Source organism: Rhineura floridana, chromosome 4 (assembly GCF_030035675.1).
Source record: "Rhineura floridana isolate rRhiFlo1 chromosome 4, rRhiFlo1.hap2, whole genome shotgun sequence".
NCBI classification, from domain to species: Eukaryota; Metazoa; Chordata; class Lepidosauria; order Squamata; family Rhineuridae; genus Rhineura; species Rhineura floridana.
In genome coordinates this window covers 30,600,796-30,672,884 of record NC_084483.1, presented here as the reverse complement: position 1 = coordinate 30,672,884, position 72,089 = coordinate 30,600,796, and the positions used below count along the sequence as shown (strand labels likewise).

Genomic DNA, 72,089 nt, shown 5'->3' with positions numbered 1-72,089 from the left:
TCTTCTAAATAACAATAAACGCCTATCGTTTACAAAGGTAGGTTGAAATATTATCGATAATCACTGCATTTTACTTGCCAAGTCGCCACAAGCACACGTAACGTCTGATGGTGTCAATTCGACTGTCTGTGCTTGGAAGATAACACACTGGAAGCCGCACACCTCTGTAAAACTGAAGCCACGCATGCGTACAAATAGCAAGAGTGTACGGTGCGCGGCGGCGCTATGCCTAGTACAGAATACACACTTGAATTCTTTTTCACAATTCATTTTACGCGACATTGCAACAGAGTCCTCTTGCTCTTTATTTTATTTGTTAATTATAACAGTTTTTTGTTTCTTCTGGCCGAACTGTTTGCAATTATAATGCGAATTACGGATAATACTCTGATATTTGTGGATGTAACATACTCTGATTATTCCATTCCGTTCCGTCGTCGTCTACAAAGTTCGCGCTCGAGAACCGCACAATCGAGTTACAAAAAAAATCGCAAAAAAAATCTCACAATGTTTTAAGTAAGTTTACGATTTTGTGTTGGGCCGCATTTATAGCCGTCCTGGGCTGCATGCGGCCTGTGGGCCACGGGTTGGACAAGCCTGCTCTAAAGCTTGTTTAAGTTATTTTAAATATTTAATTATATAGAAGTTCAAAGTACCTCTAGAAACCACTAAGGAACGTTAGATATTGCCTGATGCCTGAGCCTCCTGTACCATAAGTAGAGTTGGTTAAAAAATACAAAAATCTTGGCACATGTGCACAGGAATTGTGTTGAAATGCCATGATATACAATCAAAAAGTCAGTAACACAAATAGTGTTAAAACATAAATGTCTTATTGTCTTATTTACCATTTCACTATTTCCTAGAAATAAGAAAGAAGCGGAGGGGGTTATACTGCCAACCCTGCAGTAGCTAGGAGATAATAGTTACAAAATCAAATTGTTTTTCAGGAAATATTTCAGCTCCCCCAGAATCACTATTTTTGATTTGAAAATCAATGCATGACAATACTCACAGTAGATGCAGTGTGTAGTGTGTTGCCCTACAAAGTAGGAGTTGAGAGTTCTAATCATACCTTTAGCACACTTCTTCAGCTCTAACTCTTGTCTACGGTTAATATAATGCCTAGTGCAATGCCATGGTAAGCATTCCCAGTTCAAAGCATGCCTAAGTATGAGCTTGGTAGATGGTCTGAGGCAAGCCACTGGGTTGGTTCCAAAGTTTGCTGCTGCCGGCAGTAAATCCCCTGACCAGGGTTCTTCTCAGGATGCTTCTTCCCCAATGGAAAGGGGAGGAGAGTTCCCCATCCTCCAGAGCAGATACTGGGGGAAGGGGAACAAAGGGGATTGCAGTGGAAGTGGTAATAGCTGGAAATGGCCTCCTCGCCTCTTTTCTGCCAATTAGATTCTCCACTGGATCAGAAGCCTTTCCACAAACTGAAGGAGCCATACCATAAGTATTCTCTGGAGGCAAAGACTAGATCTCACACCCTCTTTCTCATCTTCTATTTAGGGTAGAGATGGGGGAGAAATTCAATTCAGCTGTCATTTAAAGCCAAATTTATCAAATTTGCACTTGCCAAAACAATACAAGAACCGACACACAACCATCCTGTCAAATCCGACCCTCCCAGAATTTTGTGCTGCAGTTCTCAAATGACACAATGTTTACAAAAATGCATGTATTAGGGGAAGTGTGCACAAAATGAATATATTGGTGAAAATAACAAACAAAAATGCATTATATTAGCATAAATTGCTTGCAAAAATGTGAACATCAGTCAAAACTGCATACAAAAAATATTTATTAGAAGAAATTTGCACTAAAATGTTGAAGAATTTTCATGAGGATCACAAATCATAAATTGCTACAGAAATGTGGAGGACTGAATTTAAGGTTAGGAAAATGAGAAACTGAGAGAAGGGAAATTGCCAGATCCTTCCATCCCTGATTTAGGGATAATTATGTCAGCTTACTTTACAGTGTGACTATAAGAAATGTTGAGATACATGATACATTTTCAAATGGTGGTGTGAGCATAATAATAGTAATAGTAATAGCAGTATTATTGTTGTTATTGTTATTATTGTTATTCTTATTACCAGGCAGCATATATATCATACAAGTCAGATCACATATTGTTATAATAAGTATCAGTTTCAGGGTGTTAATTCTCTCTGTGTATCGTATATTTTAAAAACACTATATTGTCAATTTGCTTTTCTGATTAGTGTTCCAGAAAATAACTGTGAATTGTGTTGCTGTGTGCACACCTTTAGAGTTGCTCTTGGTACGCAGGAAGCATTTATTACTTCTGTGTGGAGCCTGAAGGTGAACATCTATTCTAGGAGTGACTCTTCCAGAATGCCATCTGTTCTCTGTGGGGCACCTTGTCTGCCTTGCCTAACACTTAGAAATATCAGATGAAGTAGGCTTGGCGCTAGGGTTGCCAGGTCAGAAGCATCCCAAAACCTGTGATTTTAGGGGCAGGCCCAAGGGATGTCACGGGGCGGGCCCAAGTGGTCACGGGGTGGGCGCAACTGATGTCATTAAGCATGATACATTAAGCATCAATCACAGTTGCTTGGAGCGTACAATTAAAAAAAAATCTGACTGGAAATTAAGCTAGACATCTTAGCTAAAAGATGGAGCCTGGGTAGGGAACATTTAATCTAGCCTACTTGCTTTCGGCAAGAAGGGTTTAAGTGCCTTCAGGCCATGCCAGTCATCAGAAGGTTACTGTAGGAAGACAGGAGCCTAGTGTTGTGGAGATGTTAGATGGGAGCATTCGGGAGTAAAGATGGATGCCCCTGAAGGCTGCAATTCTACACACACGTACTAAGGGACTAAGCCCCCATAGAACTCAACAGGACTTACTTCTGAGTAGATATAGTTTGGATTGTGCTGTTGTAAAGCTTGACTAGGGATCCTCTGCAAAGACATCCATATCCAAGCAGGGTTGGCAACCCCCTGCCTGGAATGCCCTGCCCTTATCTTTTAATGTGCCTGCTCCAAACTTGTTTACAGATTTGACCCTTCACTTCAGAAAGAGGTCTGAGAAATGAGTAAGAGTAAGCAGATTCTCTACCCTTTCTGTCTGCATAGATGCCCTCATCCTTCCCCTGCGCCCAGCAGGTGCTCTGGGCCAGGCGGGACACAGTGGCATCTCATAGAGGACACCCTCCCCTTTCCTGGGGTATATGATTTGAGCTGTCCCACAGCAGATTACGGGGTGGGTACCCCCAGTTACTTATTTTTTTCTATGTGTTTTTGTCCATTTTGATTTTGCATTGATGCACCCGTTCGTGCCTGGTGCCCAGCAGAAGCTCTGTGCCAGATGGGATGCACTGGCATCTCATAGAGGACACCCTCCCCTTTCCTGGGGTATATGATTTGCCCTGTCCCAGAGCAGAGTTTGGGGTGGGCATCCCCAGTTACTTATTTTTTCCTGTATGTTTTGGTCTGCTTTGATTTTGCATAGATGCGCTCCTCCGTGCCCTGCGCCCAGCAGAAGCTCTGGGCCAGGCAGGACGCAGTGGCATCTCATAGACGACACCCTCCCCTTTCCTGGGGTATATGATTTGTCCTGTCCCAGAGCAGATTTTGGGGTGGTTACCCCCAGTTACTTATTTTTTATGATTTTATGACATCATTATGTATTTATGATAATATCAGAAGCCTGTTGGTTTTGATTGCATAATTGTATTGTTATTCTTGACGGGGAGAGTCCCCCGATCACAGTGATATATCATACAGGGTATCCCACATATATTTTGGGGTTCAGAGACATGTTAAGTTTGGTTTGAAGTTGCTGTAGTTGTCAACTCTTCTTTTTTAGTGTTTTGAACTTTCAAGCAAATAAGGAACTGGGAATTAGAAACCAGCTTCAGCGTCGTATCAGTTAAATAGATTAAACAGTCGCGGGGGGCGGCTGACATTTTGGTGTATATCTCGGGAACCAGACCACCTAGAAACTTAATTTTTTTTAAATTGAAGCTGAGAGTCTGGAGCTTAAGGGGTGCTAGCCAGAGAGCCACAGGGCCCCCCCAAAAAACCGGAGACTCTGGCCGAAAACCAGAGACCTGGTAACTCTACTTGGGGCTGAGGAACAAAACCATCTCGAGGCACTGGGGCCAATAGGAAGAAAAGGAACTGAGAAACAGAATGAAGATTTCTTTCAATAGAGAGAGGCATGGCCATGAACAAAAGATCTGTTTGAAAATACTGCACAATAACACACTATTCTTGTCATCAACAGACACTGATTGACTAAGTCACCCGAGTGACATACGTTTTTGGTGATCCTGAACAAGAAAGGAGAGGCGCCCCAAGCATAGGTTATGGGAAAATTTCCCCTTTGAGCTGTCACACAAGTGTTTCTTTATGAACATGTGCAACTTTGATTTATCTCCTGTAGCATTTCTTTCTTTCTGGATCATTATTACTCCTTTTCTAGCCTGTGACCCTTGATACAATTATGAGGCCTTCAAAAGCTTAGTGAAGGGATTCTGTATAATCATAGCATAGATCGGACTTTGATTCATAGCATCCCTTTTATGATGACACTCATTTGCCCCATCGCCTCACTTTTTTTGTACAATTCTGCTAGTGGTTTGGGATGATTATGCATACGTAATTAGGCATACATAAGCAACATTTATTTTATTTATTGGACAAGATTTATATACCACTTTACAAAAGTGGTTTACATAAAATATAAAAATTCATTAAAGATCTTGATAAAATTAATTGCTAAAAACAAATGGACATGCAATTTATCTCAATCCAAATAAATTTGGCAGTTTTCAAACCATCAGTCAATCATTTATTATTATGGTCGATGACCCGCACTATAAAATATTAAAACAATAAAAAGATAAAACATATCAATATTATACAGAGAAGGAAACAAACATTACATGATAAAATTGCACATTAGCATATGTCAAAAATTACATGTCTGGGTAGGACAATAATGAGAGATCACTTTTAAAAATGGTTACTCATATCTGTGTTGTTTGACCTCCTTCAAAAGGCCTGTATTTGTACTTCAGGAGTAGATCAATAAAACAAGGCAGAGGAGATTGCCACCAATTAAAAGAAAGGAAGGAAGGAAGAGTGGGAAGAAATTTCAAAATGAAAAGCTATTCAAACTCTTTGTATAAATGTCCCAGCGTTAAAGCCTGTTCGTTTGTCAATGAAGCATTATTGAGTCATATAGTTGTTAGGATCACCACCACCAACATAGCAATCTCCTTTGATCAAATCAGTTTGTTTCCTCCTTAGAGCACCAGAAGATGCATTCACTTTTCAAAGATGGATTTCCTGGCGTTTCCGTGCAGCTAGAAGCTTAGGGGAGACCTGAGGACTATAATTGGCTTCATAAACACAGTTACCATAGTTAGTCATAAACATTTCTGTCACCACCATTCAGTCAAAAACAATTAGGCTGAAAATAAGCAAGAAAGCCTGTATTCATCCCCTCAAACATATGGGATTTGTGATGGTATACATTTATATCAATAATGACTAAACTTCTTCTGAGTCCCTAATACCTCTGCAGTCAGAGCAAATGAGTTAATCCTTATTATTGTTATGACTATTAATGTTGTTAAAGTGAGTGTGAAGGGCTCTTTTCTTGTGCAGCAAAGTAAAGCTTATGTATTCTGTATATTTGGAGCATCATTGGAGTTCTTTACTAGCACAGTGTGAGTGACATAGATAAACAGTGAAGAAAACTTGCGGGTTGCACATCATCATAGGTACAATTTAACTTACTCTTCTAGTCAAGAGTTCATGGGATTTGGGGATTTTTATTACTTATTTTATTTATTTATTAATATATTTGTATACCACTATTTCTTTTAAAAACATAAAATCAGTTTACAAGAAGTTAAAAAACAAACTATAGTAAAAACAATTAAAAATACAGTAAAAAACAGAGGTCAACTATTGCAAAGAGACAACTTCTAAACTGCCTGCATAAGCCTGGCAGAACAGAAAGGTTTTCATCAGGTGTTTAAAAGTTAAACAGATGGCACCTGCTGAATTGATGGTACATGCCACTGAATTCAATAAATAAAATCTGATTCCAACTTAACACTATACTGGGATTCCATAAAAGTGAAACTAAACTCTACCGAAGTCTGGCTGCATGGAAGAAGGAGAAAAGAGGGCGAGTGCTTCAAACTCATCCACGTAACACGAAACCATGTAACTCTAAACTTGTAGACAGTGGCCATGTCCACATGTAACACTAAACCACGGAACATAAAGTGTTGTGCATGTAGCCACTTACAGCTGTTCCTAAGTCCATCTTTGAAGTATTAAATATAAAACCAGGGAAGGTGAGTTCTCAGGTGTTACTTTAATGGCAAATATGTGGAAGGAACTCACTTCACAGTGCTCCCTCTGATCTTTCAAATGAGCAAGGTGTTATTCTAAAATGGTTCAAATTATCTAATAGTGAGTTTGGCTTTTATTTTCCATTACACCTGTATGACCCTGTCAGCAGTCAAGTGTTACCCCACTATAAGTGAACACATCATTTTTCTTTACATATGCATCCTCTCCAATTGTCCCTATTTAATGTGGACAGCACCCAGTAAACCGTAAACCCCATTTTGACCTATTTTGCTTGGGGGGGAGAGTGTATTTGGAAGGGCTTTAAAAACACTCTTGTTTGCACGCCTGTGCAGTAGAGTTCCTCCATCCAATAAGACCTACCATTTTTAAATGGATGGCGGATGGTGGATGTTCGACCGGTTCTGGATGGGGTTGCACTCCCCCTGAAAGAGCAGGTTCATAGCTTGGGAGTCCTTTTAGAACCATCCCTATCACCTGAGGCTCAGGTAGCCTCGGTGGCACGGAATGCTTTTTACCAACTTCGGCTGGTGGCAAAGCTACGCCCCTATCTGGACAGAGAGAACCTCGCTTCAGTAGTTCATGCCCTGGTAACCTCTAAACTAGATTACTGCAATGCGCTCTACGTGGGGCTGCCTTTGAAGACGGTTCGGAAACTGCAGCTTGTACAGAATGCAGCGGCCAGACTGTTAACGGGGACCAGATGGTCTGAACATATCACACCGATTCTGGTCCGCTTGCATTGGCTGCCTATATGTTTCCGGGCCCGGTTCAAAGTGCTGGTTCTAACCTACAAAGCCTTACATGACACAGGACCACAATACCTGATGGAACGCCTCCCCCGATATGAACCTACCCGTACACTACGCTCAACATTGAAGACCCTCCTCTGACTGCCTACTCATAGGGAAGCTCAGAGGGTGGCAACAAGAAAAAGGGCCTTTTCAGTGGTGGCCCCTGACTTATGGAACAATCTCCCTGAGGAGAAAGATAGCTGCAAGGGCTAGAGAACTGAGATGTGGGCAGGGGGAGAGAGAGAGAGAACAGCTTCAGGCTTGTGTTCTGCTCAGTTGGCTCCAAATCACAGACACAAGTCATTTGCAAAGCTGATTTGACAGGATATGTGGGGACGTGGCAGAGGAAGAACAACATCCAACTTTTTCCAAGCAAGAAGACCAGCAGAACTAGCCAAAAGCACAGAACAGAGAAGAACTAGATGATGCATCACTTCAACATCCATCCCTCAAAGCACTGTGATTGGAGAAGCTTGGTAAACTAATTCCCTCTGATTAGGAGCTAGACCTATCAGTTGCAAAATACTTTGGTATCCGCCCCTTTTCCCCACCCTGGTGTTTCCCTTGTATGACAAGCTCAAGGAGAAGAGGTTTCACTTTTGACAGATGCTCTGTCTGCACTGTTTCCCAATGTCTGAATCTCTGTATCACCCTGGATACATCACTTTGAAGATTCCAGCTTCAGTTCTGGGTGCTTCAGAGAGATCCTGCTTTGGCTCAAACCCCAAATCTTTCAAAAGTGGCCTAATTCAGCTGGGGATTTGTCTGAATCTGAATCTAATACACACCCCTAATGAAAAGAAGAAATAAATAACCAGCAGAATCTGCTTTTGCTTGAGTCTGTCATTTGAACAAGTTTCTTTGCATTAGTTTGGAACATCCTGTAAAAAATAGCTGCCGTGGCAGCCTTCCTCTGCTTTCAGACATATGCCCATTGGTGAGTATAGCATCTGTTTCAGCCCTAAGTATGCAGTAGGAGCAGGAGAAGCAGTAGCCTCAGCGGTCGCAGATTCTGAAAACACCCCCTCCAGTGAATCGTCCCTGGTGTGAAGAGACTTAGAGCATTTATAATCCAAACTCCATTAGGAAGTGCTTCTAAAATATTATAGGACCTGCTAAGATGAGGCCATTTTGGGGCAATACCACCATGACAAGCAACATGTGGTCAAGCTAAGACGACCAGCATTTAGTACTTGATCGGCTTCTCTCATAAGCCTTTAAGCAGCAACTTGTTGCACAAGGACTAACAGGTGATAATGTTTCTTCCATGGTACAAAAGCTTCGCCTATTGTATAAAAGCTTCACCTCCTGTATTCCAAATAGCTTCTAAAGGTGCAGCATGCCAAGCAGGTATGGAGGAGAAATTCAGTTTGGTTCGTGTTCAAAGCTGAATTTATCAAATTCGCACTTTCTTTTTTTTTTTTTTCAATAATTTTTATTCAGATTTTCATAAAACATACAAGACGAAATCATAAAACATTCAAAGACAAAAAACAAAATCAAAAATAGTTAAACAAAAAGAAAAAAACAAAAAAAAAACAAAAATAAAAAATAAAGAGTAAAATATTGACTTCCCATTTGTCAAAGATCAAATCAGTTATAAGTCTATAATATATAACAATCCTGTCTCTTAAGTCATATTATAAAATCACTTTCCTCCAGTAGTTATCTTACTTAATCATCAAATCTCATAAACATTACTTTATTCTTTCCACAAAAAGTCAAAGAGAGGTTTCAATTCTTTAAGAAATATATCTATCAATTTTTTTTTCCAGATAAGCATATCGATTAATCCATCTCATTACTAATTATGATAATCTTATTGTCATAACCATAGTCAAAATAAACATTTCAATTAATCCATCACATCAGAATCTGTTAGGTTCAGTAATTTCAGTAGCCATTGTTCTATTATCCCTATTAGTTCCATTTTCCATCTTCCATCTTCAGTAGTCTTGTTAAGTCCAGTAATTTCAGTATCCAATCTTCCATTATCAGTATTCCATAATAATCTTGCTGTCAAAGCCATAGTCATATAGTAAGAGTCTGATGGGAATTACCTCTATCCCAAATATTTTCTTGCCATCCATTCTGAATAGGTTGCTGAAATACTGCTGTAAAATCATATCTCTGTTCTTTTTTTCAAAATACACTGGGTCATCTCTTGAAAGTTTTTCCATTGTCACATGGCTGCAGTTAATTCCATAGATTTTCTCTATATTGGGCTCCATCACATCATTCCAGTCCAGAAGATTATCCATGCCATTGATAACTTTATCTCTAGAATCTTCATTAATTTCTTCAGAGATAACATTGAGTTCCAAACAATAGATTTTATTTCTAAAGTCCATAGACTCCAAATCTTGTTCCTGTTCCACGTTTGTTCCAATCTCCGGGATCTCCTCTCTCACAGGGACCCCTGTTCCAGTCTCCAGGGTCTCCTCTCTCACAGGGACCCCTGTTCCAGTCTCCAGGGTCTCCTCTCTCACAAGGACCCCTATGTCTTTAATCTCCTGTGTCTCCAAACAATAGATTTTGTTTCTAAAGTCCATAGACTCCAAATCTTTTTCCTGTTCCACGTTTGTTCCAATCTCCGGGGTCTCCTCTCTCACAGGGACCCCTTCCAGGGTCACCTCTCTCACAGGGACCCCTATATCTTTAATCTCCTGCTTCATTTTACTCAATTCAATTTTCAGCTCCTTACAACCCTGTCGCAGGTTTTGTTTCGTTATCTCAATCTCATCCATTATTTTCTGAAACATAGTTATTTCCAGATTCTCAGCCACTTTCTTAATTGCCATTTTAAAAGAAAAATATAGGAAAACCACTTCTTATTTCAGCAACAATTGGGTTAATACTCCAAACTTGGTGACATCACAGTATAAACAGAGCAGACAGCCTTATCTCTCCATGCTTAAGTAAACAAAATGCAGTTCCCAGGATCGAAACAATTAATGGCGGTCGTCAGGAAACAGATTCGTCAAAATAAAATAGACCAAAAAGAGAGTAGTCTCAGACAATATAATATTCTTCAAAATAAAAATCTGGAATAGAAATCCCTCTTCTGTGTATATCTTTAGAATGCAAATCCAGGACAGCTTTTTGCAACAAAAACAGAGATAAGCTATTAATTAGTGAGTAGCAGAGAGAAGTTATGGCTCCCCAGTGAGATGTCAAAAACCGATCAATCTGGCAAATCTCTTTTAAACAGCAACAATTTAAGTCAAGTAAAAGAAAAATATAGAAAGAAGGGTGCTTGCCTGTTAGTGCGTTCTCTCTTAGAAGATAAGATGAACGTTCGCTTTATCAGATAGAGCTTGTTGTTGAAAATCCGTCCCACCTTCGTCGGCTGGACCTCGTCCCATAAATTAATGAGATCTGGTCGTCCCAACAAAAATAGGCTTTGAGGTTAATCTCTTCGTTTCTCCCTACCCGGGAGAAGTTTAATCAGTCAAAAAAAAAAAAAAACTGACTGATATATCTGAATAAGCTTCTTTTGAGGCAGGAGCCCGTCTCAAAAGCAGGCACAGGCTAAGTCACCCTTCCCGGAAGTCATCAAATTCGCACTTTCTGAAACAATATGGGAACTGAAACCCAGCCATCCTTTGAAATTCGCACTCATCCAATTTTTTTGATGCAGCACTCCAACCAAGGTTTACAAAAACACATATATTAAGGGGAAATCTGCATTAAAATGAACATATTTGTGAAAATAACAAAAACTGAATTATGTAAGGAGAAATGGCTTGAAAAAATGTGCACATTAGTCAAAAATACATACAGAAATGTACGCTAATTTTTTTAAAAAAATTGCAGATTATTGCAAAAATGTGGAGAATTGAATTTCAGATTGGAAAAAATGAGAAAGAAAATTGAAATTGACAGAACTTTCCACCCCTAATGCCTGGTCACCTTTTCTGGTCTGTTGGCAATCTTATCTGTGGCCTTTATTGTCAGCAGTATGTTATATTGTCAAAAGAACATAGATGCGTAGCACAATTTATAACAGTGTGTTACAATAAGAATCTACTTTAAAAAGACTAGACTAGAATGGCATTGGGAGGAGCAATAGACAGACACATACATGATGCTGAGTTAGATATTGCAGGAAATTTGAGGATGATTCAGGAAATGGTTGTATGAAGAAACCAATGAAGGTTAGAAAAGGAAGGAAACATGCACTTTCTATTTCCATCTGCTCCTGTTGAGCTAGAGAAATAATTTTGGTTCCTATAGGTTGCACCTTTCCCATTAACCTCACAGAAGACTCACCATGCCAAATGAACACACACACACAGACACACACACACACACACAGAGAGCCCTTTCAAGTAGCTCAGGAAAACAGACACAAAATGCAAAGTCAGGAAACAGCTCTGCAAGAGCTTTCCCAGTCATGAGCTCTGGAGGATTAAAGAGTTCACGGCAAAATGTCACCACTGCAGCAGGAGCAGATTTTTGTGGTTTGGCACTTGTTCAGTGGAGTTTACAACATGTCAGACCCCAGAAGGTTGAACTGTGTGAGAAAAGAGCAGCAGTGATTCAACATGATCTTTTGGCATTTTTATCCCGGGGGGCTGCTCTGCGACGCATGCATGAGCGCGCAGGCTGGGGAGGCGGAAGAACGGTGAATGATGTGAGGTCTGTGAGCCATTGTACTGAGTAAAAGGCACACAGCATTGCTTGAAGCTCTCTTGATAGGGAAAGGGCCCGAATCAAATGGCCTCTGCCCATTCTTGCTAGAGAATATTCAGATGGCCATGTTTCCCCTTTCACAAGGATAGACAGAGAGAGAGACTTGTTTACTTGGAATACTTTTACCCCACTTTACAGCCTTGGCAGGCTCTCATAGTAGCTTATGAAAGATTTTTTAAATAAAATTGCACAAAGAGGGAAAGGGCGGGGGGGTTGGGTTTGGAAACATGTCTTTGTAGGGAGGGGTGCCTCTCTTTCTGAAGATGATGTAGTGCAATCTGTTGGAGTGTTTAAACTGTGCCTTCACTTATGCTCATTCTGTGTATTTGTAAATACACTTAAATATTACAAAGTGCCATAAGTCACCTCTTTCGTTGTTTGACTTAACTTCTTATGACTTAAACAAGGGCAGGTTCTGCACCTCTGAAACTCCTCACTGTTTCGGAAACTTGAGGTGAACATATGAATGGGAGAACAGTATGAATGGGTTGTTAACAAAAGAACACATGAATTGTTTTGCTGTGTCAGTTCGTAATAAGTCCAACTTCGTTCATAAATAGGGTATGATGGAAATAACCAGTTTGTAGTATTTGGGGATCAAAGGTATACATACTCAGGTGTACTTAGAAGGCAAACTCCAATATTGCCCACTAAACAGAAATTAGTACACAGTTTCTATGAATTTGTTGAATCATTCATATGTGCTAGTAGCCATCACAAAATTTTGGATCTAGTGAATCAGTCCATCTGTGTCTTCTGCAGACATCATAAACCCTTTTTTTAAAAAATCATTGGATCAAAGATAAAATCATATTTTTGTAATATTTCCATGTGTATTTTTTGTTCTATAACACATTTTTAAAATGGTAGTTCTTATAGTACAAGCAAACTGGAGAGGGAATACATTTAAACAATTATATAGAAAAAATGTACCAGTATTGTATATTAGTCACTATTTTTTTTAACAAATAATGCTGAAAACCTTTGCTGTCCTTGTGGGGCCATAGCTCAGTCAGAGAGCAGCTGCTTTGTATGAAGAAGTTCCAGGTTCAATCCACAACATCTCCAGATTGGGCTGGGAATGTTCTCTGCCTGAACTGCTGCCAGTCAGTCAGTACTAAGCAAGACAGACCAATGGTCTTTATTCCTATGTTTCACCACTGGTGCTTTGGTAGTACCCTGGAGCTGGCACACTTATTTTCAATCCACTTACCACCTTCCATTTTGGCTGCCACAGGACTGGCAGAGCTTTGAATTTGGCAGTTCATTCGCCTCAGATTCTCCCTCCTCCACCCCTATAGCATTGCTGTGCCCAGTTACCAAAACTTGCCCTCACTCCTACTGTCAGTGGCATTGCACACAGGCAACTATGGCTGGCTGTGTGACATAACACTGGCTAATCCTGTTCCTGTTCACTGCAGAATCCTCTTTCTTGAGTTTTTGCCCCAAAACTTGACAGTGGAGAGTATTTAATACAGCCCCAATTTATATCCAATCTGGAGCACCTAATTTTAATAATGTAACAGAACCACATTGGCCCCTTCTTGGCTATGATTCACAAAAGTAATATGGTGAGGAAATGTAGCCTATATCTTTGAAATCCCAGGATCTAAATTCCGAGATAAACCATCTGTTCTGTGTATGACAGGCTAAGAAAGATCCCATCACTAGTGCTTAACAAATTATAAATAATAACAATAACTACACAGTTCAAGGGGTTTCCAGTCTGTTGCAGATGATTTTACTTAGGCAAGGAGAAATAAAATGAATCTACCCAGCTGTGGCACCGTTTTTTTTTCCTTTTTAACAAATGGCAAATTCAGGATGTATTTTTATTGCCATTGCCATGGAAACATGTTTTAAAAATTGAAAACAATTCCTTTAAATTTAAACAGAAGCAGCAGCTTTAAAGGCATTGCCTTCTGAAGAACTGTAAAGGACTGTGCAACCCATATAGCCTGTGCTTAATGAAACTGACAAGCCTCAGTTGTTCCTTTTCTTTGGAGGGTGAGCAATTTTTAGGTTTCAATATATAATAAATTTACATTTTAAATTAAATCAAATCCACATCTCGGAGATAATCACTTTCCTCTCCTGGGAGTGGTAGCAATCTTGAACTATATGGGACCAAAGCACTTGATAATGATACGTGCACTAATTTGAAACAGGCTTTTCTTCCTGTTCCAATAAAATAGCATAATTTTAGTCTCAAGGTCCCTTGGTGACTTTGCTGATGCAATTAGAATATCAAAATTCAATGTACCAGTATCATAAATTCAAGGCCCTTCCGTGTTTACCTTGAAACAAAGGCATCATCACAGATCCAAGGTCCTTGTCTCTTGCTCACACAACTTTAGAATAATGAGGCCTCTCTGACAGTCAGTTGCAGAGCTATGGTTTCAAGGCCTTCCTTATATGTTGGGATAGCTTCATGTAAGAAGGTGCTAAGAAACTAGAATTATTGAGATACAACAAATTCAATTGTAATAGATTGTGAGCATAACCCTATAAAAATAGGTGACAGACTCCATTGATTCAAGACAGGCAAAAGAAAGTACTTCTTCACACAACACATGATTTAATTCATGCAATTTACTGCCACACGTTGCAATAATGGCCACTGACTTTGACTAATTAACAAAGAATAAGTCTCTCAACAGCTATAGGTAATAATGGCTAAATGGAACCTTAAGCAACATGTCTCTGAATACCAGTTTGGAGGCTGTAAACTGGAGAACTTTCACCATTATGCTGTACTTGTGCACATCATGGAAGGCAAGTGGTTGGCTACTGTGGGAAATAGAGCCCTATATTTAAAAATACTATACATTTAAATCAGTATTATATCACTTTAAACAATCGTGGCTTCCCCCAAAGAATCCTGGAAACTAATTTGTTAAGGATGGTGATAGCCTAGAAGACCTTTATTCCCTTCACTGAGCTACAATTCCGAAAGTTCTCTGGGAAGAGGGACTAATTGTTAAACTAGTCTGAAAATTGTAGCTCTGTGAAGGGAATAGAGGCCTCCTAACTTTATTTATTTATTTATTAGCTTTATATCCCGCCCTTTCTCCCAGTAGGAGCCCAGGGTAGCAAACAAAAGCCCTAAAAACACTTTAATACATCATAAAAACAGACTTTAAAATATATTAAAACAAAACAACCATTAAAAACATATTAAAACAAAACATCTTTAAAAACATTTCTAAAAAGCTTTAAAGATATCTGGTTTTTTTTAAAGGAAGGTTTAAAAACATAATAAAAAGCAACTCCAACACAGATGCAGATTGGGATAAGGTCTCTACTTAAAGGCTCTACTCTCACAAGCTACAGTTCCCAAGGCTTTTTTTGGGGGGGGGGCATGGCTGTTTAAAGTGACATGATACTGCTTTAAATTTATAGTGCATATGGGGCCTAGGATTAGATAGGTGATTGGTCTGATCTAGCCGAGTTCTTCTGCAGTTCTTTTGATGAATGGAAATATCATTGCCCTTACAAGCATAGCCCTTGCTTGTTGACTTCTTGGAGGCATCTGATTGGTCACTGTGGGAAGCACAATGCTAGATTAGATGGGCCATTGGTCTGATCCAGCTGCGTTCTTCTTATGTTCTAGCATTTGCATCCATCCTTTGACAAGTCTCCATAACCTTTTTCCTTCTGTGGTACTTAAATATATGCGGCCACAGTTAAATATTGACCATGGTTGCTCTTGTGATTAACCAAAAGTAACCAAAGGAAACATAGGATACTATCTATATAATGTGATACACTAGTGTAGTGAATTGGTTAGAATCTTGGAGTAGAATTGGAGATTCAAGTTCAATAATCATCACTGAGTCATGAAGCTCACTTGGGCCAGTCACAGTCTCTCTGCCTAACCTCCCTCACAAAGTTGTGGTGTGAATAAAATGAGGGGAAAGCCACGTATGATGCCTGAAGTTCAATGGAAGAAATGGAAGTATAAATGTAGTAAAGAAATTAACATAACATAATATCATATCTATATAAATCAAAATGTAAGCCCTGAATCTGTCACGATGCAATTCACAGCCCAGCTGACAGATGGTGCTGCCAACTATATTGCAGCAGCGGAGAAGGGAGGAAGCAGCTGCGAACAGCTCAGGAAAGCTATGGAGGAACATTTCTGAAAGGCCAGCCTACAAGGGAAGGGGGGAAGGGGGGCTTAGCTAGCTCTAAAGGGGAGAGGGGAAAGTGGTCACTCATTAGACCAGAAATGCGGAATCTTTTTTGCTCCCACCCTGTGGAGCAACTTTGACAGGTGTCAATTGTGAGACATTACAGTTATGTCATATGATTGACATTGGGGTTGCCCTGTCCAACTGTTAAAGGTGGCCCACAGGGTGAGAGCAAAGACGGTTCCTCACTTATGCTTTAATGAGTTTGTTGGGGAGGATTGGCAAGGTTTAAGGGTACAGGAATTGGTGAGAGGTGGGGGCAGGGTTGTAGGCAGGGTTTGTGAGCAACGTGGGCAGGGGCAGAGCCCTTAGTAATAGCATATATTGGTTGGAATCTATTTTACTCAAGCCAGTGTTTTCCATACTTCTGATAACTTTTTCCTGATGAATTAAAACTGAGGGCACACTATACTCTGTAATTGCCACCTTTTGGGTCCTATGGGCACATTTGCAAACTAGAAAAACTGTCATAGGCATCACACACACACACCCCGCAGCAACCAAGCATGCACTGCAGCCTAGCAGGTTGGCTACAACTTTACTCCAAGGCAGAATGAAGTTTAAAAGTCTTTAAGACATACTAAAACAAAAAACAGGGAATAAGCCACATGTACCTCTGCAGGGAGGGAGTTCCATAGATATGGGGCCACCACTGAAAAGACTCCGCCTCTTGTACCCACCAATTGAATTTACCCTGTTAGTGGATCTGCTGTAAATCCTGTGTAAGTGAAGTCATCCCCATTCACATGAAAATGAATGTGGGGTATAGTCATTTATTTTATTTATTAAGCTGTGTTTTCTAGGAAGATCAAAGTGATTGACAATAACAAAAAAACCCCATAAATATAACAACACAGAACCCATATTGATGACAATATTGTCAACTGAAAGCCTTATGGAAAAGGTATGCCTTACACTGCTTCCAAAAAGCCATCAAAGAGGTAGCTTTTCTCATCTATTCAGGAAGAAGCAACACACAAATACAGGATAATTGTAGTAAAGGCCCAGTTACAGGTGGTCATGTGCTGCAAAGTTGGCCTGCTTTCTAGATAGAAACTGAATGAGCTCATACAGGGAGCAACAGTCCTTAAAGTATAGCCCTGCGCAAACAACGGAGATGTGCTGCTGAAGAGAGCAAGGAAGCCTCAAAGAACACATTGGCTTGAATGATCATATTGTTTTGGGTTTGGGGGTTAAAACAGATTATTTCTATCAGCCCTGGAACCCTGCACCTGGAGATGAGAAATCTGTTCCACTGCTCAGATGAGTCTCTTTTGTTAATCTAATAGAGTGGCCAGGTGGGCTAATGGGGCTGTCAAGTGCCCATTAACTGGCGAATTGGCCAGGAAGATCCTATTGTTATTGAAACACTTCAGAGAGCCCCCCTTTCTGCGGCCAAAAAATAGGCTTGTGATTTTTAGCTGAGAAAAGGCTGGGAGTGGAGACAAGCAGAGAGGCTGGCTTCCTGCACCATGGCCTTAGGATGCCTCCTGTAAGCCTGATGGAAAAGTAAGACTGCTGATGCTTTGAACCCCACCATCTTAAGCTCAGGTTGGAATGTGTGTAAATAAACAAACCATATTTCATAAAGACACCACAGACTCTGTTGACCTTCTTTCCAAGGAAACCAAACCCTGGGTAAGCGCAGGGACCCCTGGAGATCTCTCACCGCTTGGAGGTTGATGTGGCACGCAACAATGTGATAAGCAAATGGAAGTAAGTTTGTCAATGGAATGTCCTCTGCCCCCCCTTTCTCCCTGCAGCTGCCTGTGCCCTCTAAAAAGCCTCTCTGGAGGGCTGGGGGGGTATGCTGATCAATATAGAATTGGGGTACATGGGGGGGCTGCAGAGGGAGGGTAGAATCATTCCAAACTGTGCCCCAGTGCACATTATTCAGGAGGGTCCCCTGATTATTCAGAGAGGCTTTTTTGGGGGAGTGGGGGGCTGCAGGGAGTGGGAAGCTTTTCTTCCAGAGGCTGTTATTCCTTATCTTAGGATTCGGGCCATTGTGTGCACATCAGAGCCACTAGATTTGATTGGGACATTCTTTGGTGATGGTAGCCAGGCCTGCTGTAGTATGTTCAGATAACAGGAATATTGCGACCCTGAAAACTGCTGAAAGCCCCATCGTCATCAGCACAGAGTCTAATGCCTGGGACTGCCTAAGAGGGTGTCCTTGGTTTATGTCTTGCCTCCCACCCCACCGACCACCGCACCCCACCCACTTATTTATTTCTATCAAAATCAGTTGGAAAGCAACTCAATGAATCCAGCATAATTCCACACGCACTTCCTCTCACCTCCAGAGGGAAAGGTCTGCTGCTGGACAAACTTGATTTCCATGGCTTTTGAAAGAGTCTGTTGTGCCTCATTTTGTTTGGAGTGGAGCAATTATCAGTAATTATTGGGAAATGAGCAGGAGTCAGCAGCAATTCCAAACCCACCCCAGAATAAGCTGGCCATTGTTGTAGCAGGACTCACAGAAGCCCCCATGGTTTAGAGAATTAACATTCTGAAATAGTTAGACATGACAGCTTCCTTTGCAGAAATGAGCTCAAGCGATGATGTAGTTGCAGATTTAAGGTAGAACTTTCGCATGTAACAGCTATACAGTGAATGTTCTCAGAAATGCTATAGAGCTTTTGGCTGCTTACTTTGCCTTTTAACACAACTTTAAATTATGTCATTGCTCACCTTTTAAAGGAGACAACCATACTTTTAAAATCACAGAGTTCCCTATCTCCATCGAATTTTGCATTAAATAACTTCATAATATACCAACCGCGTCAAGTGTATACCCTAACCCTAAAGGAGGTCACTAGCAAATTTATCTGAAACAGCTGGACTTGGCAGTGGCTTTCGTGAGGAGCTTAAGTTGTAATGCTCCACTAGACAAGTGCAATGTAAAATCCTTCTTCAGGCTTTTGTAAGTGTGCACATCCAGATGATTTTGCTCTGTCCCACAGGGACAACTGATGGGACCATCAAAGCAGCAGGGAGCTGATGTTCTGACGCATATTGGGAACATATTCAAACTCCAGGAAGGGTGGCTAAATGCAGGAGATCTGGCTGATGTGAAGAGACTGAGCAAAATCCTCATGCCTGGGTATATCCCTTTTGAAAGTGTCAAGCATGCTTTGCATTGCAGCTCCACAGAAAATCCCAGTGTGAGGACAACCTCCAGATGACGGTCATCTATCCGGGAGAGAATAAAATGGGTGCCATTTCAGGTCTGGAACTGATTAGGATCGATTAAGAGCTATCATTGGGTGATAGCTCCTGTTAAGCAAATGTTTCTGAGATTGCTGAGATGCTGCAACACAGAGTTTGGAGACAGACTACTGTGTCTATATATATAGACAAGGTAACATACAGGGTAAAGGCCATAGGGAGGATGAGTCTTTGACAGGGTGGAAGTGTTCTCTGATAGCTGGGAATTTTTCTGTACTTAATTATCACTTCTTCAGAGATATTGGGGGTTCATCTTTCTGAAGAAGGGTGCTGAGGAATATGTAAGGTTGAAACAAAATTTGTCTGGTGGAGGGAGAAACTGTGCTGACCATTTTTTGTGGCTGACCAGCCACAGCTGATAAGGAAAAATGCCAAGGATAAGAAGGAATCAGAGGATCCTGTTTACTTTTAAAGAATGGACAGGTTGACATGGGAACAGGTTCTTTGGGTTTTGGGCTCCCTAAAACCTATGTTTGGTTGCCCACATATTATATTTTCAGTATCTGTGGCTCTTTGGAAGTTGTTTAGTGAGCAGTTGAGTTAGATTTCGGCAGAAGCTATAATATATGCAGGCTACACCAGTAAGATGAACACAATAACTAGTTTATTTCTTAGCTTCTTTTACACAGTTCTGTTTGGAATCCATCTTAGAATCACACCCTGAAAGCAGAAGCCTCAGGCATGCTCAGTTCCAACTTTTTCAAAGAAAACACTTTCACCTTTTGGCCGCTAGGTGGCAACCACATGAACATATCTTATAAACGCTTCCTCCATCTTAAAAGCTTGTCTGCATGGAAGTTTACAAAAGTCCATTAACATTGCCAGCTCACTCCATCCTCACCTAGTTGGCGCAATGAAGTGAAAGGCATCTCAGCTGCAACTTCCTGCAACAATAAGGCTGAGCATAAACAACAGCCAGTCTAGCCATCACAGACTATGAAGTACACCATCAGCTGGGCTGTGGTTCTGCATGTGATAAAGGTGTGAAGTCAAAAGACGGATTACCGTCATGTGTCCCCCCACCACATCTCCAAGCAGCTTAGAGCAAGTTAGAGCAGCATCAGAACTGCTATATGTGTAATGTGCCACCCACATCATTGCCCTGAGAGTTATTTGCCCATCCAGAACCGCAGAAGTACAGCATGTCCTAGTCCGATCCCTGGCACAGCAGTTGTGGCAAGGGTGACAGAAGCAGATGGAGAAAAGCTTTCCAGGATGAACTTCTTGCCACCCAGGAATTATCTTACCCTAGGCTTGCTAAATTAGCTTTACTCCTCTTAGGCATTGGAGGGACAAACAGATTTCTCTCCTAGTAAGATACTAATGCTATGGGAAATCTCAGGAATCATCATCATCATATTGGACCACACAGATTGAAGGATCCTGCTATGGAAAACTGGCATCCTATAGCAAATCCTGACATGACAGAACCAAACCTTCTATTACACATGCTGTACCAGGGATAGGGAGCCTGTGGCCCTCCAGATGTTGTTGGACTACAACTACCATCATGCCTGACAGTTGGCCATGCTGGCTGAGGCTGATGAGAACTGGCGTCCAAGAACATCTGGAGGTTACCCACCACTGTCCTGCACAGCCCATCTAGTGTCATGCTCCTCTTTCGTACCAGTGTCTGACTAGCAAGGCATCTGCACTGACTTCCCACTGCATCTTTAGCCTAAATGAAGATACGCTTTATGATCTATGAAATGACCCACCATACCTAAGATACGCCATTGTCATTTATATCCTCTTGTGAATGCAATGCTTCTGGAGTTCATCATGTGTGTGCTAAGAGCACAGACAAGCATTTTCCAATGGATGCCCCACAATGAAATTCCCTTCTCTTGTACATGTCAAAGTCCAAGGCTGAACTTTTTTAGGAAGTTTTGAACTAATTACATGGTGGTCAGAATAAAACTGCTAGAGCAGTGGAGTTTTAATATGTTAACTTTTGTTTCTTTTAAATGATGTTTTTAATGAAACATTACCTGCTGTGAGAGGAAAAATATATGTAGGCTGCAAAGATACAGCAACAACTGGTAGATTGTGCATCATCATCTAACTGTGACATGCAACAAGGAGGATGATATAAAGATCTGACTTTTACTGATTTGGACCAATGATCTATGTATCCTAGTAGTATATATAGGGTCTCAGTCAAATGTCATTCCCAGTCCATCTATCTGAGAACTTCACCAGGCATGCCACTGGTTGAACGAAGGGATGGGGGAGAAATTTGATTCAGTATGCATTTTAAGCCAAATTGATCAAATCTGCAGTTTCCGAAACAAATATCAGTATTGAAACACAGCCATCCTTTGAAATTTGCACTTGTCCAAATTTTGCAATGCAGTTGTCCTACCAATGTTTACAGAAATGCATATATTAGGGGCAAGTGTGCATAAAAATGAAAACATTAGTGAAAATAACATACAAAATGCATTATATTCGTAGAAATTGCTTACAAAAATATATACATTAGTCAAAACTGCATACAAAAATGTGTTGGGAGAAATTTGCACTAAAATGCTGGAGAATTTTCATGAGGTTTTTTTTTTAATCACAGATTGTTGCAGAAATGTGGAGAATGTAATTTAAGATTTAAAAAATGAGGAACAGAGAGAATTGACAGATCCTTCCATCCCTAGTTAAACTTAGGAGCTAACACTTGCAAAATAGTGTACTCTCCAAAATATGTATTGCCTCTTGCCTCTGATTGGGCATATGGGTGGCTACAGTTGTAGGCAAGAGTGCAGAAGCAGGTGGGGTCTTTGGCTAATCCAGCATGGAGAGTTGTTATTGTCTTATTTGTTTGATGTTGATATTTCTGCATTTCAGAGTAATCCCAGTTCAATAGCTACAAAGCAAATGATGTGGGCACAAAGAATACAAGCAACTGTAATCATAAAAACTGAACACTAAAATCAAAACATAAAAAGCTAAAAACATTCTCAAAGCAAAATTTCAAGCAGCAGTAACAGTACATCAGGGCCTGACTAATTCAGTTACTTCCAAATGCCAGCCCAAAATGATGAGTCTTCAGACTGTGGAGAAAGCTACTCAATGAAGAGGCAAGCCAAACCTCCTGGGCAAGGGCATTCCATACCTGGAGCACCATCACTGAGAAGGCTCTGCCACAATTTACTGCACCATGAGCTTCACTCAGTGGCACTCAGCAGGAGGAGAGAGAAGATCTTTATAGCTGAGATGGCAGATACGAGGAGACTTATGTCAAGTGTGAACAATGGACTATATCAGAACTTGGAAGTAATTAGTTACAAAAATGAATTACTTGTAATTTATTACTTTTTTGCGGAATGAGTGGGTAATCTTTTTACATTTTGATTGTAATAGAATGAGGAATAATTTTATTACTTTTGAGGAGTAATTGTAATGTTTCCAGCATTACCTTTGGGTGTTATTGGGGGGGCAGCAGGGGAAGTCTGCTCCTCTGTTTTGTGAACGAAAATCATGTCCCTCAAACTGGGCTTCTGCGCAGCATCACTCTTCCCTTGTGCTCTGTGGGTGTTTAGGAGGGGACGAGGGAGGAGGTGGAGAGCGATACAGGGGTGGAGTGGAGAAAATAATTGTTTGAAAAATGACCGATGGTGGAGAAGAATGGAGTAGAGGGAGAAAGAAGCAGGAGGGCAAGGATGTGGATGAAGGAGAAGGAGGCAGCAGCAGAATGGAGATAAAGAACTGTGGAGGTGATAGACAATGCTGTGTGTGTGTGTTAATACTGTGTTTGCACTTGGCGCACAAAGTGGCCTCCGCTATCCTCCCTGGCTACTTTGCTGCATTTGCAGTATTTTATCTTTTTTGCACCCCAGGGGCAAATATTTGCTTAGGTGGGTGAGCCTTAGTTGGTGGCAGGATCCAGGAGGTGATTGAGTGAGAGAGATGACGCTAGCTGGCTGAGTGTGTGTGTGTGGGGGGGTGCACTTGGTTTGACACACAAAGATCTGAGCAGTGGCCTCTGCCTTCCTCCCCACCTCCCTTACCAGCAGACAGACCACCACTGCTATCTTATGGATAAAAAGAATTATTTTATTACCTCAGCGTGTGTGTGTTTATTTTTTATGTTGCATTAGTCTACTTAGGTGTACAGCAGCCAAGGCCAGCACCTTGTAGGCATTCTAGGTTTTTTAAAAAAGTAACTTAACCGTAATTGTAGTGATTACATTTGAGTAACAGTAAAGTAATCAATTCCTTTCAGAACAATTGTAATGGAAATGGTAATTTATTCCTTTTGGGGGCTATGTAACAGTAATTGTAATTTATTCTTTTTTAAAAGTAATCTTCCAAGCTCTCGTCTATATATTCCAATGCTATCTGCACCGACTGGCACAACCCCAAGGTCCCAGGCAGAGATGTTTTCCAGGCCTGAGATTTATTTTTATTTGGAGGTTCAAGGATTTGATTAATATATATTGAGTCGGCATTCTCCATCTTGTACGTGGACCTCCAAAACCTAGTAGACCAATCTGAATCCATTGTTTTGCGTTTGGCTGCAATTAATACTAGAGATTCTCACCACTAAGAGAAATGGCAGGCAAGCATATAGTGCAATCCTTTGCAATCTATATCTAGATCATCCTTCCCCAACCTCCTCTAGATGCTGTTGGGCTGCAACTTCCATCAGCCCCAGCCATGATGGCTAATGATCAGGGATGATGGGAGTTGTAGTCCAGCAACATCTGGATGGCACCAAGACTCAGAATGGTACTATGGCCTCACTTACCTGTTTTGCTTCCTTAGGAATCATTAGCAAGTTACTATTGACTCTTGAAATCAAATGCTGGAAAAACTGAACTCTTTTGGATTGTAGTTCAGATCAGCACCTGGAACTGCTTACCTTTCTGATTTTATCCTTTGAGGCTCAAAACTTGGTTCAAGCAGCTGTGACTCACATGACCCCAGAGTCATTTTAGAGTCCAGGTTTTCTTTGGAGAAGCAGTTTAAGAGCATCATTAAAAGCTCTGACGGCCACCCCTGAACCATATTTTAGCTTTGACCTGTGCTTTGGTCTCTTATTACACTGGGTGTAATTTGCTAATGAATAGCATTTCTTCTGCTTGGCAGGCAGAGTTCAAATGTTGCAGTGATGGGTGGCCAGTGTATATTTTGTGAATTAATCCCATTTTATCCTCAAATAACAGCATGCTTTGCAAATGACATAAAAAAATGAAATTAAGGACAAATTCTGTTCTGCATTAGAACCTTTACATTAAAACAAAACAAAACAAATCTATTTTCCAAAGGGTGCCTTATGTTACGAGCTGCAATGAACTACTTTCTTCCTCGTTTGTGACTCAGTTTGGACTCTGTTGGCACATAATATAATGAAACACGCCACTTAAGGCGGAGCCCTTTTTCTCTCTCCCATAAATGGTGTCTATTCGTGTGCCTGTTCTTTTATCATTGCAGATAGGATGCTTGCACAACCATGTTTTGAAATCTTTTTTCCCCATCAGGAAGTGTTGATAGTGTTAAAAGCTTCTGCAAGGGAGAGCAGAAAAAGTTTGAAACTGCTCGCAAGAAGCATGACATCATTAAAAAGCAATGAATGTGAGGAATATTCCTGTCTTCTAATCCAGGCCACACATCCTGCTGCCCTGGAAGACAGCCAAACCCAACATCCTTTTTAGGGTTACACAGGGCAGGCTCCGGCCTTTCACAGCTTGCTTTAGTAATCTCTGCATGTGGAATATCCACTGGCAGGCATTACAATAAAATCTAAAATTACTCCAACAGAAAGCTGAAGTTCCACCCTTCCTGCATTCTTCGCCGACACTGGAATTGCCCAAACAGGGTTTTATTGCATTTTGTGGGTTTGTACAAAGAAGTGCATGCAGAACTCTCATTTTTTGTTTTGTTTTTTACAGTACATCAGTTCTGCAACAAGTTTCACTGCATATAGAACACACAAAGATAGATACCAATCTTTTTGCCATTGTCAATATTGCCATTTGAAAAAGTAGGCCCCTCAATCCAGAAAAAGTTAAGCCAGAGCTAGATGCAATGGCATTCATGCGGCTACTGCAAAGGGCAGCAGTCCTGCAACATTACTCCTCTGTCTAGCAATGCCAGAAGTGTGACATGATGTCACTGACCTATGAATTCTCTGCTCCTATTGCCCAAGGGACAGGCAATAAAGTGCAGGGAAAATCACACAACACCGTGTTGTTACCATAAGGGGAGAGTGGGGTAAGAGATGCAGAGGTGCTGCTTTTGGTGGCAGTCACTGATCTGTCGGAAGGGTCTGAGTCTTCAGGCATGTTCACCCATGAAACTGAACACAGGTACAAGTCTCTATACATGTACACGTGTTTAAGGGAATGAGCGTACACTTGTTGATTTCTACAGCTCAGCTGTGATGTGTACACAGACTGCATGCTCACTGGATGTTACATGTGAATAACTACTGTATACCAGTTGAGCTATTTGCGTACAAAGGTGCACAGATTGGATGTGCACTCATTGGATATAATGTGTGAACACCCCTTTAATCATGGTCTTATATTAGTTTTGATTTATTTGTCTCGTTTTCAATGGGACTTGGGCATAGAATGTTCATGTGCTCCACTTTACAGAGGACAGTTCTCTGTTTGATGGAGACCTCTGTCAGATGGGCTGGTTTCAAGATAAACACCCATCAGAAGGGAAAGCAGGAGGGGCCTTGAAGTTGTACATTGACAGCGAGCAGCATTTGGACAGCAGACTGAGGAAGAAACACAGGTCACTTAGTCACAGGCTTCCCCATTACAGTGCTGTATTTCTATTTAAGTTATACAGAGCCAGTGTGGTGTAGCGGCTAAGGTGTTGGACTATGACCTGGGAGACCAGGGTTCGAATCCCCACATAGCCATGAAGCTCACTGGGTGACCTTGGGCCAGTCACCGCCTTTCAGCCTCAGAGGAAGGCAATAGTAAACCACCTCTCAATACCGCTTACCATGAAAACCCTATTCATAGGGTCGCCATAAGTTGGAATCGACTTGAAGGCTGCCCATTTCCATTTTTTTCAATTACTTCTTAATTTGCATCTACATAAAAGCCAGCATATGAAAATATTATGCAAATATTTTCTTGTTTGGGGGTGATGCATTGCTTCTCTTTTGGGGGAGTGGCTCCCCTGCTTAAGAATGACTAAACCAAAAGTTCAGTATCTGTGGTAGCTAGGGTAGTAGCCATTTGTCCAGCCCGCTGAGTTTTAGCCAGATTCTAGCTGGCCACCCAGTACCTGCTTGCAACATTAGCTTACCTGGATTCCCAGCCTTCAAGCCTCTAGCCCTTGAAGAATGAGAGTATGTAGCAAAATGTGCAGGTACTATTCAGTCTAAACATTTGGTGAGAAGTGAGCCTGCTACCACCTTTCAATTTTTTAGCAAATGAGCAAAGTAACAGTGATAACTGACATTTAGGGGAGCAGGTCTATAACAGACATTAAAAAGCAGAGAGTAACACACTCGTTGTCTAGAGAAGGACCTGCCTGGTTAGTTTTGAATCCATTGTGGGTGTCTTCCCTGGTGAAGTGATTACTGCCCATAGAAAACCTGGTGAAACCTGATGAAGTGATTACTGCCGTAGTTGCATTTTTGTCTGTTAAAAAAGAAAGAGCTGGATCCCATATGGTGACTGCCAGCACAATTCAGAACAATGAAAGTCTATAAATAATATCAGATAATAAGGGGTGGCTAATTTTGTGTTAAATGATTGAGTTAAATTATAAATGAATGTTTTGTTTTAATCATGTTATGAGCAATCTTTTATCTTTTTGGTACAACTGATGGCCTTTGGCTAAACAACAACGTTTTGGGCATAACGTTTTTAAAAGTGGTGTTAACACACAAGAACTTACTTGGACAGAAGGTTACATGCCTTCTGGGAATGCTTCAAATTCTGGAGACTCAGAATTAAGCATCAAGCATCAAATGTAACTACCAGTGTAACTCTGATTTAAGTCAGAGAAATTGTGTAAGTGTTGGAGAAAGTGCTACGCCCCCGACCTGGTGCTATAGTCACTACAAAAATACCTCTCTATCTATCTCTCTATCTCACACACACAGAGAGAATGGCTGCTTCAGGGTTCTTCTACTGTGTGTGTGTGTGTGTGTGTGTGTGTGTGTGTGTGTGTGTGAGAGAGAGAGAGAGAGAGAGAGAGAGAGAGAGAGAGACTGCAGGCTCCCCACTGCAAACAATCTCTCTCCAACTCGTGAAGGATGATGGGGACTGCAACAAGAGCTAGCCCATGCTTTCTCCAGTCTTGTGTTCTACTTATGGGTCCAGGGATACCCAACCTGGTGCTTTTCTGATGTTATGGACTACAGCTCTCATCTGCCTTATCTGGCATGGTCAATGGCCAGGCATGGTGGGAGTTGTAGTCCATAACATCTGGAGGGTACCAAGTTGTCTACCCCTGTACTAATCAGTTGAACACCTAGACAAGGCTAATGGCATTGAGAGATCTGGGCATGTATCCCCGCCATCTTGTGTAATGTGGCTCTTTGGCATCAGCCCTGCCCAGGGATGAAAAACAGATGAACATGCCTAGACACCAACATCAAATTTTGAGGCACCTGGTTCTTCCACCCTGTTATATTACCCCATTTCAAACCAAAGTAAAATGTATCCGTCTGCATTATTATTTTGGGGGAAAAGAACTTTAAATCACCTGTATAAGTCATATACATCCACTTCTTACCCCTTCAGTGTAAGGTCTGAAATATCGATAGTCATGTTAGGAATACGAAGCCAAGGCAAGGAGTGGAATCTGACAGGCAGTTCTTGGAACCACACATGGTAAATCAAGCATCTGAAAATCAAACCTCTATTCATGTAAGACGTTGTTGTGCATATAGTGATACAATAGACCTTATCATATGTCACAGACACTATATCTCTACAAAGAGTGTGTTAGATGATTTATTTTAAAATCTTCAAAGAATACACAGCCCTGGCCTGCAGTAACATCAGTTATTGTTATTATGGCTTTTTTGTGACAGTACTCACTGGTACAGAGAACCGGTACCTCTTTTTGTACCAAAAAGCACTTCTTATGGTGATGATGATCTTAATAAGCTTATATATATATAAGATAGATGGATGGATGGATGGATGGATGGATGGATGGATGGATGGATGGATGGATGGATGGATGGATGGATGGATGGATGGATGGATGGATGGATGGATGGATGGATGGATGGATGGATGGATGGATGGATGGATGGCAGGTTGATTAGTTGAACACTGTTGCACTGGGACACTTGAATACATGAAACTTTGTTTAGGAAAGAAAAGAAAGAAAAAGAAAGAAAAGAGACAAATTGACACCTTGCATAAAGAATTCCACATTCCATACTTACCTGGCAAGGGAAATCCCATGATCATAAAGGTGTTTTTCCCAAGGTGAAGCTCATTCATTGCACTCCAAGTGTGCTGACCTCTGCAATTTCTCCAAACTTCAATAAGCCTTTTAAGTGCAATTTTTATCCCAATCTGAACCTGTACTGGATTTCAAATACTTTTTAAGTATGAAATTGTTTTAATTGTCTTTACATATGAAATTGTTTTATATATGTTTATATTGCCGATGTTTTTCTTGTTACACTATTCTGAGATGTATCATAGGGCATGATGCACAAAAATGGAACTGTTTTCTTCTTGAAGCGTCAACATTTCAGACACATGAGAAGGACTGTGGGTAGCTTTTGTGTGTGAATGTGCTTGAGTGCCAGTTGTTCTCTGAGGTTTGTGCCAACGTTTCAACCACATGCTTTGTGTGCCTTTAGATTTTTCTCAGGCATGCCCCATAAATTACCAAGGGATTACAGTAGCTGCCTTTCTCTCCCCCCCGCCCCCCCCTGCCCCCAGAATACCAGCCAGCTAGAGCAGGTATCATGCAGTGCAGTGAACAGGAATGCTGTTAAAGGGGCTAAGTGATGATTAATATCTTTGAGAAGAGTGAGGTAAGTCTGTGGGACATTGCCAAGGAGTGGCAGGGGATTCCTAACATTCCTAGAAAGGACAAGGGCAAGGGGGAAAAGAATCCTGACAGCAAATTGGCATGAACATCTGGCTCACCATGATCAAGTCGTTGAAAAAACAAAGGCGGTAGAAACATAAGTAGGCTAGGTGGGTGCTGGATACAGAGGGGGTAGGGAGAGAGATTAATAGGACTGCGGAAACAATATTAGCTCAGGAAATTTATTTAGGCACTCTTTTTTCAATTCTAAACTGTATAGACGGCCAGGTTAATCATTTGCATGAAGACATTACAACCTGTATGCTAACTCTGTGGCCAGACTTCTTTACATGAAAACAAAAAACCTGGAGACTGCAAACAGCACCTTCAGTGGAAGACTAGGTAGAAAGGATGTGGGGACATGCACTTATGGGGGAAATAACACTAAGAAGACTAAGGAGATTAATGGAATCCACTGGATTCCTGAATGCCCTGGGGGAATTCCCAGTACATAGAGCAGGTGTCCCTGGTGAAGCCCTTGCCATGCTGTGGAACAGCGAGGAGTGTTGGGCTCTTGACACGGTTGCCCGTGAGTGCCCTCTCCTTCATTGTGGAGGCCAGTTTGCACCTTGGTACACCAGTGAGCTAAGGGCAATGAAACAGGCTGGACGACGGCTAGAGCACAAGTGGTGAAAGATATGCTGTGAGGCACAAATAAAACATCATAACCATGCCTATTGTACAGCAGTGAGGGTGGCAAAGAAGGCCCACTTCTCTGCCACCATTGCATCCTCAAGTAGCCTTCCAGTGGAGCTGTTCCATATTGTCAGGGGTCTGTTGACATCAGCTCCAGGAAACTGAGTTTCAGACCCTTCGGGAGACTACTGTGAATTGTTTGCAAGGCACTTTGAGGGTAAAGTTGCTCACCTCTGTAGCACTCTTGATAGCCCATCCACATCTACTGTAGTCCCTAGTGAGGTGTCCAGTGCAACATCTGCTGCAACTTTTTGGGAACGGTTTCAGTTGATGCGGCCTGATGACTTGGACAAGGTGCTTGCAACAATGTAGCCAGCAGCATGTCCTCTCGACCCTTGCCCTTCTTGGCTTATTAAAGCTTGCCAAGGGGGGTTACCCGAGTAGATCCAGGGTGTGGTCAACACATCATTGCAGGAGGGAGTGGTTCCAGCCGTCCTGAAAGAGGTGGTGTTCCGGCCGCTCCTGAAAAAGCCCACCCTGGACCCATTGGCTTGTGATGACTACAGCCCCTGTTGCAAATACCCCCTTCTTAGGGAAGGTGATTGAGAGGGTTATGGCGCAGCAATTGCAAATACTCTTGGATGAAACAGATTATCTTGACCCATTCCAGTCTGGGTTCAGGCCTGGTTATGAGACTGAATCGGCCTTAGTCGCCCTGATGGATGACCTTTATCGTGAAAAGAACAGAGGGAGTGTGACCCTGTGATTCTTACTTGATCTTTCAGTGGTTTTTGATATCATTGACCATGGTATCCTTCTTGGCCAACTTGGTGAGATGGGTACTGGAGGCACTGTTTTACTTCAGGGTCATTTTCAGAGAATACCATTGGGCAATTGTCTTTCAGCCCCCTAGCAGTGCTGTGGGGTGCCACAGGGTACCAACTTGTTCCCCATGCTGTTTAACATCTAAATGAAGCCCTTTGGAGCAGTCCTCAGCAGATTTGGGGCAAGGTGTCAACAGTACACTGACGATACCCAGCTTTATTTCTCTGTAACATCTGAATTGTGCAAGCCCTGGACTCAATGGTGGGCTGGATGAGGGCCAATAAACTGAATCCTAGCAAGATGGAGGAGCTGTGGGTTGGTGGTGGTTCCCAAGTTCAGATAATTGGTCAGTTGCCTGCTTTGGATGGGGTTATGCTTACTCTGAAAGAGTACGTCTGAAGTCTGGGAGTGCTTTTAAACTGACTGAGGGGGGAAACCCGACAGGAGCTGAGAAAGGTCTGGTTCGGAATAAACCTCCCCCCTGGGATAAAAACCAAAGAAATGATGAAATTTTAAAAGGGGTAGGCCTAGAAGTAGGCATTGTGAGAGCAGGGGCACAGGATATAAATTCAGAAGAGCAAAATTACCACAGGCCAAACCACAAGTGCCAAAGACACTTGAAGAGAGACACTGCTTACAAGTGCCTGTACGCTAATGCTAGGAGCCTCCGAACCAAGATGGGAGAACTGGAGTGCTTGGTCTTAGAGGAGAGCATTGATATAGTGAGCATAACGGAGACCTGGTGGAATGGAGAAAACCAGTGGGATACGGTTATCCCTGGATATAAACTATATCGGAAGGACAGGGAAGGACGTATTGGTGGCGGAGTCGCTCTATACGTGAAAGAAGGCATTGAATCCAGCAAGCTTGAAACCCCAAAAGAGGCGGACTCCTCCACAGAATTGTTGTGGGTGGTGATACCATGCCCCAGGAGGGACTTAATACTGGGAACAATCTATCGTCCCCCTGATCAAAATGCTCAGGGAGACCTGGAGATGAGATATGAAATTGAGGAAGCATCCAAACTAGGAAATGTGGTAGTAATGGGTGACTTCAACTACCCGGACATAGACTGGCCGCATATGTGTTCCAGTCATGACAAAGAAGCAAAGTTTCTAGATATTCTAAACAACTATTCCCTAGACCAGTTGGTCATGGAACCAACCAGAGGGACAGCAACCCTGGACTTAATCCTCAGTGGGGACCGGGACCTGATGCAAGATGTAAGTGTTGTTGAACCGATTGGGAGCAGTGACCACAGTGCTATTAAATTAAACATACATGTAAATGACCAATTGCCAAGAAAATCCAACACGGTCACATTTGACTTCAAAAGAGGAAACTTCACAAAAATGAGGGGATTGGTAAAAAGAAAGCTGAAAAACAAAGTCCAGAGGGTCACATCACTCGAAAATGCTTGGAAGTTGTTTAAAAACACTATATTAGAAGGTCAACTGGAGTGCATACCGCAGATCAGAAAAGGTACCGCTAGGGCCAAGAAGATGCCAGCATGGTTAACGAGCAAAGTCAAGGAAGCTCTTAGAGGCAAAAAGTCTTCCTTCAGAAAATGGAAGTTTTGTCCGAATGAAGAAAATAAAAAAGAACACAAACTCTGGCAAAAGAAATGCAAGAAGACAATAAGGGATGCTAAAAAAGAATTTGAGGAGCACATTGCTAAGAACATAAAAACCAACAACAAAAAATTCTATAAATACATTCAAAGCAGGAGACCATCTAGGGAGGCGATTGGACCCTTGGATAATAAGGGAGTCAAAGGTGTCCTAAAGAACGATAAGGAGATTGCAGAGAAGCTAAATGAATTCTTTGCATCTGTCTTCACAGTGGAAGATATAGGGCAGATCCCTGAACCTGAACTAACATTTGCAGGAAGGGATTCTGAGGAACTGAGACAAATAGTGGTAACGAGAGAGGAAGTTCTAGGCTTAATGGACAATATAAAAACTGACAAATCACCGGGCCCAGATGGCATCCACCCGAGAGTTCTCAAAGAACTCAGATATGAAATTGCTGATCTGCTAACTAAAATATGTAACTTGTCCCTCGGGTCCTCCTCCGTGCCTGAGGACTGGAAAGTGGCAAATGTAACGCCAATCTTCAAAAAGGGATCCAGAGGGGATCCCGGAAATTACAGGCCAGTTAGCTTAACTTCTGTCCCTGGAAAACTGGTAGAAAGTATTATTAAAGCTCGATTAACTAAGCACATAGAAGAACAAGCCTTGCTGAAGCAGAGCCAGCATGGCTTCTGCAAGGGAAAGTCCTGTCTCAGTAACCTATTAGAATTCTTTGAGAGTGTCAACAAGCATATAGATAGAGGTGATCCAGTGGACATAGTGTACTTAGACTTTCAAAAAGCTTTTGACAAGGTACCTCACCAAAGACTTCTGAGGAAGCTTAGCAGTCATGGAATAAGAGGAGAGGTCCTCTTGTGGATAAGGAATTGGTTAAGAAGCAGAAAGCAGAGAGTAGGAATAAACAGACAGTTCTCCCAATGGAGGGCTGTAGAAAGTGGAGTCCCTCAAGGATCGGTATTGGGACCTGTACTTTTCAACTTGTTCATTAATGACCTAGAATTAGGAGTGAGCAGTGAAGTGGCCAAGTTTGCTGACAACACTAAATTGTTCAGGGTTGTTAAAACAAAAAGGGATTGTGAAGAGCTCCAAAAAGATCTCTCCAAACTGAGTGAATGGGCGGAAAAATGGCAAATGCAATTCAATATAAACAAGTGTAAAATTATGCATATTGGAGCAAAAAATCTTAATTTCACATATACGCTCATGGGGTCTGAACTGGCGGTGACCGACCAGGAGAGAGACCTCGGGGTTGTAGTGGACAGCACGATGAAAATGTCGACCCAGTGTGCGGCAGCTGTGAAAAAGGCAAATTCCATGCTAGCAATAATTAGGACAGGTATTGAAAATAAAACAGCCGATATCATAATGCCGTTGTACAAATCTATGGTGCGGCCGCATTTGGAATACTGTGTACAGTTCTGGTCGCCTCATCTCAAAAAGGATATTATAGAGTTGGAAAGGGTTCAGAAGAGGGCAACCAGAATGATCAAGGGGATGGAGCGACTCCCTTACGAGGAAAGGTTGCAGCATTTGGGGCTTTTTAGTTTAGAGAAAAGGCGGGTCAGAGGAGACATGATAGAAGTGTATAAAATTATGCATGGCATTGAGAAAGTGGATAGAGAAAAGTTCTTCTCCCTCTCTCATAATACTAGAACTCGTGGACATTCAAAGAAGCTGAATGTTGGAAGATTCAGGACAGACAAAAGGAAGTACTTCTTTACTCAGCGCATAGTTAAACTATGGAATTTGCTCCCACAAGATGCAGTAATGGCCACCAGCTTGGACGGCTTTAAAAGAAGATTAGACAAATTCATGGAGGACAGGGCTATCAATGGCTACTAGCCGTGATGGCTGTGCTGTGCCACCCTAGTCAGAGGCAGCATGCTTCTGAAAACTAGTTGCCGGAAGCCTCAGGAAGGGAGAGTGTTCTTGCATTCGGGTCCTGCTTGCGGGCTTCCCCCAGGCACCTGGTTGGCCACTGTGAGAACAGGATGCTGGACTAGATGGGCCACTGGCCTGATCCAGCAGGCTCTTCTTATGTTCTTATGTTCTCCTGGATCCACCTTTGTCACTGGAGACCCAGGTGACCTCAGTGACTAGGATTGCTTTTTACCAGCTTCGGATGGTAAGACAGCTGTGGCCGTTTCTGGACTGGGATAGCCTGACCATTGTTGTCCATGCACTGGTAACCTCCATGTTGGATTACTGTAATGCGCTTTGTTGGGCTACCCTTGAGGTTGGTCCAGAAGCTGCAGCTGGTGCAAAATGCAGCAGTAAGACTGCTCAGTGGGGTAGATTATTGCCAACATGTCACCCTGCTGCTGAAAGAATTGCACTGGCTACCTATTAATTACTGGGCTACGGTTCTAGTTTTGGTGTACAAAGACCTCTACAGCTTGGGACCAGGATACCTGAAAGACTGTCTTACCCCTTGTATATCCAGTTGATCACTGCATTCTGCAGGTGAGGGCCTCCTGCAGATACCATTTTATCAGGTGGTCTGTTCCGCACATCATAGGAAATGGACCTTTAGTGTAGTGGGACCTACTCTTTGGAAATCCCTCCGCTTAAATATGTTTTTGAAGTACGTTTTTAAACCTTTTAAAAATATTTTTAAAGCTTTTAAAAATGTTTTTAAAGATGTTTTGCTTTAATATGTTTTAAAGTCTGTTTTTATGATGTTTTAAAATGTTTCTAGTGTTTTTGTTTTCTGCCCTGGGCTCCTACTGGGAGGAAAGGCGGGTTATATATCTAAGAAAGAAAGGAAGGAAGAAAGGAAGAAAGAAAGAAAGAAAGAACGAAAGGAAGAAAGGAAGAAAGAAAGAAAGAAAGAAAGAAAGAAAGAAAGAAAGAAAGAAAGAAAGAAAGAAAGAAAGAAAGAAAGAAAGAAAGAAAGAAAGAAAGAAAGAAAGAAAGAAAGAAAGAAAGAAAACCAAGATGGGATAAAGTTAGGGGAGATTGATGATACTTTGCTGATTACTGTAGTAAGATGATTCAGAAGTAAGATATTAAATACATCAAAATATTAAATATAAATGGAGGGGTAACTGGTTATGTCTCCTTGAATATGGTAGAAATAAGGAAATATATTTAAATGTATAATATAATGAATCATCTTATTGATGGTTTTATTTTAATTATGACTATGCTATAAGAAGTGGTTACGTACTTTTATATTGTTTGTGCAATCCTATATTTATTTGCTTCACAATGAAAAATGGGAGCATAGACAGACAGACAGACAGACAGACAGACAGACAGACAGACAGACAGACAGACAGACAGACAGACAGATAGATAGATAGATAGATAGATAGATAGATAGATAGATAGATAGATAGATAGATAGATAGATAGATAGATAGATAGATAGATAGATAGATAGATAGATAGATAGATTTGTTCTTGCTTGATGGAATATATTAGTAATAATTGAGTCAATGTATATCAGCACAGGGGTCAAATGTGTTCACTTGGCTCATCTAATCCTAAGGCTCTGTTTAGACGTACATGCTCATCAGACAAACACCGCAACATTCACTGTGGACTTGAATACAAGTGAGCACACAGACAGAACCATTTCCAGTACAGATTTTGTATCACTTCAAATGCAGTACTTTTTAAATTTTCCAACAAAGGCAGCTCACTGAGCTGAACTCAGACACATTCAGCTGCCAGTCATCAGGAAAGACCAGGCTGGCATAGTGACTATGAGAAAGAGCTGCGTGAAGTCCTCAGTTCAGATTTCATCTCAGCCATGAAATTGCTCAGTTGCCTTAGGCAAGCCACTTTCTCTCATCCTTCGCCCTTCCCCCATCGTAAATGTGTGTGTGAGAGAGTGAGTGAGTGAGTGTGTGTGTGTGTGTGTGTGTGTGCTGGCTTGACTTCAAAAGGTTGGATTACGTGTACAAAATCCAAAGCAGAGCTGGTGTGTGATAGAGGCTAAGTGAGGCTGAGCTATGAATCAGGAAGTCCTCAATTCAAAATTGACCTCAGCCATGAACTTGCTATGTGGGCTTCAGCAAGGTTTTCTCCCACCCTCTCTCTGGCTGCAGACACACTAGTTGCTTCAAAAACTGCCACACCAGTTTTTCTGAAACGCCTCTGCCCATGGCTGGACGTATCTCCCTTCCCTACAGCTGATTAGGATAGCCCACAGCAAAGCATTGGGCCCATCACTGTGTCTGCCTGAGCCTACAGCAAAGCGTTTTCATTGGACACACCTGGACTGGCAACAGGGTTGATGGCCAATCAGTTCTGAAGTCTGTGTGAAGCTGACTTCAAGGTAAAATGCATTAAAGCTGCCACTTCCGAGGTTTTGGAGTAAAAGGGGGCAGAATTTTACTAGCGTCATGTGTTTGCGCGTTCAGAAAATGGAGGTGGAGCCAGCATAACCGCGAGTATGTCTCGACCCTCAGTGCCTGATCTGCAATATAAGGATAATGATACTTGCCTATCTTAGTTACAAGGTTGCTGTTAAGGATTAGAACTCTGAACATTACAAAAATGTGAAGCATTAACATATGATGTCATAGCTATCCCTGAGTGCATGTGCTTCATAATGGCAAAGCCTTTGCAGCTCTTTAAAGTGAACATCCATAAAGAGATCAGTCTTATATAAAACTCACATTTGGTCCCTGATCCGCTATGAGCCCCTCCAGATTGTTATTTTATTGAAGGGTTATTCTGCAGCATGTTCTCTCAACACAATAATCGTATATTAGTGGTGTAGTTATTCCTCTTTATTAGTTGTTCTGTGATGCTTCCTTAATGTTACCACATTATTGCAGGACAAAAATCAACCAGAACATTTGGTGGTATAAAAATAATTATGGGATTTCAGCAGGAAGTTATGGGATATGCACCGATTGGAAAGAAAGCAGTGTGACCGCCCCACAGGCACAAACTATTCAAAGCAGGATCACACACAATCCTGCTTTTAAGGTAACGAGTGGGATACCGCAGGGCTCGGTCCTGAGCCTAGTGCTCTTCAACATTTTTATTAATGATATGGATGAGGAGGTGCAGGGAATGCTTATCAAATTTCCAGATGATACAAAATTGGGAGGGATAGCTAATACCTTGGAAGACAGAAACAAAATCCAAAGTGACCTTGATAGGCTGGAGCATTGCACTGAAAACAACATAATGAAATTTAACAGGTATAAGTGCAAAGTTCACCATAGTTATAAGATGGGGGATACTTGGCTCAGCAATACTACATGCAAGAAGGATCTTGGAATTGTTGTGGATCACAAGCTGAATATGAGCCAACAGTGCAATGTGGCTGCAAAAAAGGCAAATGCTATTTTAGGCTGCATTAACGGAAGTATAGTTTCCAAATCTCATGAATTAATAGTTCCCCTCTATTCGCACTCATTAGACCTTATCTTGAGTACTGTGTTTATTTCTCGACATGCACTTTAAGAAGGACGCAGACAAACTGGAATGGGTTCAGAGGAGGGCAATGAGGATGATCAGGGAACTGGAAACAAAGCCCTATGAGGAGAGATTGAAATAACTGGGCATGTTTAGCCTTGAGAAGATAAGATTGAGGGGAGATATGAAAGCACTCTTCAAGTACATGAAAGGTTGCCACGCAGAAGAGGGCCAGGACTTCTTCTTGATCATCCCAAACTGCAGGACACGGAATAATGGACTCAAGTTACAGGAAGCCAGAGTTTGGCTGAACATCAGGAAAAACTTCCTAACTGTTGGAGCAGTACAACAATGGAACCAATTACCTAGGGAGGTGGTGGGCTCTCCAACAGAGGAGGCCTTCAAGAGGTAGCTGGACAGCCACCTGTCAGGTAGGCTTAAGTTGGATTCCTGCATTGAGCAGGGGGTTGGACTTGATGGCCTGATAGGTCCCTTCCAATTCTACTGTTCTGTGATCTAATGCTGTTTGCACTTGCAAAAGTATCATGAGCACAAATCCTCATGAATGTGCAATAAAAAAGGACATCTGGGGCAGCCCTCAGACTACTGTCTACAGAAATTAGCCATCCTTGGTTTAATGGAAGACAGCCTCTTTCAAATTAGTCATGATCAAATCAAAGATGGGACAGGATAAACTTTCAAATACACATTATCATGCAACTAATCATAAACACCCTTGTGGTTTTGTAGCCCCATTCTGGGAATAGATAATATCCCCAAACCATATGGCATGAGGAGATCTCAGTTGTGGATGTGATACGTGAGTGAAGTCAAGATGGGGGGAAAAGAGCAAAGTTGAGGAAGCACTTGCAAAAACTGATTTATTGCCAAAGGAGAACATAGTAAGTATTTGTAAGTGCAGAAAAGAAAAGAAAAAGATCAGGATTTAGTGAGGTTGTCCCTTGAGGGAGTAAAAAGACGCAATTAAATATAATTAGACAACATTCTCCACACAAAATATGCAGAATGCTAGGTGTGCTAAAATTGCACAACAGACATTATTTAGAACAGAAAAGAAAAACACATAGCAATCAGTTGAAAATGTCTGCTGCTTTGCAGCACATTCTTGATCATGTCTACTCAGAAGAACACCTTATTGAATTCAATGGGGCTTACTCCCAAGTAAGTGAAGATTGCAGCTTTAGTTCAATTCAAAAATCTAAGTATATATGTTATGCATACAACTCTATTCAACATACTATTTGGAAATATTCTCACCCCCAAATGAAGACTGTTGTTGTTGTTTTAGTGATAACACAAGTTTTATTTGTAGATCAAGGTTTATGTCTTTAGAGAAGTCTCAGGGCCAAGATCGATGTGACACTAAATGCAACTTTAGCAACCATGTCTGTGTTTTCATTTTGTTTTTAAAATTAATAGCAGGCACATTTTGTGTGCATATGTGTGGGGGTGGGTAGGTGATTTTCCTCAATAATGCAGTGATCAGTTAGGGGAGATTTAGCCCTTTCCTCCCTGCCTTGATATTGACTAAAATCCCCCTCTCATGCCTGCGCTGGGAAAGAAGCCTCCTTTGGCATCAATGGGTGCTTCCCTTCTTTGAGTCCTAGTACCATCAGTGTGAGCAATTTTCATTGAGGAGGAAGGGGTTAATGTGATGGGGAGGAAGGGGTTAATCCAGTTCCCCACTCCCGCATTCTGCAGTCCTGATGAAAGTCAAGTGTGTGTGCCTGATTTTCACAGGAACATATGAAAAACACAGACATGGCTGCTAATGATATATTTTAGGGTAGAATTCTATGGCCTCTGGGAAGGCATCACAGGGGCCATAGGATATACCGGATATATTCCTCTCTTCCCAAAGCTCCTTTGTCAGACAGGGAGATCCAATGTTGCATTTCCTCTTCCCTGCCACTGCCAAAGCCTAGCCCAACAGTCATTTAGAGCTCTGACATCATTAGGTTCAAAAAGGGTGTCAGGAGGAGAAGACTTGGAAATGGTTTGGATCCAAAGCTGTCTTGGACTTTTAACAGGTTCTGAAACCATGCTATGTCCCCAGACATTCCTGAGTAGGGTTGCCAGGTGTCTGGTTTTTGCCCAAAGACTGCAGATTTTGGGGACCTCTCTGGGTAAATCACCTTAATCTCTGGACTCTCGGCTTTCATTTAAAAGAAAAATTAAATTTCTAGGTGCTTTGGTTCTTGAGATATACATCAAAATGTGAGGCCACTGCAATGTTCGTTAAAAGAGCTCGTAGCTGGCTGCTCTAACCCTGCTCTTTCAGGTTTGTAGCCAGTAAGTGTTGACCTGCAGGCAGTACCAAGACCACATTGCAAGGCCTGAAAACTATTGTTTCATAAATTGAGTAAGTACATAGTTTCAGTCTTTTTCTCTCTTGTGTGCAGAAGTCAAACAAGTTTAAATTTTTCTGGGCTGTTGAAGAGGGCAGGGGTTTGAAAACATTCCCAGTATGAAGCTTTAATCCAATACTTGCTTTTCTGGGAGTAAAGCTGCAATGCTAATCTCACATACCCATAGTAAACCCCATTGAATTCAATGGGACTTACTTTTGAGTAGACATGTTTAGGATTGTGCTGTAAATTGATGGGACTTCTGAGTAAACACAGCAAAGAACTGTCTTTGTGTTGTAAATCTTTTTCTCCCCCTCCAAGCCTATTTTTAAAGCAATTAAGCAGGGCTTACATAGGGTATCTCTGCTTTTATTATGTATGAAACTAATACTGATTTTACTTTTTTTAAAAAATGTTCGCAATTACCAACTGGTTTTGACAATAAACAATTATACGGGGTGCATGTATTTTTACATCTTCAGTGTATGTGTGTATTAGGGTTGTCAGGCTCAGGGCCTGAGACTGATCCTGTATCTTTAAGAGAAGAGAAAGTCAGCCAAGTGCAGGTGTTCTTGCAACCCTGTAATGGGAAAAAATGCAAGGTGGAATTCTTCCTTCCCCCTGCACAACTTTTAAAGATACAGAAGACCTCTTGGTTGCCAAGCCCAGTCTCCAAGAGGTCTTCTGTATCTTTAAAAGTTGTGCAGGAAGAAGGGCTGAATTTTCTCTTCTCTTAAAGATACAGGATCATTCTCAGGCCCTGAGCCTGGCAACCCTACTGTGAGGTAGGGTTGGTGACTGGAAACCAAGGCAGCTCACAACAATAAATAAATCCTTTTAAAACCCAATAACCATGAAAACAAGTATAAACAGTTGCAAAACGGCTTAAAGTGGCATGATTTTGAATTTTGGGTTGGGTGAGTTAAGTTTCTTATCACTTGCAATTGCAATTCTGTGCATGCTTCCCTGTGTGAGTAAGCCCCATTGAATACATTGGGACTTACTTCTGAGTAAACAAACATAGGATTGCACTACAAATATCTTTACAGGTTGTGTAAATAATAAACACCTTTGACAGTCATGCTTATATAAATATTTTGTCATTTAAAGCACATGACCTCCGCTAAAGAATCCTGGGAAGTGTAGTTTCCCCCTCACAGTTAGAGTTCCCACCACCCTTAACAAACTACAGTTCCCATGATTCTGTGGTGTGATTCATGTGCTTCGAATGTGTGTTGAATGTGCTTTAAATGACTGCTGTGGATCTGCCCTAGGTATGATGTGCATTCATTGGCGAATTGAAAAGAACAATTTTAAAAGAGACTTTTTTAAGCAGGTGCCAAAAAGAGTACAATGAAGGTGTCTGCCTAATGGCAATAGGCAGGGAGTTCCAAACCGTAGGTGCTGCCACACTAAAGGACTGATTTCTTACAAGAGCAGAACAATGACTATGTGGCACCCATAACAGGGAAAGCACACCTTGAACTTGGCCTGGCAGCAAATGGGTAGCCAGTGCTGATTTCAGAGCAGAGGTATTATGTGCTGACAGTGTCTCACTCATGTCAGCAATCATGCCTCAGCATTCTGCACTAACTGCAGCCCCTGGGTCAGGTTGTGCTTCATGGGGATTTCTGTGACTTTGGCTGACTGGCTGCCAGGATTTTTTTAGTTTTGGTTTTTGGTTAGGAATCCTGACTGGTTGTGGGATGAGGAATTTCTGCCCTCTTGTGTTTCCCAGCAACTGGTATGTAGAGGCATGCTACCTCTGACAAAAGAGGAAGAACATCGCTACCATGGATAGTAGCTGTTGATAGCCTTATCCTCAATGAATGTGTCTAATCCTCTTGTAAAGCCTTCCAAGCTAGTGGCGATCACTACTTTTGCAGCGGTGTAGTTTTTCTCTCACATACCAAATTTGCCATTGGAATGGAGTAGGTGAACATTTCAAGCTGCAGTCATCTTTTTTGGGGGGGACCACTTATCTTTTCTGGAGAAAACTACTATAATATTTGGACATGATTACCCAAATGATGACTATTAGTATCCTCAAGTATACCGGTCATTTTACGCAGTGTTGAAAGTGGTATCAATTTTTTTCATGAAATTTTGTTTTTTTCTAACTAGAAATGCGAGAGCCAGTGTGGTGTAGTGGTTAGAGTGTTGGACTGCAACCTGGTAGACCAGGATTCAAATCCACCCACAGCCATGAAGCTCACTGGGTGACCTTGGGCCAGTCACTGCCTCTCAGCCTCAGATGAAGGCAATGGTAAACCACCTCAGAATACTGCATACCCTGAAAATCCTATTCATAGGGTTGCCATAAGTCGGAATTAACTTGAACTTCCATTTTCCAACCAGAAATGCATGGTGCTTTAACTCTGTTTCAGATTAAGATAGTGTTTTAAAGTCACTTAAAATGATGGTTCTTTTAAAAGCAATGTATAATGCATACTTAATACTCCCTGACTTTGGGAGTCCTTAATGCTGAGCTCCTTTTAGAGGATTTATCCAGGCAGAATTCTGTATTTGGCTGTTTCTAAGAGTATTCTATGTAAGTACATGTAGATAGATTGTCATCCTGTAATTATCTTTGAGAAGTGTTATAGAGAAAGAAAAGGTACTCATAATTATTATTCTTCACCAAAACTCTGTTTCAGAATGGAAGATGAACACATAATTTAAAATAATACAAATGTAGACTTGTAGCACTCCAGTAGCAAATCTTGACAAAAGGTTTTGATTTGACAGTTAACCTCTTTTCTCTGATAAGTATTAAATCAGTATGACTGCTATTATTTATTTCTCTCCAGAAGAAAATTAGAAACTAGAAAGCAATTTGGAGGATCCAGGATTGGCTAAAAATTTGAGGGGGCTTTTGACAAAATTCCCCACTTTACCCCCCGCTACTAAGTGGGTAGGCCTCATAAGTTTTGGGGAGGAGAGCTTACCTTGTAGCAAAGGAAACCAGCATGCCTTTTTCCTTAAAAAAAAAAAACGGCTCTAAGGCAGGGATAGCCACCATGAAGCCTTCTAGATATTATTGGATGGTGACTGCCATCAGCCCCAACCAGTATATGGGCAATGGTCAGAGATTTTATTTATTTATTTATTTATTTCATCCATTTCTATACCGCCCTTAGCCAATGGCTCTCTGGGCGGTTCACAGCAAAGAATAAAATACAATACAGTAAAAATAAAAATCAGATAAAATCACTAAAAACATACAACTTGAGCATTTAACCACTTGGAATAAAGTTAACTTGACAATAAACATAAGCATTAAAATGCCTGGGAGAATAAAAAGGTTTTAACCTGGTGCCGAAAAGATAGAAGAGAAGGCGCCAGGCGCACCTCATCAGGGAGACTGTTCCATAATTCGGGGGCCACCACTGAAAAGGCCCTGGATCTAGTAACAGCCCTCCGAGCTTCCCTATGGGACGGGACTCGGAGGAGGGCCTTAGATGTTGAACGTAGTGAGCGGGTAGGTTCATAGCGGGAGAGGCGTTCCGCAAGGTATTGTGGTCCCACACCGTGTAAGGCTTTATAAGTCAAAACTAGCACTTTGAATCTAGCCCAGAAACAAATAGGTAGCCAGTGCAAACGCGCCAGGACAGGTGTTATATGTGCGGACCATCTGGTCCTCGTCAGCAGTCTGGCTGTTGCGTTTCGCACTAGCTGTAGTTTCCGAATCGTCTTCAAAGGCAGCCCCACATAGAGTGCATTGCAGTAGTCCAATCTCGAGGTTACCAGAGCATGGACAACTGAGGTGAGGTCATCGCTGTCCAGATAGGGACGTAGCTGGGCTACCAACCAAAGGTGGTAGAACGCATTCCGTGCCACCGAGGCCACCTGAGCCTCAAGCGACAGGAATGGATCGAAAAGGACCCCCAAGCTACAAACCTGTTCCTTCAGGGGGAGTATAACCCCATCCAGAACAGGTTGAACATCCACCGTCTGGGCCGAGAAGGCACCCAACAACAGCGTCTCAGTCTTGTCAGGATTGAGCTTCAGTTTGTTAGCTCTCATCCAGTCCATTATCGTGGCAAGGCAACGGTTCAGCACATTAACAGCCTCACCTGAAAAAGATGAAAAGGAGAAATAGAGTTGCGTGTCATCAGCATACTGGTGACAACGCACTCCAAAGCTCCTGATGACCCCTCCCAGCGGCTTCATATAGATGTTAAAGAGCATAGGGGACAGAACCGATCCCTGCGGGACTCCACAATGGAGAGTCCAGGGCATCGAGTAATGTTCCCCAAGCCCTACCTTCTGGAGACGATCCACCAAGTAGGAGCGGAGCCACTGCCAAGCGGTACCTCCAACTCCCAGTTCCGTGAGTCTCTCCAGAAGGATGATGATGGAAGTTATAGTCCAACAACGTATGGAGGACATCGTGTAGCAGAACTCTTCTGCACAGTAGTGTCCAAAAGTCTGCCACTTTAGTTTTTCCACAGTGCTATGAACATTGTATTGGCCTGACGTTGTGTGGAGAAAAATGAAACCCGCCATGTTGTTCTTCTGCAATGCCTCAGTCTGACAATATGATCAGGGCATTGAAAGAAGTGCAATCTTTTTTTGAGGGGATTGAAGGCAGGCTCACATCACCATGGTGAGCCCTGCCAGACCCTGGAAGCTGTCCTGGAAGGGGGGGGGGAGTAAGACAATCTATAGCTTATTATGTGAGGCTAGGGATGGTTGAGAAATTACCTTCAGTTTGCATTTCAAGCTGAATTTATCAAATCTACACTTTCCAAAACAATATAAGAATCACAATACAGCCATCCTTCGAAATTGAACTTACTCAAATTTTCCAGTGTAGTTTGCCAAACAAACAGTATTTGTAAAAATGCATATGTGAGGGAAATATGTGCATAAAAATAAAAATGACATAGAAAAATGCATTATATGATGAGAAATTGCTTGCAGAAATGTGCACATTAGTCAAACCTGCATGAAATCTATTTTATTACGAGAAATTTGCACTAAAATACTGGATAATTTTTAAAGTGTTTTTAAATTTGTATATTTGCTTTTAACATTTTTAATTGTTGTAAACCGCCCAGGGAGCTTCGGCTATGGGGCGGTATACAAATGTAAATAATAATAATCATAATAATCATAATAATCATAATAATGAGGATTTTTTTAAAAATGGCAAATTGCTGCAGAAATGTGGAGAACTGAATTTCAGATTGAAAAAAATGAGAAACTGAGAGAAGTGAAATTGACAAATCTTTCCATCCTTACTGAAATTTGGAACTTCTTTTCCAAACCCCCAATGATGAACTTTACCCCCATCGCTATTTATAAGCAGGGATGAGCAATGTCCCCACACATTCCATTCTTATGCCAGTAAACACTGCTCCACCGGCTTTGTAGCTTCATTCAGTTGATTTCTTAATCTGATTTCAGGATTGTTTCATCCTTTTTGAGTGGTATTCTAAGTGACACACATAGATGCAGTAGTGGGACAGTGTGGTGGGGCAGTGGCACTTCCCAGATCTCCCAACATTTGAGATGCTGCTGCTTACCAAGAAGGAGAGAGGGTGGGGTGAGGCAGCAGGGAGGCTGGCAAACAAACGTACTCAGAGGCTATGTGCACATTAGTTGTTTCAAAAGCAGCGAGACTGTTTTGTCTGGCTGCAGTTTGAAACATATTTGCCCACGGCTGAACACATCTCCCTTCCCCACAGCTGATGTCAGACCTTTTAGGACCGCCCACAGCAAAGGATGGGCCAATCACTGCCTCTGCCTGAGCCTACAGCAAAGCGTTTCCATTGGACACACCTTGGAGTACCAATGGGGTCGATGGCCAATCAGGTCTGAAGCCTGTATGAAGCTGACCTCAACATAAAACACACTTGATCTCCAATTTCCCAGGTTTTGGAGTAAAAAGGGTGGAATTTGACTAACGTCATGTACCCCTGCTTTCAGAAAACAGGAGTGGAGATATGCTGAAGCCAGTACAACTGCAAGTGTGTCTCCAGCCTGATTCCAATCCATTCATTGTTGTTTCATTTTCTGTAAAATAGTGGGCATCTGCTTTCTTTGCAGGATGATTCCTTGAGTAGTGACAATACTGCATGATGGGATGACGCCTTCATGAAGATGAATCTGTACACAGGCAAAGATTTGACCTGAGCAATCTAGGAAATATACGCTCCATTCTCAAGTGTTCCTCCTGTTTCACACCTTATGCTGTAATTTAGAGCTTGATTGACTCTGGGGGAAAAAAAGATATCCTCAGCTGGCTAAATGGGGAAGCGGTAAGCCCTCTGGTAATATTTCATGATTTGTTTATTGACTTATCTTTGGAGAACGGGAAAAGAAAATGAAAATAAAACAGAGCGTGATTATGCTAATTTGATGTGCGCATAGCAAGAGGATCACACTTATTTCCCCTCCATCTCTTTGGCTCTCCAGGGAGCAGAGTTTCCGAGTGAAAACAAACAGAGAAAAACTGGTAGCTTGATAGAGAAGCTTAAATAAACAGCGGCTGCCAAATGATTTGCAGGTGTCAAGAGCGTCCGGCATCTGCCAAAAGCTCCATGGCCTGACCTTGCTGTTTGTGGGTGCAATCTAGCAGGAAGGTTACCCAGGCAAACCCCATTGAAATGAATTGGGACAGTCTCCCACACCTATCAATAGGCCTTGTTGTGCGGGAGAATTTCCCACTGGGTTGTGCCCTGTGGCTCCTTTTTGGTAGAATGTAACTGGATCAGATGGTAATACTCTAATCTATAGCTGCATATTTCATGGCTTATAAAGCTGTTGGGACTTCCTTTGATCTCCTGCCCTTTCTATTTTAAATATATTTTGTTTGATTGAAAAAAGAAGGTCCCCCCTCCCCCATCATCTTCTCAGAAAGGCAGGTCAAGGCAGCTGTTTCTAATTAATTTTTCTGTCTTTTCCCTTTTGAGGACTAGTGACACGCTTCTTTTCTCCGGTTAAGCTTGTTCCATGAGACAGAAGCAGAACCAAATCCCCTTGCATCAGTGGAACACAACATTATACTGTCAAAGTGAAGCCTAGCAAATTGTGCTGGAGGAAGCTTGGGCTGGGGGACATCTTATGTCAGTGGGGCAATGTCAGCAGCACCAGGGGGAGAGGGGAGACGGGAGAGGAAGGAGGGAACTGGTGGGGAAGGAGTGAAGGTGAGCATCTTTAGGGATGCATGAGAAAATCAGTTCAGTTCACATTTTCATGCGACCTCCCTAATCTGCACTTCCTCAAATATGTGTCATGAGCAGCTGTCCTTTGAAACCCAGGCTTCTCCAAATTTTGCAATCAGCTCTTCAGCAGAAAAACATGTGAAAAAATGTGCAAGTGGAGGGAAAGTTTTTACAGAAATGCATAGATCTGTGTGCATAGCATATAAAATACATGACAATAGGTGGAAATCGCAAATTTGTATATTAGGCGAAATTGTGAACAAAAAAAGTGTATATTAAGAGAAATGCACACTAAAATGCTGATTGTCAAGCCTCCCTCGGAGGAGTCCTCAGAGGAGGATGAGGCACAGGGGATTGGCACAGCAGACACAAGAGAGTGAACAAGCAGACCCACCCCAGAAGCAGCTCCAGAACTCCCACTACTGGAAGATGTTCAGGATATAGCTTGGGACCCCTCAGTCAGACTCAGGGAGTGAACAGGAGACCCTTCCACTCCCTGCAGAGCAAAGATGCCTGCGAGTAGCAGAGCAATGCAGGCATTCTAGCCATTTAAGGCTACAAGCTCCTGGGAGTTGGAGGGCTGATTGCTAGCACTTCAATCAGGCAGGGGAGCTTAAAAGGCACTGAGACGTAATTTGCCCTTTGCTAGAAGCAACATTAAGATGCCCGCATCAGACCCTCACCAGCCGAGCCTTGAAACCCAGATTGCCTTCATTAGAATATCAGACCTTGCCACTCAACCAAATTGGAAGGTGGGATCCTAGTTAATCAAGTAGACAATCACAGCCCCACACCCAGGCATTATACGCTACATCAATGGAAGAGAGATCAGATATCAAAATATGTGGCATCATTCTGCCTTCAGGAGTATAAGACTGTGGGTATACAAATGCACAGGTAGTACATCAGCCTAAGACATAACTTTTGCACTTGCAATCACATGGTTGGACTTTCTTTATTTTGCTACAGGTGTGTGGGGAGATTTTAATTAGAAATGCAGCACACGAGCAGAAATTTCAAGTGTATTCATTCATTCATTTTTAAGGTATCTGCATACTACCCTTCATACAACTATATCCCATTTAGAATGCGCATCACCCCTGTGTTAAAACAACTGTGCTGGTTGCCAATTTGTTTCTAGGCCTAATTGAAGGTGCCCACATTAGTGTTTAAAACCATAAATGACTTAAGCCCCAAATATCTGAAATACTGCCTCCTTTCCTACAGACCCTCTCAGGTGTTGAGATCAACAGGTAGGCCCTCTTGGTAGTTCCACCACTCTCAGAATTTGGGGGAGGGTGACCCAGGAGATGGCATTCTCTGTGGCAGCTCCTGAGTTGTGAAACTCCCTTCCCACAGAGGTGCGTCTGGCATCTTCATTATGCAGTTTGCATCATATGCTGAAAACACACTTCTTTACCCTCACCTGTGACACCTGAGAATATCAACAATAACAGCAACAACAATAATGTATTTTGTATACCTAGCTCTGGTTAGTAGATCTTGGAGTCTAGCAAAAAACAAAGAGATCTTGGAAGCTTGACGTCTGCCCCAGCTCTGTTGTAAGATGCATTTTGCATCCCAAGATACACAGAGATGCCAACAGGAAACATTTTTGTGTTATAAAGTTCAGAGCTGCCTCATCTAGCTGTGACATACCTACCAGCCTCAGCTTAGCACTGAATTTAAGAAAATCTGCCATCGTTTCTTCAACCTGTCAACAAAGGTCTTTTGCATACTTCCAGATGCATGTTACATGATGTCTCTAAGAATTTTGTTCTATTTGTAGATCCATGGCTTGTCAATTGCTCTTAAAAAAGAAACGTCCTTGCTGCTGGAAATCCCAAGGCATTTTGATGTGCTATGTGTTTTTCAGTTTTTCTCAGTTTGTCATGATCAATGTTCCTCTAGCTGTGGCAGTAGTACTGTGTATCTCCATTTACATACTTAGCCTTTTCCCTTCTCCCAGTCCAGAAAATGTCAGTAAATGGGATTGTCCTGCTTATAGGTCTGAGGGTTTTTTCCCCCTTCTGCCCCGGTAGACACAGTGGGTCATGGTTAATGGGTTATCTGATGCATTTTCCAAGATAGCCCAACAAAAAAAAAATTGTTTTTTAGTTGCCAAGGATGTTTGAATGACTTTAGGGTATTTTGGGGGTGCTAAATCCAAAAATGACATTAGTTTTGCCGAATTGGCTCAAGTTTTTGAGATAATGGATACCCCTCAAATGACGATTGTACCCCAATACGACCTGTAGCTGCTGACATATGCTGACATATGTTTGGTCTGTCTTTTTACTCTTGAACATTGTTTTGCAAGTTTATCCATTGCATATAATATCATATTGATACTTTTTTTTTTTTGAAGAGGAATATGAGTTCGTCACGAAGAGGCTGCTTAAACAATCCTAATGCATTCTGCTACATTTGTGGTGAACAGGGCCGGTTCCAAAGGGCGGCCAGATTGGGCACTGGCCCGAGGGCCCCGCAGCTCTAGGAGCCCATGGGGGGCCCTCCGCTCCCCTTCCATGATCCCGCGGATTGCAAGTCGAGCTTCCGAACTGCCCGCCATCCCCCACCATCCCCAGCGCTTCACCTACCTTTCTCTGCTGTTCGTGCAGGGTTGCCATCAATAAAGATGGCAGCCGAGGTTTCCATAAGGGACTGAAGCCTCTGCCGCCGTCTTGGTTGCAACTGTGCATGCACCATGCAACTGTATCATGCTTAATAACATCACTCAGGCCCACCCCTGTGACATCACTCAGGCCCGCCCCGTGATATCATTCAGGTCCACCCCTATGACATTTATTTATTATTTATTATTTATTATTTATTTATTATTTGATTTAAATCCTGCCCTTCCTTCCAGCAGGAGCCCAGGGCGGCAAACAGAAATGCTAAAAACAGTTTAAAACATCATAAAAACAGACCTTAAAATACATTAAAACAAAACGATGTTAAAAACATTTTTTTTAAAAAAAGCTTTATCACTTGGGCCTGCCCCTGAAATATCAGGGTTTGGGATGCCTCTGACCTGGCAACCCAGTTCAAATCCTCACTCAGTTATGATGATTACTGGGTGACCTTGGACCAAGTATGTTGTTTCACAGGGTACCTTACAGGGTTGTTGTAAGGAGAACCATGTGTACTATCCATGAATTCCTTATAGGAAGGAGGTGGTATTAAAATGAATGGGAAATTTTGTTTATTTATCCTCACAGCAGCTCTGAAATGGTAAAATAGGCTGGGCTGAGAAACAGCGAGTTACCCAAGCTTCCTGGCTAAGGGTAGATATGAACCCTGATTATCCTCATCAAGGCTTGAGAAGATACTCTGCCTTTTCTGTGATGAGAGCTTTTGAAACTCTGGTGAAAGGAGCATTCAGAGTGCTTCCCATCTATTCCCTCATAAAGCTTTATGACAGGCCTGTAAATGAGATTAGTATTATTTTGTTACATCGGTTGATATCCCATGTTTCTTCCATAATGGGACATGAGGTTCCCAAGCGGTCACCCATTCAGGCACTGATCAGACCAAAACCTGCTTAGCTTTAGGAAGTTAAGAGATAGAGCTTTAGGAAGTTAATGGGGCCATTACTGCAAGTTTAAGTAGATTGGGGAAGTCAACCCTGTGTTGCCTATGGCCAGCAAGGAAGTTCAGGGCTGAAGTGAGATTTAAAGCGGGAGCAGATCACATTCTAAGACACCATTCAGCTCTCACATAAATATATATATATATTAGTGTATGGTAGGCCAGAATCCAGGCACTGGTTTCTTGTATAGTCTTGTACTGTATGTCTTATGTGCCTACAGATGGGATAAGATCATACAAACTTCTTTCAAATCTTCCTCAATCAAACTTAGTAATGCGGGCGTGTACTCATATTTTCTGCACTCCCTGTCCCTGGTTTTTAGCAGCTTGTTCTAGCATTGCTTAAAACACAGGCAAATCTTGCCCTATGGCTGTGTCTGTGTAACTGTGCTTGTTAGCAGTGAGTATTTTTTACTATAACTGGGACCACTCCCGCTCAAAGGTCAAAGGGCACATTCTCATGTTAAGAAAGCTACCAGAGCAGCTTGCTCTATGGTCAACAACAGGTGGGAAAGATTAACCCTTTGAAAGTTACGCTCCTTGGAAGCACAGAGGTCACGCCGTTAAGGTGGAGCGTGCTGTCGTCGGGGAACAGGGGAGCCCATTCATAATTTTGTGATGGATTTATGCTCCACATCAGAAAGCACTCAGTGAAATAACTTTTTTTCCCCCATCTCTGCTTCTCTTCTCTCCCATTAGCGAAGCATCCTGAAATCAATGTTGGAAGGTGAGGGTATAGACAACGCAGCTGTAAAGTGCAAGGCTTCACTTTCTTAAAGTCTTCCTTAAAAAGCTCCTGTGAGGCAGCTCTCAGGTCTTTCATCTAGAGAGCCGTTGCTTTTTCCTTGCAAGCTTCCTAGCACCCCAGAGCTATGGATTGGCTTAAGCTACATCAGTGCAAGCAGTCTGACCCTGCTATCCATTGACAGGCCTTGATCTCCTTGAAGAAAGTCACTGCTCTGTAGAAGTCACCCACAGGATATTCTGTGGGGAAAAGTCACCCTGCTGTTTTCAGCTGTCATTGCGGTTGTCAGTGTGCGACTGGGCAAGGGACTGGCAGAGTGAAGAGAGAATACTCACTGGCAAGAGGGTACATACACACACACCCTTCAACACTATGGAGCCCTTCATGCCACAAGCAGAGCTGTGAAATGTGGGCTTCCATTCACATAAATCTGTGGATTTTGACTGGGCAACAAGTTCAATAACAGAGAGTGTACTGTTGGTGGAGCTGCAGCTATGGGTGTCCCATAGACTGAATTGTATTTAGGGGGCATGAGTGGTTTTATTGCAGCAGCAACTGAACAACTTTGAGGTGGATGAAGGGATTTTTTACATTTATTAATTACCTTTGGAGCCCACCCCTCCTGTAAGTAGGGATGGAAGAATCTGTCCATTCTGAAAATTCATCAGCATTTTAGTGCAGATTTCTCCTAATAGTTTTTGTATGCAGTTTTGACGATTGCACATTTTTTGCAAGCAATTTCTCATCATATAATGCATTTTCGTATGTTATTTTCAGTAATATGTTCTTTTTATACACATTTCCCCCTAATACATGCATTTTTGTAAACATTTGTTGGCGAACTGCCGTGCAACATTTGGAGAAGTGCAAATTTCAAAAGGATGGCTGTGGTTTGGTTCCCATATTGTTTTGAAACTTGTGACTGATAAATACAGCTTTAAATGAGAACTGAATCAAATTTCTCCCCCATCCCCACCTGTAAGGAGCTACAGGTGTTCTTCCCCCACCTGCACCATTTTATCCTGAAAAGAATCCTGTGAGATAGGCTGGGGCTGATGATCACAGTGATGATGCTTTGCAAGCACGGACAATCAGCTTGTCCTTTATTTGCCCCACACCTGATGTCCTATATGGGCAAAATTAGGCCCACAGGCAAAAGGCTCCCCAACCCTGGATTAGGCTAAACTATTCATGACTGATGCGTCATGTGTTTTTTTAAAAGTGTAAATAGTTGCCATTGGTGAGTAGCAATGGGCAAGAAGTTCAGTTCAGCTTTCATTTAAAGCCAAATATATCAAATTAGCACTTCCCAAAATAATATGAGAAGTGAAACACAGCCATCCTTCCAAATTTACACTTATCCAAATTTTGTGATGTAGTTCTCCAACGAAGCAATGTTTGCCAAACTGCATATATTAGGGGAAAGTGTGCATGAAATGAATATATGAGTGAAAATAATACACAAAAATGCATTATATAAGAAGAAATTGCTTGCACAAATGTGCACATTAGTCAAAACTGCATACAAAAATGAGTTTAGTAGGAGAAATTCTCACTACAATGCTGGAGAATTTTCATGAGGATTTTAAACACACACGCACACAAATTACTGCAGAAATGTGGAGAACTGAATTTAAGACTGGAAAAATGTGAAATTGAGAGAACTAGAATTGAGAGATCCTTCCCATCCCTACTGGAGAGGGGGTGGGGTCACTCAGGATCAGGACCGCAATATGTGGGGTTGGGGTTAATCCTTACTCCCACTCTTCAGTCTCAGGGCAGATTCACATGGGAGGTAAACTTCGGATTAAAGATGCAGCTTTTCCCTTCGTGATAGATTTGCAGGTTTCACACTGCCTTCCAAAAATGTATACCTTTGTCCACACTGCCTACAAAAATGTATTTATTCGAGGAATTTGCACTAAAATGGTGGAGAATGTTCATGAGGATTTTTTTTACAAAAATGTAGAAATTGCTGCAGAAATGTGGAAAACTGAATTTAACACTGGGAAAATGAGAAATGGGGAGAACTGAAACTGACCGATATTTCCATCCCTAGTTTTGGGTGAACATCTTAGCACTACTGCTCAATAAACAGCCAATCTGAAAAACCCCTGAAAGCATCTTTATGTTGTCACTCCTCCCAAATTATCATCCTGTGCCATCTGTGAGCCAAGGCTATTGAACAGAGGGGAAAGCCTGTGCTGCCAGATGGATATCAAAGCTCACCGAAAAACAGAGGTATGTGTGTGGTATGTGTCCAATTGGCTCAGCCAATACAACCGACAGACATTCGAACTAAACTGCTTGAGAGCAAGTGTTTGCTTGCTACTTGTAATGATGACACTGTAATAAACTACACAAGCCCCAATGCAGGGCATAAAGGTAATAGCTCTGCTCCTGAGCAGCTGGTAGTTTGAGGCAGGCTACCTCTACACCTGAAAACCACATGGAGCCATCATGACTAGTAACCATCGACTGGGACTTGTGATATAGATTGATAGCTATAGAAGCTGTCTTATACTGGGACAGATTATTGGTCTATCTAGCTCAGTATTACCTATACTAGCCTCTCCCAACCTCCAGATGTTGCTGGACTCCAACTCACATCAGCCCCAGACAGCATGGGCAAGGGTCAGGGATGGAGGGAGTTGTAATCTAAAACATCTGGAAGGCACCAGGGCAGGGATGGATGGTCTGTACTGACTAGCAGTGACTTTCCAAAGTTTCCCAACCCTATCTGGAGATGGCAGGGATTGAACCTGGGACCTTCTTTATATAAAGCCTGTGTTTTACCACCAAGCTATAGCCCTTCCCCACAGAGGAAGAGAGAGATTATGTTTTTCTAAGCAAAGCCAAGACGGATGCAAAGTCCAATGCAATGCTGTGATCTACAGGAAAGCAAGCATGGTCCATGGGGATTTGAAGAATGCTGCAAAGACAATGTGCAATTAGGTGTTGATTATGAGGATGTGTGGATGAGCTGCGGTGAACGGACAACACCCTGACACATTGATGGCATTTTGTGGCTGCATCACCTTTCTCATTTGACACGTGTTCATAATTGTCAGGGTCCCTTGCCAAGTTTCCAACTTCTAAAGATGGTTTTTCCCTGGTCTGGTTTTTGTGTGAAAGACTGGGGGGGAGGGAATGACTAAGCGATTGGCTGACAGCAAAGCAAACCCATACAGCGCTGAACAAAAAGTGGGACTGACTAATTCGAATTCAGACACAGATAATAAACATGACATTTTTTAAAAAAAAATGTGTCGGTAGTCATTTCCCCAGCCTTTTCCAGTAGAAGACCTTGGTTCAGAGCCAGTGAATCTGGTAGCTTAAATGCTCACTTAGGCACACCAGAACCAAACTCAGCATAAGCTAACAACGTATTTAGGTGGTCACTTTGTGCTAGACTAGGGGCAAATGTATGCCTCAGAAGCCAGCAGAGTTGGCCCCCAAACATTTCTTTTGCTATTGTAACCCCTTCATGCCTTGTACCTCTGAGATTCCACCCTTCAAAGGAAATAAGAGGAGGCAACTGTGATTTATTTTATTTATTTATTTAGGAAATTTTCCCTGCACTTCTAATGCATTTTCAGCTTACAATAAGTGCTGTCACTATCAAAACAACAACAATGGTATAAAACATAACATGGCAGAAACATGCACAGCAGATAAATACCACTACGAACAAAGAGTGAGGCATTCAGGCTGCAGTGACTACTTACTTGGGAGTAAGACAAACTGAAATCAGTGGTATTTATTTTTTGAGTGAAGGTGCATTGCTATGTTAGGGTTGTACTGTTATGAGCCGCTAACAGAGCAATCCTATACATCTATAGAACGAGGTCTCATTCAGTTTAATGGCAGTTGCTCTCTAGTACAGGTGTTGCCAATCTTTTTGGGCCAGTGGGCACGAGCTGCAAACTGAGAAATAGTAATGGACACCACAAATACACCACAACCAAGCACACATCACAACCAATTTTACTGGCTACAGTTCTTTCATGCCTAACTGGAGGAGGACTCTGTAGACACCAGGGAATGTATGTGCACCCATGGGTGCCACATTAGTGACCTCTAGACAAGCAACTGGATTTAAGATTTTAGCCTAGCAGCCCTAAGTACTAAGGTGTGGGGTGCCTTAGGGTATGGAGGCAAGCAACTTTACCCTCAAAGTGCCTTGCAAACAATTCAGTGGGCCACCAAAGGGTCTAAAATGCCATTTCCTAGACCCCTGACAATAGGAAAAAGCTCCACTGGACAGTTACTTGAGGATGCAATGAAGGCAGAGAAGTAGGCCTTCTTTTCTGCACTTACTGCCATACAGTAGGCATAGTTATGATGTTTTACTCATGCACGATTGATGATGATGTCAGCACTGAAGAAAAAATGTTATTAAAATGTGAGTTGTGCATATGCTTTGATTTGTAGAACAAAAATAAGTTCATTAAGGGCACAATCCAAACTCGTATTTATACCAGGCTGAGGAGAGTTGGATATGGCAGACCCCCGGCTGAGCCGGCAGAGTCCCACCTCTGCCAGACTCCGCCGGCAGAAGCCCCTCACTCCAGCTCACCCATGGTGGAGCCAGGATCCTGCCAGCTCAGCCTGGGAGCCACCAGGGAAGCCCAGTCCAGCAGAAGGGGTGCCAGTGGAAGGCCTGAAAAAGTGACATTCCACGGGCATGTTGGAGGAGGGGCTGAGGGAGGGGGACTTAGGTGACATTCAACTTATGTTTGGAGCACTCCTGCAAGTGCCCATCTGAGCCAAAGTTACACAGGAAAAAATGTTAGTTTAAGAAAATAATTGCAATAGAAGTCAATGGAGAGTGCTTCCTCCCCGGTAGGCATATTAGTGACAGACGGCTTTTACTTTCTGGTCTTTACGCACAGCTGCCAGCTGACCCCATGTTCAGCCATCAAGGCGGCTCTTGAATGCAAAATGGATTCCGTGGACCTTCCTACTGGCTCATCCGCTGCCAGCCCACCTTCAGCTAACTTCACATGAGTTAGATTGCTCTGTACATGTTCCTAAGACATCCAGCTATTTTCAAATGGCCCATGGTGGTAAAACTGAAAAACACTGTTCTAGTAGCTATCCCTTGAAGAAAGCAATCTCTCAACCAGGACTGAAGTTGAACTGGGCTCAGTGAATTCTTCTCCATCTACCTTTGAGATAATCTTTCCCTTTACTTCAGGCTGCACCCATAATCTGGCAGATTTTGCCAAACTCTGTCCCTGAAACATAGTCTATCTTAGGTTCTCCTCATACTAGTCACACATTCCACCCTATCCTAACCCGATTCCAGAGATTTCTATTCCTGGCCTAGCCTCAACTAGACTACCAGCACTGTCAGAATCAGTGGCTGGTGCTCATGGAAACTGGTGGGATGGTAAAGCTTGGAAAAGTTACTTTTTTGAACTACAACTCCCATCAGCCCAATCCTGTGGCCATGCTGGCTGTGACTGATGGGAGTTGTAGCTCAAAAAAGTAACTTTCTCAAGCTCTGGGAAGGTAGGGAGATCAAGCAGTAGGTGGAGTCTGACAGGCAGAGCCAGCTCATTGGAGTTTTGTCCCCATCTTTCTCTCTGCTGAGTTCTACACAGAGCTTGGAAGTAACTCATTATTTTTAACGAGTTACTTGTAATTCATTACAATTTTAAATAACGAGTGGGTAATTCCATTACATTTGGCAAGTAACGGAACGACTAGTAATTTCCCTACTTTTCAGCTGCAACTTTAACGTTTCCACGTTAGGTTGCACGTTACTTGGGGGCGGGAACAAGGGGAATAGAGCTCCTGGCTGTGATTGGTTAACACAAGACATGTGCCTCACACTGATTGGACCTCTGTGCAGACTCTCTCTTCCCTCGTGATCTGTGTTAGGATGCACGAGGGAAGAGGTGATTTGTGTGTGTGTGTGTGTGTGAGCCCCCCACGGCACCGTTCTGCCCCCCCGCCCCCCGTGGCACTGTTCTGCCCCCCCACTGCCTCTCCTTGCCTCTGCCGCCCCCTCCATCAATCACAAGGCACTTCCGAAACTTTGGCCTACTCAGAGCTTGGAAAAGTTACTTTTTTGAACTACAACTCCCATCAGCCCTAGGCAACATGGTCACTGGATTAAGCTAATGGGAACTGTAGTTCAAAAAAGTAACTTTTCCAAGCTCTGGCCTACTTCTCTTCCTTCCCCCCCTTTTTGAACTCTCCCCCTTGTTCCCATGCATACATACCTATGTGCTGTATTTATCCAGACAGAGCACTCCTGCCTTTTAAAATGCCGGCTAGCTTTTTATTGTATATTTATTTGAACTCCATCTTTCTTTTTATTTGTATTTTTGTCCTGTTTAATCACAAGACTGAATTGTATGTGGGACAAAAACTGTCTCAGTAATAATAATAATAATAATAATAATAATAATAATAATAATAATAAATCATTAGGCGTATAATAAATGGCTTAAGGCTGATTTTTTTGTTCTTGGCAGAGATGAGGTGAGAAGTAGGGTCCTTGCAGCTCCTCCTCTCAGTCCCCCAGCTCTCAAACTCATGTTCTGTGAGAAAGAGAGAGATTCCCAGTCCCAGAGAGAGAGAGACTGTTGACAATCTCTGCTAATATCTATACAAATGTACATAACATGCATCACCTGAACTCACATGATCTAGAGTTACCTTAGATCTTGCAAGATTTGCAAATGAGAAGCAATAGGGTTTTATATTAGTTCTGATTGTCTATTGGGCTATCATAGGTTATATGTTTTTTTCATTTTCTATGGCAAAAACTCCAACTTCAGTGGAATTTATGTGATGTGTTGTAATCATTTGAATTTGGCTAATGAATGCTTTATTCTTTCATCAGAACTTTAGCAGTAGTACTACAATATTAATAAAAAAGAAAAGGGAAAGAAAAAATACTTTACATGCAGCATTCAGCTGTATTGCTAATTATAGATATAGATATAAAAGATAAACGGCATTTTGTCAAAAGTATTTTTGTCTACATTTTATACCTCATCCTTGGTTTTCCAAGCTTGGCATGGAATGCTTCTCATACAGAATTAATTTGAAATGCTGCATATTTATTATCATAATCATCATATTCAAAATAAAAAATATATGTACCGCCTTCAAGTTGATTCCAACTTATGGTGACCCTATGAATAGGGTTTTCATGAGGCTGAGAGGCAGTGACTGGCCCAAGGTCACCCAGTGAGCTTCATGGCTATGTGGGGATTTGAACCCTAGTCTCATTTTGTTCTCACAACAACCCTGTGAGATAGTAGGTTAGACTGGCCCAGGCAGGGTTATTCAGTGAGCAAAAATGATGCAAATAGGACCTCTTTTAATTGTGCTATCGACCTGCTTACTTCCACTCTGACTGGGGGATCTTGCAGCATGGGGAAGAGATGGGGGCACATCACAGCTGAAGTTCACCCATATAGGAGCATTATCTCTTGTTTATTACAGAGACGCCTGTTGCAGGTTTTGCTGCTGAGAGCAGCAGTCAGTTAGTGCGGCCACTTGAGTCACAGCTTGTTGATCCTGAGGAGGCAAAACTAGAAAGCGAGGTTCAGAAAGGAGGCCCTGTGCACGAGGAGGAGGAGGGCATGAAGCAGTGCCAGTTGCCCACAGCCACATCTGCAGAACAGCAAGTACCATGGTTTGGCTTTGAGAAAGCTTGTATATTTGTGAGCCAGAGTGGGAAAAATGTTGTTGTACGATGCAATTACTGCCTTCCAAGGATCAAAAATCTGAGATCAGCTGTTTCCTCCTCATCCAATGTGAAGAAACATTTTGAGGTAAGCCTTTGTCATGCTGGTCCTCAAAGAGTGTCCATTGTCTATTTATGTTTAAATTGTGAAGTTCCTCTTCCATTTTTTCTTGGATTCATGCTTTGTTCTTCTTCCTCAGAGGGCACACCCTGAGAAGCTGAGAGCAATTGAAGAAGCAATAAAGGCAAGGAGACGTGGCCTTCCTGAACCAATGCATGACACCCCTCCTCCCAAAATGCTGAAGCAGCAGCAGACAACCCTTGAGAGGTGGGGATCTGGCAGGGAGCCTGTCACCCAGAGCAATCTCGACAGGAGAATCATTGATTTCATTGTAGAGGAGACATTACCACTTCAGACTGTGGACAAACCATCATTCATTAATCTGGTTCCCATTGGACTCCCCAAAGATCTCACCATCATATGTGCCAAGACTCTGAGAGACAGAATTGAGAAGAGAGCATGCCACATGAGAGAAACTCTTGCAAACCGAATGGGTGCTGTGGCATATATAGCAACCACTGCAGATTGTTGGACCAATGGCAAGAGTTACTTTGGGGTAACAGCCCACTGGATCAACCCAACTATCCTGAAACGTGAGGTCAGGGCCTTGGCTTGTAAGCGTCTGAAGGGGCGCCATACATACGATGTCCTTTCAAAAGCACTGCATGATGTACATGTGCAGTACAGGATCCACAACAAAGTTATGTGCACTACTACAGACAATGGCTCCAACTTTGTGAAACCGTTCAGAGTTTTCATGGCCAAAGAACCAGTGGAAGCTGCAGGCACCAGTGACGATGATGGTGATAACCAGGAGGAGGAGGAGGCTGAGGTGGAGTTTGTGCCTATCTGTGAGATCCTGGACACAGGACCTGAGGCAGAGGAAGAAGCTGCAGACTCAGGAGAGGATTTTGTTTTACCACCACACCAGGGATGTGCTAGCCACACCCTCAACCTTGTGGCAACACAAGACATAGAGGCCATGCTTTCTGACTCCTCCAAAAGTAGTCTTCTTGGTCCTTTCAAGAAACCGTTTCGTTCCTTGATGGGAAAGTGCAGCAAGTTGTGGTCCAAGCAGAACCAGTCAGCCCAGATTGCTGAGTATATCCGTGCACAATGTGGTGTGTTTCTGAAGGTACCGAATAAGACCAGGTGGAATTCCACCTTTGATGCGTTGAAGCAACTACATGAGCTCCTGTCAACTGTGCCACTAAAAATGCATGCCATAATGGACCGCTGCTCCTTGTCCAGGATCACAGCTGCTGAGATTGAAGTGGTACAGGAATACACAGAGATTATGGAGCCACTAGCCCAGTCCCTAGATATCCTGCAACGGGAGAACGGCATGTTCATGGGGTATTTGCTACCAACGCTCTGCAATCTGGACCGCAAGTTAGAAGGACTGGAAAACAAACCTGAGAGGTACACATACTGTTTTCAGCTGCTGAGAGGCGTGCGCGAAGCCCTAAGAAAGCGGTTTGCAGCTATCTGGGAGGACAAGAGGCTTCTTCTGGCAGCCTGCCTACACCCTCTCTTCAAACTAGATCGGCTGGAATCGTGTCAGGCCACCACCCATACCAACAAGTAAGAACATTAGGGAAGCCCTTTGGGTGGATTACTCCAAGGGAAATGTTGTCTCAAGGGAGGCATCAGAGGGCTTAAGGTGGTAGGCAGGGGCTGGTCCTTTTCTTCCTGGGGCTCCTCATCACAACCTTGGGTTGCTGCAGGTAATCCTTAAGGGTCTGCTGTGCTGCCCCATGAGTGTGGTGACTTGGTCACCTTCCTACCTTCCATGTCATCATCCACAGGCTCAGGATGGACCCTGAACCAGGGGACATGACAAGCATCAGGAAATGAAGAGCAGATGATGGTTTCCTAACATATATGTGTTAACATATCCTCTCTCTTTCTTAGATACACAATGGAAGCTTTGTTGAAAGCTGAAATAAAGATGGGTGTACTTAATGAGGACAGTGATCAGTCTTCAGATAAAGACCAGGAAGGAGATGACTTAGAAGATGACTTCTTTAACTTTCTGCCCCAGGGCAAGAAGTCAGCAGTGGACACTGCTGAGGAGGAACTGGTGAGGTACCTGAGGTCTCCCAGCAGGGAAGTGTCATCACTCCATGGCTTTCCACGTGTGCTGCGGTGTTTTTTGCAGCACAACACAGGCATGCCTTCAAGCGCCGCAGTAGAACGCCTGTTCAGTACTGGTGGCAACGTAATGACTGTAAAAAGACATTCCTTGTCTGACATGCTCTTTGAGCATCTTGTTCTTTTGAGACATAACAGAAACATATTATAAAAGCATTTCAAGTGTAAAATTTGATTTCAAGAGTTGGGGTATCTTCATTGCTTGGGGGGATGTGAGATTCTGTTATGCCATTATGTTAATCTTACGGATAATTTTTTTTATTCTACTACCCCCTGTGTGTGTGTGTTTATTTTTAATATTGTTTTAGGCTTCTTAGATGTGCAGCAGCCAAGGCCAGCACCTTGTAGGAGTTTTTTAAAAAAAGTAACTGAAATGTAATTGTAGTGATTACTTTTGAGAAAAAGTAAAGTAATCAGTTACTTTCAGAGCAATTGTAATTGTAACGGTAATTACTACTTTTTTGGGCCAAGTAATTGTAACTGTAATTTATTACTTTTTAAAAGTAATCTTCCAAGCTCTGGTTCTACAAAAGTAACATTGAGCAGTGCCACCCTCTGGGCAGGTTCTAAGAAAGAAGAGAGGCAACTGGGGGCTGGCTGAAGGTAGATTGAGGTTGGTGGGGCAGCACCCCATTTGCCCTAATACACCAGCCTCCACTGGTCACAATACTATGTGTATCCATTTACTCCAGTGTTGTGAGTTCTAAGGTACAAATTGTAAAACCATTCTTTTAAAATGGGAAAATGGACATAGGCAGTCAGGCTTTCTGGAGAGGAGATGGCTTCAGATGCTTTTAAGCCTTCTGGTCTCCTTTTCTTGACCATTCTAGCAGAGGTCTGTTGGCATCTGATCCATAAGTCATTTGGCAGGGACACTCCGCATTCAGATGCATATAATTCTTTAAATTTCTCTACTACATCTCTTCCCCAGGAATGGGGAATCTGTGGCCCTCCAGATCTTGGAGGATTCCAACTCCCATCAGCCCCAGCCCCCATTGCTGGTGGTCATGGTTGATGGGAGCTAAACAAACATGGCAGAATATTGGATGCATTTGGATGCTTGAATATTGGATTTTTTTTTATTTTAAACCATATTATATAGAAAGAATATAGGCCTACAACACCATGAGGCCTACAGATCCATGAGAGTCATCCTTTGAGAGCCACCCATACCACATGACAGAGACTTCATTGGGATCCTAGAACTGGAGCAGGAGTGTACTGAAAGCAGAACAGCAAATAAGAGGTGGTTCGCTCTGGGTCCTTGTCATAGGCATTGCTGGGGGAAAAGCCTGGGAGTAGCAGTTGGTTACACTGCTATGTTTTGCAATTCTGCACAAGCCATACACTTTGGTAACATTGCAAACCTGCAGTGCTGCCGGGGGGGGGGAATGGAGCAATTTGCCCCAGGCCCCCACAAAACAAGGGGCCCCCTGCCTCAGTCCTGTACGTACCATTGGCCTCTGCCCTCACCCTGCCACATTGCTCACCAGAATTCACAGTATTTTGTTTAAAGTTTTCATAAAAAGAAAAAATGGTATATTAGAGTGTAAGATGACACTGAATCTCAACATGTAATTGTGACATAATGGGACCTCACCCCGGCCATAATGAAGTAAACATTTTATGTAGTTCTACATGAAATAGAATAGATGCTAATTTGAGGCTTAAGCTGGCTGTAAAATGTATTCTTTGGAGGCACCAAGAGGTCCTCTGTATCTTTAAAAGTTGTGCAGGGGGAAAGGAGAATTCCACCTTGTGGTTTTTCTCATTACAGGGTTGCAAGAACACCTGCACTTGGCTGACTTTCTCTTCTCCTAATGATACAGGATCAGTCTCAGGCCCTGAACCTAGCAACCCTAGCTGGAAGGGAGGAGACTGCTTATTAGCTAGGTGTGCAGCCCACCTGAAAGGGAGTCTAAACTAGGGTTGCCAGGTTCAAGGCCTGAGACTGATCCTGTATCTTTAGGAGAAGAGAAAGTCAGCCAAGTGCAGGTGTTCTTGCAACCCTGTAATGGCAAAAACCACAAGGTGGAATTCTCCCTTCCCCCTCCACAACTTTTAAAGATACAGAAGACCTCTTGGAGGCTGGCCCTGGCAACTTTCTGGGTGGCCCTGCAAATTTGACCATGGGGGGGTGCCAAAGGCACTTCTCACCCAGGGCACTATTTATCCTAGGGCCAGCCCCAAGCGAAAGCCTATGCTTACCTACTCAGAATGGTACTTATACCCAGAAAACTATATTTTGGACTGTAGCCTAAATGCATGTTTGAGGCAGTACACTGATAACACAATAATCATAAAAGAGAAACAACATCCCTCAAATCTTAATAAATCACAGGCTGGTGCCTTTCATTCACCACTGTATTACTAGTATTAGTGTTATTTAAATTTATATCCCACATCTCCCTCCAAAGAAATGAAGGATTGTTTTACCTGAATAATCATTTAGAAAGCTATAGATGTAACACACATCAAGCTGGCATTGATGATATTTATTATGCAACTACAGGAAGTATATATTGAATATAAATTTTGGATTTAAAGTGTTTTGACTGTAAATACCAACGATGACTTTGTTGCTGATTGGTAATATAATAGCTATTTGATTTAGGAGGAATATCTTACAACTAATTTGTACTGAGCATGTAATTCAACAGGCAGTCACTGCAAGATATTAGTCTGGAAAGCAAGAGGAAGGATAAGATGCAAGAGTCTGTGTGGTATGTCAGAAATGACACTTTATTTCAGAGTAGAAAACTCAGTTTAAAAGTCAGTTCAAATAGTGTTTAAACCCTGTAAAGGAAAGGCCATCACTCAGTGGTAGAGTTTCTTGTTTGCATGCCAAAGGTCCCAGGTTCCATCTCTGGCATCTCTAGGTAGGACTGGGAAGTCTCCTGTCTAAAATCCTGGAGAGCCGTTCCCAGTCATTGTAGATAATACTGAGCTAGATGAACTCGTGGTCTGACTCAATATAAGGCAGATCCTTATGTTCCTATGATTGTTACAGAACAATCTGCAATCCAGTAATCACTTACCTGGGAGTAAGCCCCGTTGAACTCAATGGAACTTACTTCTGAGTAGTTGTGTGTAGAACTGTACTGTTAGGCAGCCATAATATTCACTTACTTGGGAATACCTCCAAGTTAAATACGCATGAGATCCCGCTTCATATTTTTTACACAAATTGCACTAGAATCTTTACCAGCATATATGCATGTTTTACTTAAAAATAAATGCAAATTATGATCTAGCAGAGCATTAATTATCAGTCAATTAGCAGTGCATTCAGCAACATGTTAAATGGTGTGATTAACACTCACCATTCTATTCTGCTGTTATTTATCACATGTTGTTTTGATTTCCCTGAAATGTACAATAATGCAATGAAAACAGTGATCTTCATGGAACAGAATTTATGACATATTTTTCTTTAGAGCAAGCAACACAGAATGTCTTTATTAAAAATGGAAGAAGGGAAAAGGTTATGGGGGAGAATTAAGATAAAACCAAAAGGCCATCTCAGTTTACAAGATATTATCTAAGATGTAAGAAAAGGGGGTTTCCAGAACAGGATCTGTTTAGCAGGCATTCAGTTTGGGGAGGGGGGGGAGAGAATTAGCATTGCAGATAGAGATGCTAGAATGGCAACTTTTTTGTCTTGTGCATTCATTGTCTTGAATCAGCCTATTGTTTACAGCTGTGACTTCTGCTGCAGTGTGGGAGTACAGTTCACTGCTGGCTGCATTCTAGCCTCAGTTCTTTCTGAAATTCTGATGGTTTTTCCCCCCCAGACATCCATTTCCTATATTTCAGGCCGACATTCAAAATGTGGCAGATATTTTAGGGCTGCAAGATCTTGATGCTGGATTATTGACATTCCTGAACTTTCTGCAGAAGCAACATATAATATCTAATACCAATAATAACATGCCTAAAAGGGCAGTATAACATGCTTTGTCTCCCTTCAAAGCATAGCCACAATTTCTCCTTTGATAAGTGTGGCTGGGAAGGGCAGGATTTCCGGTGAAGAAATGATGGGTGGGAGGAGAGTGCTTAACCCTTCCAAGGCCTGCAGACTTCCCCTCCTCCAAGTCCGTCAAGCCAGTGGCGTCACTAGGGTTGGTGTCACCTGGTGCGGTAACTCCTGGTGTCACCCCCATGGACCTCCTCCCGTATCAGACCATACAGAATCCTTAGTAATGTTTTTTATACTAATGTTACTCATAAATCGTAATTCCCATATATCACTGAATGTAATGGCAATAGTAGTGACATAAACAACTAGCAAAATTAAAATTACACCTTTAAATTACAATATCATACGCACAGCTCAAATTCTTGCTCTTATTACTAATGGGAGTTAATTATCTTGCATATGCCCATAGTAAATTTTCAGATACTTTCAGACCCTCAGTAATTTTCAAGTGGTCTGTGTAGAAGAAAGGTTTGGGAACCCCTGGAATAAGACACCTGCTTATGTCCCTATGCTGCTCTCACCCCTCATTTAGGTGCCTGGGATGCATGCGTGTGGACATACCTCCTTACAGTTATGGAAAGTGATTCTTAATAATAAGTCTCCAGACACAAAGTTACATAGGTATTTATCAGTTGTTTAGTAGAAAATTCAGAAGCGCAGAGTCCCTTCATGATAGTTACAGCCACATACACCCTTTTTTGCTCCTGGATTAAGAATGAGATCTTTGTTAATGCATTCTCTCACAACAACAAACATCTCTAGGAGCCAATCAGCATGAAAGTGGAGAGCGTTAGCCACTGAGAAGAGTCTTCTCAGTGGCTGACTCACCTCCTTTCGCTCTGATTGGCTCCAATCAGCAGGAAAGGCAAGGAAGCCTATTAGAAGACTCTTCTCAGTGACTAACACACTCCCTTTTCATGCTGACTGTAGGATGCTTGGAGACATAGGGACCCTGCTCCCAAAACAGCAGAGGGACTAAGATCCCCTGCGCGACTACCCTCCTGGTGCTTATGGACATGACCGTAATATATTTTGTGATGTGCAAGTTTGATATTATTTATTAAGTGTGTTTAGGATTACACTGATGGCATTCCCAAATATGTACTTTCACACAGACTTTAGTTTTCCATAACACAATGTTTGTCCAAGCCTCCACACTTGGGGGGGCACTACTTGCACACCCCTTCCATAAGCACATCAAAGTTGGATACACACCTGAACCAAGACCCAGACAAAAGGGCACACAAAACAAAAAGGTAATTACAGTGGCTGAGTAGATCTTGTACAGTGGTTATACTGACTGGACAGCCACTGTCCTTCACATTTTACAAAATACTTTTTCCTATACAAAGATTAAATTTCTGTGTATGAAAAAGTAACATATGAAGTGGTCTCAATAGTGAGAAAAGTAAACAAATGAATGGTGATCCAAATGTTTTTCATTCTCCCGTTATGAAGCTAGCTGCCAGATGATGTATCACCTTCCCTACTCATGCAGCGTAGACTGAAAAAACAGCACCCAAGCCACCATTCAATACGTGCACATGTTCTTTCCAACATGAATCTACAGGTCTCAAAAAGTAATGTGTGACAAAGTCCTCAAACACCTTATAACATGCCTCAAACATGGTCTCTTGTTCTACCAGCATGCCTTCACACCATCACTTTGCCAAAACATAAGGATAGGTAAATTGCTTTTAGGGAGGTTCACAATTATGATTTCCCATTTATTTAATCTAAACATATTTAAAATACATAAAAACAGCCAGGGGAAGATATTGGAGAAATATAAAATAAATACAAATAAAAAAGGGGGGGAGGTGAAGAGACCTTAAATGTGCTACTCACCATCTCTCAGCCTATCCTCCCCTCAGGATGAAAACAATGGAGAACCGTGACCACCCCCAGAAAGAAGGGCACACTTAAAATGTAGAGGAAAAAATCATCTACAACCATAGTGTGAAATCAAATACTTATTGGGACACAGTATGAAGAAATATTTATATAAACATGACTCTCAAATATGTTTATGAATTACACAATCTGTAAATATATTTATAGTGCAATCCGATGTTTGTTTACTCAGAAGCAAGTCCCAATGTATTCAATGGGGCTTACTCAAACTGGGAAGTGTGCAGAGAACTACAGCCTCAAGTGATAAGGAACTTGTTCTTTCAACTTGTTCTTTTAAGTTGAGACCTTATCCAAGTCTGAGTCTGTGTTGGAATTGCTTTTTAATATGTTTTTAAGCCTTTTCTTTTTTTAAAAAAAATGTTTTTTTAAAGCTTTAAAAAAATATTTTCAAAGATGTTTTAATATATTTTAAAGTCTGTTTTTATGATGTTTTAAAGTGCTTTTAGTGCTTTTGTTTGCCACCCTGGGCTCCTACTGGGAGGAAGGGTGGGATATAAATCAAATAATAAATAAATAAACTTCATTCACCCAACCCAAAATTCAGAATCATGCCTCTTTAGGCTGTTTTCCAACTGTTTATTCTTGCTTTATGGTTATTGGGTTTTAAATGGCTTTATTTCTTGTTGTGAGCTGTCTTGGTTTCCAACCCTACCTCACAGGGTTGTTGGAAAGACTACACACACTGCAGATGTATAAATACATACAGCCCATATAATAGTTTATTGTCAAACCAGTTGGTCATTGCAGAAAAATCAGTATTAGTTTTTTAAAAATCAGTATTAGTTTCCTACTGAATAAAAACTGTAATACCTAAGTAAGCCCTGCCTACTTGCTTTAAAATAGGACTGGAGGGGGGGGGACAGAAAGAGAACACAAACACAATTCTTTTTTACATTCACTCCAAAGTCCCATTGATTTTCAGCACATTCATAACCATGTCTACTCAAAAGTAAATCCTATTGAATTCAATGGGATTTACTCTGAAGATATGGGATTAGCAATGCTTTTACCCCCACAAAAGCAAGTATTGGGAAGGTTTTCAAAACCCTGCCCAGGATATGACTCCTACACACAAGAGGGGAAAAAACTGAAATGTATATACTTACCCAATTTATGAGATGTTCAGATAAACAGGGAGGGAAACCACCATTTTCTGGCCTTGCAATGAGGTTTTGCGGACACTGCCACAGGTCAAACAAACACTTCACTGATTGGCTGCAATCCTGAACGGGCGGGGTTAAAGCTATGAAGTGCTATACAGTAGTTTAAAAAAAGATTTAACAGGGGCGGTTGACGTTTTTATGTATATCTCGAGAACTGGACCACCTAGAAACTTAATTTTTTTTAAATTAAAGCTGAGAATCACCCCCCTCTGATGGTGTCACCTGGTGCAGTCTGCACTCCCCGCACCCCCCTCGTGACGCCCCAGCCTCAAGCTGCTTTTCTTTTTAAAAAGTCTTAATTTTGGTAAAATCAACAATGACTCTTGTAGCAACTTAAAAAGAGTAACAATTTTTATTATGGAATAAGTTTTCCTAAACCTGAGTCCACTTCATCAGATGCATGAAACATCATCCCCAGATGCAAATATACATGGTGGCAAATGGAGGTGGCAGAGTTGTAAGCACTGAGGTCAGAGCAGGGCCTAATTAAGCTGAGGAGGGCCCCTAGGCTGATTCTGAACTGCCCACCGTCCCATCCCATCCCATCCCCCCCGCTCCACCTACCTTTCCACTCTTTTTGTGGCTGCGTGCACAGGTTTGCCATCAATCAAGATGGCAGCCGAGGTTTCCCTAAGGGGCTGAAGCCTCTGCCGCCATCTTGGTTGATGGCAGCAATGCGCACATGTAGCACGCATGCGTGCCATCAACCAAGATGGCGGCAGATGCTTCAGCCCCTTAGGGAAACCTCAGCCGCCATCTTGATTGATGGAAACCGCAAAAAACAGCAGAGAAAAAGGTAAGTGAAGTGGGAGGATGGCGGGCGGTTCGGAAGCTCTTGTCCCACGATCCGCATCTCCTGTCCTGCTTCCGTGGATCGCAGGCCCACAAGAGCTCCGGGCCCCTAGGCTTCAACCTACTAAGTCTAATGGATAATCCGGCCCTGGGTCAGAGGTAAAATAAATGCCAGAAATACAGGTAGTAACAATACTGTTAAAGCTAGGATGTATGCAAGTGACACTTTACAACAGCCTCAAACCTATCAACAGTTGGATAGCCATATTCTGCACTTACTGAAGCTTCTAAACCAGCCTTTCCCAACTAGTGGGCCACCAGATGTTGCTGGACCACAATTCCCATCTTTCCTGACTGTTGGCAATGCTGGCTGAGGCTGGTGGAGTTGTGGTCCAACAACATCTGGTGGCCCACTAATTGGGAAAGGCTGTTCTAAACTGTCTTCAAATGCAGACCCATGTGAAGCACATTGCAATAATCCAACCTTGGGGTTACTAGAGCATAGATTAGTGTAGCCAAGTTATCCCTGCCCAGATAGGGTCATAGTTGGGCCACCAGCCTAAGCTGATGGAAGGCACTCCACCAAGGCTACCTGTGCCTTAAGTGACAGCAATAGATTTGCTCCTTCAGACTGTGTCCCCATATACAGCAGGCTGCACACCAATCAGCCAGTCAGAGGAACCACCCACCAACAGCATCTCAGTCATGACTGGATTAACTTTCCGTTTATTGCCCCTCACTCAGTCTGTTATTGCAACCAGGCACTGATTCAGCACATCCACTGCCTCACCTGCAGAAGATGAAAAGGAGAAATAGAGCTGCATGTCATCAGCATACTGATGACAATGCACTCCAAAACTTTGTATGACCCCACTCAGCAGTTTTATGTAGATGTTAAACAGCATGGAAGACAGAACCAAGCCCTATAGGATCCCATACTGGAGAACCTTAGAGTCAGGCAGTGCTCCCCAAGAACCACCTTTCTGAGCCGGCCATCCAAGTAGGAATGGAACCACCACAATGTGGTGCCCCCAATAGCAAACTCAGACAGTTGCCCCAGAAGAATACCATGGTTGATGGTATAGAAAGCTGCCAAGAGACCAAAGAGGATCAACAGAGCCACATTCCCTCTCTCTCCCAACACAGGTCATCGTACAGGGCAGCCTTTCCCAACCAGTGTGCCTCCAGATGTTGTTGGACCACAATTCCCATCTTTCCTGACCATTGGCAATGCTGGCTGAGGCTGATGGGAGTTGTGGTCCAACAACATCTGGAGGCACACCGGTTGGGAAAGGCTGGTACAGGGTGACTAAGGCAGTTTCCATACCAAAACCAGGTTTAAATCCCGACTGAAATGGATCTAGAAAATCTATCTCCTCCAAGAGCACCTGGATCTGGTTGGCAATCACCCTTTCAAGAGCCTTGCCCAGAAAGGGGAAATAGTATTGAAGAAGCAGAAGCTGGGCTTTGGAGACACATAACAGAAGACAGGACGTGATAGTTTGTCCTAAGGTTGCAATTCTTATTAGAACTTAAGTTCCATTGAACTGAGGGGACTTCTAAATAAACATTACCAGGTTTGTGCTGCATTCATGCTCAGATACTCAACACAAGGAGGGGGTCACCATAAAGTTATAGGCTTAGCATGTTTTCATACACGAGGTTTAAATTGCCTTTGGCATGTAGAGGCTTATAACATACAATAAGAAAGCAGAGATAGTTTTTACTTATTCAATTCATTTAAAATCATTTTAGACCACTTTTCCCTTCAAAACAAAATCTCAAACATACTGTAACATAGCAACAATATAATCCCAATAAAATATCACAAAAGGGGTGTTCACACATTACATTCAATGAATGTATAATCTGTTTGCATTTGAACAAAGATTGTTTAGTTGTACACTCCTACAGTTATTCACATACATTAAAAACATCTTCCCCAAATGTTGACAATGTGGAAGGCATAAAGGAACGTATTTTCACCTCTTTTGGGAATGTCCCAAAGTAGCCTCCTGTATGGAATCTGTTTTCAGTGAAATGAATCAGATAACAACAAAGGATTTGTTATCACTAGTGGTCCCATTGGGACTGATATAAACAGAACAAAGGTTTAGCTGGATTTGTTTTAATGGCTGCAAGACTATTAATCTACAGACACTGGAAATATTCTTATTCTTCATTATATTTATATCCCACCCATTCTTCCAGAAAGAGCCCAGAGTGGCAAACAAAAACACTAAAAGCACTTGAAAACATCCTGAAAACAAAAGACTTTAAAACATATTAAAACAACAACTTGAAAACATCTTTTAAAAACAATTTTAAAAATATCTTAGAAAGCAATTCCAGCACAGACACAGACAGGGATAAGGTCTCTACTTAGAAGGCTTGTTGAAAGAGGGAGGTCTTCAGTAGGCACTGAAAAGATAACACATGATGCCGGTCTAATATTTAAGGTGAGGGAATTCCAAATGGTTGGTGCCACAACAAATATTTGGAAGGCCTCTCCATAGAGGCATAGTATGAAAAGGTTTACGTTTCAGTTGTTTTGTAGAAGCTAACCACTGAAGTGAGACTATTTAGGGAATAAATAAAAAAGACAAATTGTATACATTTTGGTATGCTTTTATTGAACCTATAGCAAACCAGAAGATCCCAAAAGAACAATAGCATGCTGTGCTTTTCTATGGTCAGT

The 72,089-nt window shown here is 42.1% G+C and overlaps 1 long non-coding RNA gene across 1 annotated transcript; it reads left to right on the top strand.

Annotated features, from left to right (window-relative positions):
* The first annotated feature begins 38,573 nt into the window (after positions 1-38,573).
* On the top strand, positions 38,574-46,395 carry LOC133384299 (uncharacterized). The gene is made up of 2 exons (XR_009762490.1): positions 38,574-38,642; positions 46,164-46,395. It is a non-coding gene; the product is annotated as an uncharacterized LOC133384299 (long non-coding RNA).
* Positions 46,396-72,089: the final 25,694 nt, after the last annotated feature.